The following is a 72,089-nucleotide window of genomic DNA, read 5'->3' as shown; positions in this document are numbered from 1 at the left end:
CCTTCTTACATCAGCTGACATCTCAAAGTGCTGTACAGAAACCCAGCCTAAAACCCCAAACAGCAAGCAATGCCGGTGTAGAAGCACAGTGGCTAGGAAAAACTCCCTAGAAAGGCCAAAACCTAGGAAGAAACCTAGAGAGGAACCAGGCTATGAGGGGTGGCCACCTGCAATGCAGGTGTAGAAGCACGTGTACAATGCAATGCAGGTGTACATCCATGTAAGCTCCATCAGTCCGCACCGTAGTTCCACCAATCTACTTTATGGCGTCTGCATACGATACATCATGACTGATTCTATATCTCTGAGTCTCTCTCTGTACCTGGCATCCATCAAATGCTGCACTGTGTTCTCCCCCACAACAACAGCACCTAACCATTGCTTCCACATTCACCGTAATCATGTGCTCCTCCACACTTGGCACATCTTTTCTTTCCTTTACACTGAGCAGCTACGTGTCCCATTCGTTGGCATTTAAAACACTGCAGTGCATACGGGACAAAATCTCCAACATTGAAACTAAGGAATCCTAGCTGTACTTTTCACAGCAAGACTTTCTCAAACCTCAGTGTCACTGATAAGCGTTCACTTCTTTCACCCTCTTTCTTACTGATCAATATTTTGGCTTCAAATTACTCTGCCTCCCTTCACATTTTCTTTAATATCATATGTCGGCATAGATATTGGGACCCCAGTGATGAATTTAATCTTCATGCCATTAAGTTTCTACATTTTCTAAATCTTTCCTTGCTGAGCCTGGCAAACACACAATATTAAAAATGTACCATTTCCAATGAACCATGCTAATTCCACTTCACCTGCCTCTTTCTCTATGGCATTAGTTAGTCGGAGAGGGTGTAAATGAGGCCCTGTGGTCTCATCAAACACTATCAGCACTTTCCACTCCAACACATCACCCTCTTGCTTCCTACCTTGGCACTCTTTATGTTTTCTTCCAATGTCTTTCCACTACCGACCATTCTGGCCCTTGACCCTCATCCGACCGCTCCATACTATCAAAACTGACACCCATATTGTTCTCACTCCAGCACAGACGTTGCTTCACCAACTTCTTCTCCATTTCATCCTCACTACTCGCCACCATTTCCCATTAACCTCTTACCACATTTCTACAACAGCAAAACAAGATTCAAAGATATCAAACAACTCTCACTTGCGGTCAAACAATCGGTCTCATTAGTTTCTAGTCAACTCGTTACACAGTTCAACCGAGAACGTGTCTCTCCTCCTCCAATCCACCATTTTCAAAATTCTAATAATTTGTTTGCAGTTTAGCAGGTCCATCCAGGTCCTTTCAAACAAACGGGTGTGTGCAAATAGCTTGAGTCCAGGATCCAGTAATGGCTGGTGCATGGTGAAATCAGGGAGGAAAGGCTCATAACGGCTGGAATTAAATCATCTAGTTTAGATGTTGTGTGCAGGGCCAGCGCCAGAATGAATCAGTTGGATGGGCATTTGATTTGGCATGTTTTTTTTCACGGGACCACCTATTTTTTTAAATGCCTAGACCATAGGTGGCTCGTGAGCTTCTAGTTTGGGGAAGCTAACAATTTATCCTACCATTTCTACCGAACTGTGTGCCAGTTGCGATTACTTTTATCTGCGCATTTGAACAATAACGTTTTTGTTTCTCAAAATCATCGTCACGTGGTTAATCATAATCTAAATTAAAATGATACAAATAAAATTCAACTAATGTGAGAGAACCAGCCTCTGCGATATGGACACATTGATACAGTGAACAATTGGCGGTTAAAGAAACAAGCGCCTATAGGCCAACCCAGCAGTAGGCCCATAACATCCATCCTCAACTAAATAGAACACATAGGCCTAAAGCCGACAAAATAAAAACAGTAGAAAATATCCTGAGGAAAATGCAGATTCTTTCAATCGCATTCATCTCTCTACCACTAGTGAGGTGCAACATTGTATCAAATCAGTCAACTGGGTCAGGCCTGAAGCTGTCGCTAGCGAACTTGCAACGACTAGCTTATTCAGGCCCTCACGCTTCGATCACACCGACAGCGTCGTTGCATTTTGGTACGCCAGAATTACATTCATTTCCAATGGAACGCTGCGTTTGGATTGCAGCATTGCGTTGCAGAGGCAGTTGCAGTGCGTTAGGTGTGGTGCATACCTTGTATTTGTTGAACGTATGCGTCAAACTGTATGCGTAGACGGCTTGACAGAAATGGTAGCAGAAGGTGAATGTTGAACTTTTGCTGCATACATACCCAGACTATTTGCGATTTGACGCTGTTGGTGTGTCAGAAGTGTCAGACTGTCCATCAGACTAGTGAGCTCGGGACAGACAATATTTTGGACGTTTCCACTGGATATATGGGATCATCAGGTCATGATATTTTGCTCTTTCACATCGAGGCTTGGTGATTAGCGAGGCCAGGAGAGTGTTGAAAATATTTTTCTAACACTGAGGAACTTTTAGCATTCACAACGTTGACTTACTGAGAGGCTCAGCTTATTAGTTGTGAGTTAAAATAATCAGAAATCAAATTCCCCAAACGGGCACATTACTTAATTTGCACACGGCAGGCCAGGTAGGCCTACTTCTATGCGAACTCAGGCAGACAGGAGCATTCTCGCTCCCTCAACGTTATCAGGAGAGAGAATCCAGACACATGCTCATTGCTTACAAAGAACACTCCAAAGACAATTAATACATTTGTAAATGCTGGTAATGAAATGAACCAAAATGTATTTCTCACAAGCGAAGCAGGTTGTGAACTTTGCAAACAATGTTTCCACTCCGAGACTGAAAATGGCAAATGAGTGTAGCCTAATTAATACATGCATTAACAGAATTTATGTAACAAAATGATGTAACATTTACTAGGCCTACTGGTGACATGTAATGGGGAATTTATACAAATAAACAATACAAAGGGCAAACAATTCACACAATGAAAGCCAAGAATTGGCCGGAGACAGCTGAGTGCATTCTGGAGAGCTGAGTGCTTGCATTCTGGAGAGCTGAGTGCTTGCATTCTGGAGAGCTGAGTGCATGCATTCTGGAGAGCTGAGTGCATGCATTCTGGAGAGCTGAGTGCATGCATTCTGGAGAGCTGAGTGCATGCATTCTGGAGAGCTGGGTGCTTGCATTCTGGAGAGCTGAGTGCTTGCATTCTGGAGAGCTGAGTGCTTGCATTCTGGAGAGCTGAGTGCATGCATTCTGGAGAGCTGAGTGCTTGCATTCTGGAGAGCTGAGTGCATGCATTCTGGAGAGCTGAGTGCATGCATTCTGGAGAGCTGAGTGCTTGCATTCTGGAGAGCTGAGTGCTTGCATTCTGGAGAGCTGAGTGCATGCATTCTGGAGAGCTGAGTGCATGCATTCTGGAGAGCTGAGTGCTTGCATTCTGGAGAGCTGAGTGCTTGCATTCTGGAGAGCTGAGTGCATGCATTCTGGAGAGCTGAGTGCATGCATTCTGGAGAGCTGAGTGCTTGCATTCTGGAGAGCTGAGGGCATGCATTCTGGAGAGCTGAGTGCATGCGTTCTGGAGAGCTGAGTGCACGTGTTCTGGAGAGCTGAGTGCACGCGTTCTGGAGAGCTGAGTGCACGCGTTCTGGAGTGCTGAGTGCACGCATTCTGGAGTGCTGAGTGCACGCATTTTGGAGTGCTGAGTGCACGCATTCTGGGGAGCTGAGTGCATGCATTCTGGGGAGCTGAGTGCATGCGTTCTGGAGAGCTGAGTGCACGTGTTCTGGAGAGCTGAGTGCATGCGTTCTGGAGAGCTGAGTGCATGCATTCTGGAGAGCTGAGTGCATTCTGGAGAGCTGAGTGCATGCATTCTGGAGAGCTGAGTGCATGCATTCTGGAGAGCTGAGTGCATGCATTCTGGAGAGCTGAGTGCATGCATTCTGGAGAGCTGAGTGCATTCGTTCTGGAGTGCTGAGTGCACGCATTCTGGGGAGCTGAGTGCATGCATTCTGGAGAGCTGAGTGCATTCTGGAGAGCTGAGTACACGCTTTCTGGAGAGCTGAGTGCACGCATTCTGGAGAGCTGAGTGCACGCATTCTGGAGAGCTGAGTGCACGCATTCTGGAGAGCTGAGTGCACGCATTCTGGAGAGCTGAGTGCACGCATTCTGGAGAGCTGAGTGCACGCATTCTGGAGAGCTGAGTGCACGCATTCTGGAGTGCTGAGTGCACGCATTCTGGAGTGCTGAGTGCACGCATTCTGGAGTGCTGAGTGCACGCATTCTGGAGTGCTGAGTGCACGCATTCTGGGGAGCTGAGTGCACGCATTCTGGAGAGCTGAGTGCATTCGTTCTGGAGAGCTGAGTGCACGCATTCTGGAGAGCTGAGTGCACGCATTCTGGAGAGCTGAGTGCATTCGTTCTGGAGTGCTGAGTGCACGTGTTCTGGAGAGCTGAGTGCACGTGTTCTGGAGAGCTGAGTGCACGCATTCTGGAGTGCTGAGTGCACGCGTTCTGGAGAGCTGAGTGCACGCGTTCTGGAGAGCTGAGTGCACGCATTCTGGAGAGCTGAGTGCACGCATTCTGGAGAGCTGAGTGCATTCGTTCTGGAGAGCTGAGTGCACGCATTCTGGAGAGCTGAGTGCACGCGTTCTGGAGTGCTGAGTGCACGCGTTCTGGAGAGCTGAGTGCACGCGTTCTGGAGAGCTGAGTGCACGCGTTCTGGAGTGCTGAGTGCACGCATTCTGGAGAGCTGAGTACATGTATTCTGGAGTGCTGAGTGCATGCATTCTGGAGAGCTGAGTGCGTTCTGGAGTGCTGAGTGCACGCGTTCTGGAGTGCTGAGTGCATGTATTCTGGGGAGCTGAGTGCACGTGTTCTGGAGTGCTGAGTGCATGCATTCTGGAGAGCTGAGTGCGTTCTGGAGTGCTGAGTGCACGCGTTCTGGAGTGCTGAGTGCATGTATTCTGGGGAGCTGAGTGCACGTGTTCTGGAGTGCTGAGTGCACGTGTTCTGGAGAGCTGAGTGCACGTGTTCTGGAGAGCTGAGTGCACGTGTTCTGGAGAGCTGAGTGCACGCGTTCTGGAGTGCACGCGTTCTGGAGTGCTGAGTGCACGCGTTCTGGAGTGCTGAGTGCATGTATTCTGGGGAGCTGAGTGCATGTATTCTGGGGAGCTGAGTGCATGCATTCTGGGGAGCTGAGTGCATTCTGGGGAGCTGAGTGCACGCGTTCTGGAGAGCTGAGTGCACGCGTTCTGGAGAGCTGAGTGCACGCGTTCTGGAGAGCTGAGTGCACGCATTCTGGGGAGCTGAGTGCATTCGTTCTGGAGAGCTGAGTGCACGCGTTCTGGAGTGCTGAGTGCACGCATTCTGGAGTGCTGAGTGCACGTATTCTGGAGTGCTGAGTGCATGCATTCTGGGGAGCTGAGTGCACGCATTTTGGAGAGCTGAGTGCACGCATTCTGGAGAGCTGAGTGCACGCGTTCTGGAGAGCTGAGTGCATGCATTCTGGAGAGCTGAGTGCATGCATTTTGGAGTGCTGAGTGCATGTATTCTGGAGAGCTGAGTGCACGCATTCTGGAGTGCTGAGTGCATTCATTTTGGAGTGCTGAGTGCATGTATTCTGGAGAGCTGAGTGCATGTATTCTGGAGAGCTGAGTGCACGCATTCTGGAGTGCTGAGTGCACGCATTTTGGAGTGCTGAGTGCATGTATTCTGGAGAGCTGAGTGCATGCATTCTGGAGAGCTGAGTGCATGTATTCTGGAGAGCTGAGTGCACGCATTCTGGAGTGCTGAGTGCACGCATTTTGGAGTGCTGAGTGCATGTATTCTGGAGAGCTGAGTGCATGCATTCTGGAGAGCTGAGTGCATGCATTTTGGAGTGCTGAGTGCATGTATTCTGGAGAGCTGAGTGCACGCGTTCTGGAGAGCTGAGTGCACGCATTTTGGAGTGCTGAGTGCATGCATTCTGGAGTGCTGAGTGCACGCATTTTGGAGTGCTGAGTGCACGCATTCTGGAGTGCTGAGTGCACGCATTCTGGAGAGCTGAGTGCATTCTGGAGAGCTGAGTACACGCTTTCTGGAGAGCTGAGTGCACGCATTCTGGAGAGCTGAGTGCACGCATTCTGGGGAGCTGAGTGCACGCATTCTGGGGAGCTGAGTGCACGCATTCTGGAGAGCTGAGTGCACGCATTCTGGAGAGCTGAGTGCACGCATTCTGGAGAGCTGAGTGCACGCATTCTGGAGAGCTGAGTGCACGCATTCTGGAGTGCTGAGTGCATTCTGGAGAGCTGAGTGCATTCTGGAGAGCTGAGTGCATTCTGGAGAGCTGAGTGCATTCTGGAGAGCTGAGTGCATTCTGGAGAGCTGAGTGCATGTATTCTGGAGTGCTGAGTGCATTCTGGAGAGCTGAGTGCATTCTGGAGAGCTGAGTGCATGTATTCTGGAGTGCTGAGTGCATGTATTCTGGAGTGCTGAGTGCATGTATTCTGGAGTGCTGAGTGCATGCATTCTGGAGAGCTGAGTGCATTCTGGAGAGCTGAGTGCATTCTGGAGAGCTGAGTGCATTCTGGAGAGCTGAGTGCATGTATTCTGGAGTGCTGAGTGCATGTATTCTGGAGAGCTGAGTGCATGTATTCTGGAGTGCTGAGTGCATGTATTCTGGAGTGCTGAGTGCATGTATTCTGGAGTGCTGAGTGCATGTATTCTGGAGTGCTGAGTGCATGCATTCTGGGGAGCTGAGTGCATGCATTCTGGAGAGCTGAGTGCATGCATTCTGGAGAGCTGAGTGCATGCATTCTGGAGAGCTGAGTGCACGCATTCTGGAGAGCTGAGTGCACGCATTCTGGAGAGCTGAGTGCATGCATTCTGGAGAGCTGAGTGCATGCATTCTGGAGAGCTGAGTGCATGCATTCTGGAGAGCTGAGTGCATGCATTCTGGAGAGCTGAGTGCATGCATTCTGGAGAGCTGAGTGCATGCATTCTGGAGAGCTGAGTGCATTCTGGAGAGTTGATGCAACATATCTTTGCCACACACCCCTCCCCTTCTTGTCTCAACATTTGTAAGTATTTTGAATTATTTTACTTAGACAGGAGTAATGATATAATTTTGGCAAAACGTACATTTACTTTAGGGGAAGGCAGCATGCGAACAGTGCACTGTGCACTTGACAACTTTCCTTTCCAAAGTGGCTGAAACCAGAGATCTGTTGCCCCCAACGACCACCTCCCCCAATTGTTTTATTTTAATTTTAAAAAAATATTATTTTCCCACAAGCACTGACTTTGCTGATACATCGTTTGTTGGGGGAAAATATACTTGATACAATTGTAATGTGTTGTCTCACCCAGCTATCTTAAGATGAATGCAATAATTGTAAGTCGCTATGGATAAGAGTATCTGCTAAGCGACTTAAATGTAATTACGAGATGCTCGTGTCTCTGCCCTAACAATGGGAGTCGTTGTCCTAAAGGCGGGAAGAAACATATTGGGTTTATTCTGGACAGATTTTGACAAGTGAGCACTCTGGCTTCCGCCTCCGCCTCTTCCTAAATGTATGTTTCGCCAAAATGATATCAAAAAATATCCCACTGGAAAAAACATCCGAGGACTAAAACAGACCAAAACAGAGCCCCTCTGGGTTACTACATGTAGGCCATGTATCCGATGCTGTCTGGACATAAATAGCATGACATACCATGCTATTTTTATCCATACAGCATCATATACATGGTCTGCACAGACTGAGACAAAGGGGCGCTGTTTCACTCGCTCAGATGCTTTATCAGATGGCTTATCTGAGCAAGACGCCTCTTTCTGTCAACGTGCCTCTCAGTCAAATAAATGATCGATATTTCAATATTTTTTTTATTTGGACAGGTAAGGAGGTACAGCAGGGCGGGCCAGGGCCCGTATAAAGCCGGCCCTGGGTGTAAGTGTGCATGCATGCAGAGAATGTACAATTTATTTCTTTAAAGTCGGCAATTTCAAAAGAGAAGAGAGAATACTTCAACAAAATAGGAACGGGTCAGTGAGGATGAAACATCGGCTTATTTTTGCCTCATCGCCTGTCACTCCGGCATAAAGTTCGGAAAAGTTTCTTATTCATCGCCTCCCACGCCACCTTCGCACAGCCCAAAGGTCCCCCGCCTTCTCTGCTGCCCTTCCATTGAAAATGAATGGGAAGCGATGTTTCCCCGCGCAGCACCATGTGCTCGTGAACATGGGGCATTACTCCTTTTGATCTCCGAGATCGAAGCTGTCGCTCGGAGGGTGACGGCCAGGACTCATGCGGCGAGTTCCTCTCGCCCGTCTCATTAGATATGCGCAGCGAGACAAAAGCTTGCCGTTGGCTGTGTGCTCACTTGGCAACAGTTAGTTGAAGGAGAATAACAGGTAGAAACGCCTGAGCCCCAAAACAAATAAGATTCAAATTCCACTGGTAGTATGGTAATTTCTCTAATGCAGATTAGAAAGTAATTGCTAACAATGTGTACACATAATAATAAATCTTGGCCACATATTCCAGAGATGTCCATCTGTAACGTTGTTCTTCATTTTCCAACGGCAGACTTCCATTTTCTAGTCTATATATGTAGACCTTGGCTTAAGTGGCCTAATCTTCAAGTCTTTCTATTCTGTATGTCTTTATTACCTATTGTGCCACTTCTTTCCAAGGTTAATATGCCTAAATGCGAGAGGAATGAATCTCGGGCTGAAAGTGGGATCGCTGGTTGATTCTATCTTCACTCAAATATACAGTGTCTTCAGAAAGTATTCATACTCTTTGACTTATTCCACATTTTGTTGTGTTGCAGTCTGAATTCAAAATGGATTAAACTGCATTTTTTCCCTAAGCCATCTACACACAATACCCCATAATAACATATAAAGTGAGAACATGTTTATACATTTTAGCACATTTCTTAAATTAAATACAGAAATATCAAATTTACATATTATATTAAGACTCTTTACTCAGTACACTGTGAAGCATCTTTGGCAGCGATTACAGCCTCGAGTCTTCTTGGGAATGACGCTACAAACTTGGCACACCTGTATTTGGAGAGTTTCTCCCATTCTTCTCTGACCAAGGCCCAGAGAAGAGCCGGAGGCCAGCTCTAGGAAGAGTCTTGGTGGTTCCAAACTTATTCCATTTAAGAATGATGGAAGCCCACTGTGTTCTTGGGGACCTTCAATGCTGCAGACATTGACACTTCCCCAGATCTGTGCCTTGACAGAATCCTGTCTCGGAGCTCTAGGACAATTCCTTCAACCTCACAGCTTGGTCTTTGCTCTGACATGCCCTGTCAACTGTGGAACCTTATATAGACAGGTTTGTGCCTTTACAAATCATGTCCTTTCAATAGAATTTTACACAGGTGACCTCCAATCAAGTTATAGAAACGTCTCAAGGATGATCAGTGGAAACAAGATACACCTGAGCTCAATTTCGAGTCTCATAGCAAAGGGTCTGAATACTTATGTAAATAATGTATATCTGTTTAAAAAGAAATGAAAATGTGAAAAAATATATATAAAAATCTGTTTTCGCTTTGTCATTATGGGGTATTGTGTGTAGATTGATGGGGAAAACATTTCATCCATTTTAGAATAAAGATGTAACATAACAAAATGTGGGAAAAGTGGAGGGGTCTTAATACCTTCCAAATGCACTATACTTCCATTATTCTTTTTAACCCGTTACTGGTTACCTTCAGATGAGTCCTGTGGCATTTGTAGAGCAACCAATCGTGTTCATGAGAATCTCCCCTTTTCACAATGGGGTCGCATTAGTTTGTAGCCCAAACGGTTCGGACACTACAATCAGATGTTGGCATATAGACAGTACCGGCTTTATACGAGTCCCCTGACACGTGGTGGTCGTAAAGCAAAACGGAGAACATCATCATGTTCGTGAGTCTCCCATTTCCACAGAGGGGAGACCGTTCTGCCACTACAGATGTTTTGTGAGAAGACCGATTTTCGGGATGTCTCATGGTCTGACAAACACCGTTTTAGCTTTGCCTTTTTTCACCGCAAATGCGGAAGTGCAACATCAGCCGATGCGGTGGATTAAGATGCATCCAATGCAAAAAATATCTCTAGTTTAAACTATATCTCTAGAGTAAATTGATGGATTTTGATGGGGATTTTTTTATTATGTTACCTAGATTGATAACTCTAGGGGGTTTTAAACACTTATTGCACACAGAGTGAATCCATTAAACGTATTATGTGACTTGTTAAGCACATCTTTACTCCTGAATTTATTTATGCTTCCCACAACAAAGTGGTTGAATAACTATTGACTCAAAACATTTGAGCTTTTCCTTTATAGTTAATTTGTAAAAAATAAAAATAAAAAATACATTATGTGGTAGTGTGTAGGCCAGCGACGCAAAATTTGGAATAGGTCAAGGGGTGTTGATACTTTCTGAAGGCCTCATCACAAATCTATTTAGGAGTTCTACGGACATTTCCTTGGACTTCATGGAATAGTGTCTGCTCTGACATGCAGTTCTTCGGTGAGGTTTAATGGTGGTTGGCATCCAATATGTTGCATTACCCCGCCCCCACCTGAACTATAGTATAGATCCATTACACTTTATGATACATAATGGGAAAGGGGAACCAGGGAAAAAATATATACTGTATATATAAACACACATCTATGCTTAATTACCCTACCAACTAACCCTATACTCATTCAAACCCATCACCTTACTCCACTACTTAACCCTATCTGTTCCTATCCCTGGCCAACGGCCTGATAGGACGGGACACTACCATTTAACACACGCTGTAACTCTGAAGTCAAATCTCGTACCCTCAAGTACTTCTCTGCAGCTGCCACCACAACATCTATTTTCTGTGACTTTTCGTTCCATCTCTGCGGTACAGTTGATAACCATTGCTATGAATGCTAAGAGGCCAACCTTACTAAAACGTGTATATATATATATATATATCACTCATTGACCTATCCCTCTGTTCTGGCACAGATCTGCTATTCACAGGGATCCTCTCAGAATCCTTCACCCTTGATCCACCCTCTACTTTCTTCAAAGCCTAAGGATACGAAACCTTCCTGACCTACTCTGACCCTGGCCACCTCAACATGCCTCTCTCGCACCGGACACGTCTGGTCCACAGCAACCCTACAGTTGACACAGCTTTTCCCACTGAAACAAACACATTCCTCTGTCCCATATTCTCCTGCACACTTCCCACATCTTGGAATCTCCCTCCTACACACTGCTGTGACATGCCCATGAAGGTGACACCTATAACACCGCAGTGGATTCAGCACAAAAGCTCTAACAGCATAACTCATATACCCTCACAACACCTTCTACCCCTTCCATTTCACCTCCAGAACTCGAACTGGTGTCCGGCTCACTCTGTTTGAACTTGACACCAATCTTCCTCGACATACCCTCTCCCTTGTTACGGCTAGCTTCAACGGATTCAAACCCATCCTCTGCCTCCCTCAGTCGTTTCAACCTCTCTTTCCCTCCAATCCTCCTCCCTTAACCAATTACCCGACTGCTTCTGAAAATATTCAACTTTTCCAAGCCAAAATCTCTTCCTAGCCTCCGAGAAAGACATGCTAAGCCCTGTACTACCTCCACTTCAAATTCGGTCAGCCAATCTACCTCGGTGCCCGGTCGAGACCAGTCTGAAATGCATTTAATGGCGGTTGGCATCCAATATGTTACATTATCGCCCCCAACTATAGTATAAATCCAATACACTTTGTATACAAAATGGGGAAAATAAATACAAATACATGTTTTATTACCCTACCAACTAACCCTACACATTAAAAACCCAATACACCATTTGTCCCTATCTGTTCCTGCACCATACAGTCGGCCTGGGAGGATGGGACACCACCACTCAACACACCCTGTAACTTTTCAAACCTCATATACCCAAAAAACTTCTCCCAAACTTACTGAAGCATATATCATTCGTTGGCCTATCCCTCTGTGCTGGCACAGATCTACCACTCACAGGTGTCCTCTCAGGATCCCTCACCCTTGACCCATCCTCCTCTACTTTCTTTACTGCCTCGGCATATGAAACCTGCACTACTCTGACTCTGGTCACTTCAACCTGTCTCTCTCACACCAGACACTTCCAATCCCCAGCAACATATGCACCCCTACAGTTGACAACTTTATCCACAGAAACTATACAATCCTCTATCCCATGTCCTCCTGCACACTTTCCACATCTTGGAATCTCTCTCCTACAATGCTGCGACATGACCATAAACGTTGCACATGAAACAGCACAGTGGATGTGGCACAAAAGCAGGATAACCGATATATCCTAACATGACTTGTCGGGTAAAGACTGACTCAAAAAAGGACTGGCAGTGACTGTTTCACCACCGGATCTGCGTCGCACCAAACGGCAAGCATCACAAACACCAGGAATCTTCAACTTCAATTGCTCCAGCTCCACACACAACGCTACCCCAGAAAACACACCTTTCAATGGTGCCCTCTTCCTAAGAGCAAAGCAAGAAACAGAGTACCCTGCTCCCTCTGGTCAGAAGAAACACAAACAAATATCACAAGTCCACTACAGGTTACCTTCACTGACTCAAGTGCACCCAACTCCTTTCTCACCCACCCTGAAACCATAAACGGATCTGCCAAAAAAGGTAAGGATCCACTTTCTCTCAAAGTATCACTCCTAAGGGACCAGATTCTTCTTTATCATGTCCATTGATGCCAAGCTCTGATTCCGAGCTCTTCACCACACCTTCCTCCTCACTTAACTCACACTCCTTCACTTCCATTTCACCTCCAGAACCTGGTCTGGCACACAGCTCACTCAGTTTGCACTCAACACCAATCTGCTTCAACACCCCAACTCCATCTTTCTCAAATTCAACCTCTGCTTTCCTCATTCTCTTCTCCCCCCATTCCTCCTCAGAAATCCACCCTTCTGTGACCCTGTCCCAATATTACTCTTCTCCGGACTTTACTCGCAGCCCGGTGGCATCACGATGTAACTCCATCTCATAATCATCCTGCCAACCTCCGAAACATGTATTCTCCAGGTGCGAGAGCATCTTCCCAAAATAGCTAGCTAATACCTCTTCATTAGCCTTCCTTCTCATGCAATGGGTTTGGGCTGAATTGGACACAGGTGGACGCCAATCAAGTTGTAGTGACATCTTAGGGATGATCAAAAGAAATTGGTCGCACCTGAGCTCAATTTGAAGTGTTATAGCAAAGGGGTGGGAATACTTATGTAAATGAGATATTTCTGCATTTAACTTCCAATAAATTTGCTAAAGTTTCTAAAAATGTGTTTTCACTCTGTCATTATGGGATATTGTATGCAGACGGGTAAAAATAAAATGATTTAATCTATTTTAAATTCAGGCTGTAACACAAATTGTCGAAAATAAGTCAAGGGGTATGAATACTTTCTGAAGGCACTATGCTCTCTACTAGCCTGGACAAGGTAAACAATGAATTCATTGAATGTAACCTACAAGTGGGCCAATTGACTGAGGCTGTGATGATCAAAATGTAATGCCTGATTCACACTATGCTACTATGGTGAATGCTTAACTAGGCCAGCTCAGTACCATACAACTGTTTGGTCCTATATTGTGAGTAAATGGTGACCGACTGTCTGATCTTCGAATAATAATTAGTAGTTATGATGCAAGGGGATTTGTAGGTCGGTTGTCACCTGCACTGTCGAACAAGCCAATAAACCCCTCCACTGATTAGTCTTTTAACCAATCATATCAGATCTTTTTTCAGAGATGATCTGATTAGTCAAAAGACCAGTTAGTGGGGGGGGGAAACATATCACATTTGGGCTGCTTTCGTTAACACAACCTTAGTATTAATCCCTTAAACCACAGCTTCAAGAGCAGTTATGAAAAGAAGTGTGAATTGAGAAGGAATTAGCATTTTCATCTGGTATACAGTTTCTACATTTGTCATTATGTAAATTAAGCAATGCAATTATACTGTAGGACCAAGAAAAGGCCTCCTACACACCTTCTCTTCCAATGAGGCAAAGAGAAAATGTGTGTGCGTGCAAATGCAAATCCCTTAATGGGTGACATGTTAGCTCGATTATAGCTAATTAAATCCCTGGATTGTATATCCTGCCTCCTAATTGGCCTCGCCAGGAAGTGACACTGCATGACGGGGGAGTGTGATTGGATGAATTTAGTTCAGTGGAGACCTTTTCAAATTGGAAAAGAAAAACACATCTTCCAAATAAAGTCTAGTATTACATACCATTTCCAAACAGATTGTTTTTCATGCTATTACACTGTAAAACTTAACAGAACCATACCTCATATGCACCCAATAATACCACCGTGTGATAACGCTTTCACACCGTCATGCCAACCTGTGTGTGCGTGCAAAAGAGAGCGAGACAAAAAGATAAAAATGAGCCCACAACCAACAGTGTTTGAGATATTTTCTTATTTCAGGTGTATAGCCAGTGAGAAAGACATTTTGATGGAATACTTGGTTACAGTAGGAGAGTGTGGTAGTAGAAAGACAACACAGGAACCAGATCACCTCGGTTACCTTGGCATCCCTCTAGTCAAACTAAACACATCAGAATCTACCATAACGGATGCCAATAACTGTCTTCTAAAAGACACTTTTACTTAAGTCCATAACAAGCATGGTATCACATATTTAAAAGACGCCATCAAGATATACTGATATATTTACTCTCGTGTAAAGGTATGAATTCATAGCTAAAATCAAAAACATCTTAACACTGCGTAGTGAGTGTGTGTATGGTAGTAGGGGCTTCAGTCAGGGAGATGGGGGGGGGGGGGGGGGGTGTTGCCTTTCCCCGTTTACAACATCTTCCTCTTCTCAAACTCCTGCGGAGAGGGGGACAGAACAAACAGGAGGGGGAAACAGGGGGAAGGTGAGGAAATAATTATTTATTCATGTGGATTCACAGTTTGTTTACATATGGAAGTTACAGGGGGATGGAGGGGTGCTAGTAGACCCTGACATGGGATGGAGGGGTGCTAGTAGACCCTGACAAGGCACTTTCTTCCTGGGGAGGTGGGTGTCTTCGTCCCAAATGGCACCCCCAATCCCTACACAGGACTCTGGTCAAAAGTTGTGCACTATGAGTCCCATTTGGGATGTAGACAATACATTTATCTAGTCAGGGATTCATGAAGGAGACACAGACGAATAACACTCAAAATCGTTATTTTGGATGCAAAGATAAATACCGTACAAACCGAATAAGGCTATGCAAGGTTCATGTTCAGTGTGGAATAGTCCAAACACAGAAAACATGTATTTTCACACCAAAGCATCAAAATCCAGTCATATTATACGACAGTGAAAATAATAAGATGTAAAAGCACGGAGAACATTACGGGTGGGATGTCGCCATTTACATACACCATTTATTAAATATCAGCAGAGGAAGGAGGATAAAACACTCTCCTTCCCTTCCTCCTACAATTACCCCATGCCACAGAGGAAAAAGCTTCCTTTATGCATATGTCATTTATCAGGTCTGCAACACAAATGCATGACGTTGCCCACTGGAAAATGCCTTACTTCCAAAATACCTGAATGTCTACTGCCACCAAGTGGTTGAAAATGTCTACTTCGGCTCAACGCCTCAACTTTGACAAAGTGCTAGACCAACCCGCCAGGGTGTGCTTGTGTTATCTAATGTAATACTCAGGAGTGTTACGTGAAGACACCCTTCAGTCTCAAGCGGGGTGGATTAAGTGTATCTGTACGCGCCGATCAAGACCGGGCCCTTGACTTTCTGAGAAAGGGAAAGATAGAGGAGAGGGAAGAGGGGGAAGGAGAAAGAGACCAGGGGATGAGCGGGGCTGTGCTAGGGCTTCTGACAGGAGTGCTGACATGGTGGCCACGAGGCTTCAGGCACTCTGATGGATGAAAGGAGGGAAAAGGGTGGAAGGTGGCACAAGGTCCACTCATAGTCCAGAGGGAGAATGATCGAGACTATTCTCTCTGCTACCGCACGGCAAGCGGTACCGATGCACCAGGTCTGGAACCAATAGGACCCTGACCAGCTTCTACCCCCAAGCCATAAGACTGCTAAATAGTTTACCAATAGCTACCCGGACTATCTGTATTGACCCTTTTTGCACTAAATGCTTTTGACTCATCACATACGCTGCTGTTGTTTATTACCTATCCTGTTGCCTAATCAATTAATCCGTACCTATATGTACATATCTACCTCAATTACCTCATTCCTCAACTCAGTATATAGCCAAGTTATCGTTACTCATTGTGTATTTATTCCTCGTGTTATTATTTTATTATATATATATATTTTAATGCATTGTTGGGAAGGATGTGTAAGTAAGTGTTTCAATGTTAGTCTAAACCGGTTGTTTACGAAGCATGTGACAATTTGATTTGAAGAGGGCAGAGGAAAGGCAGAGGAAACTACTTTAAAAAATTATTTTATATTGAACCTTTAACGAGGCAAGTCAGTTAAGAACAAATTCTTATTTACAATATGACGCTGGGCCAATTGTGCGCCGCCCTATGGGACTCCAAATCACAGCCGGTTGTGATACAGCCTGTAAATGAAAGGTGTTGTAGAGTAAGAGGAACAGGAGAGAGAGAAAGAGAGCGAGAGATGCGATCGTCCTTGTGTGTGACAAACAGCCAGGAGGGGAGTGTCAAAGGTGCTCAAGACCGAAAGAAGGGGAGAGGTGGAGCAAGATGAAGAGAGATGAGCTCAGGAGGATGGAGAGGAGAGAGGGAGGGATGAAGAGTGCTGGTGTGCGACAGGGACATTTTGTCAAGGGAGGCCATGAGAAAGAGTGAAAAACGGAGAGAGCAGCACACATAGGTGACTATAGAGGTTTATGTGTGCTTGACACAGTTTGCACTTTTGGGACTATTCTATCGGTGACATGCAAGTTTAATCTATCGCATTTACAGTATTTGAAAGAAAACAAATACTTGAATCTAGGTGTGGACACAAGGAGAGCTTCACTGACAGCACAAACAAGCTGAGCATGTTAAACCAAACCAAATTAACACCCCCGTCGGGCACTACTTTGCTTGTTTGCTCTGTTGTGTCGTGTGTATTATCACGCCGATTACAGCAGCCGCCAATGAGGTTAACAGAGACGTATGAACACAAAATGGCTGGGAAATTAACAGGCCGGGAAATAGTTCTTCATTACGCGCAATGATTATGAATTAAAGCAAAAACAGTGCCACCACCGCGCAAATCAATACCTGGGTGTTTGGGTTTGGCATCCTGCGCTCGCCCGTAATGAAAGAATAAGATGAATGGGTGTAATACACGCTTGAACTTTTTATACGTCTTGTTAAAACCGGCTTCCTCCGGTGATAAATTGGATTATAGGCAGCAGCAGCGTAGCAAAGTTGCCCGCCCCGGCATCAACAGCCATGGTTATTAATTTCCCCTCACTGTTGCCTTTTGTTTATTACCGATTAAAAAAGTGCAATCTCAAGTCCCACAACCTTACTTGTTAACGAACCCAAACACTGAAAACATCAACATACACTCAAGTAGAAAAAAGGTTTACTCTAAGTTCATAGTTTTTTTTTTTTTACTTTTGTATGTCGAGATTAGGGTTGCACATTTTGGGGAATATTCAGAGGAAACTTTGTAGGAATTAACATGGAATATATACAAATTAATATTAATACCATTTAAATGTAGATGTTTTTTTTGCATTTGATATATATATATATATATATATATATATATATATATATATATATATATATACACACACCATATCACATGGAGACAGAAACCTTTTACCTTATCATGAGTAGACATCATTGCAAATGATTAAATCCTTCCAATAGAAATAAAATAATTTAGTTATGAATTGAACTTTAATTAAATGAGTTCAGGAATCAACAAAAGAAAGGGAATATTGAATGATCCCCAATGATCCATCGCATCTCCCAAAAATGTTTTCAACATACATCTGTAAAATGATAGTCTAGAAACTAAAACTCTGGTTGTCTTCCTCTCAGGCTTCCATGTCTTCTCCCTGGACCTCCTCAATGTCCACCTCTTGAACATCAGACTCTGAGGCCTCATCTTCACTTTCACTTTCCAACCTTGTTGAGGATGGCTCGTTGTCAGGCTCAAAAAGCATAACATTTGCCCGGATGGCCACCAATTTTTCAACCATTGTATTGGTCAGCCTGTTGCGTGCTTTGGTGTGTGTGTTCCCAAACAAGGACCAGCTGCGCTCTGAGGTGGCTGATGTTGGTGGGATTTGGAGGAGGATGGAAGCAACAGGGGAAAGAGCCTCAGATCCACAAAGTCCCTTCCACCAGGTGGCTGATGAGATATGTTGGCACGACTACCATATTGCATCTCCATCCCAAAGCCCTTGCTTGGAAGTGTACTTCGCCAGACTGCCAAGAAACTTGCCCTCATCCAGGCCAAGGTGGCGAGACACGGTAGTGATGACACCATAGGCCTCGTTGATCTCTGCACCAGACAGGATGCTCTTGCCAGCATACTTGGGGTCCAATATGTACGCTGCGAAGTGTATGGGCTTCAGGCAGAAGTCTTCACGCTTTTTGATGTATTTTAGAACTGCAGTTTCCTCTGTTTGGAGCAACAGTGAAGTGGGCAGTATGGATTTCTTCTCTTCCATCTGCAAGCAGAGTCTGAACATCAGACAGGATGGCATTGTCTCCCTCAATCTGTGCAATGGCTACTGCAATAGGTTTCAGGAGTTTCAGGCTGCTTATCACTCTCTCCCAAAATACATCATCCAGATCCTCCATATTGGCAGACTGTGATATGGCCATTTCTTGGAGAGACTCCTTCCCCTCCAGGAGACTATCAAACATGATGACAACACCACCTCAACGGGTGTTGCTGGGCAGCTTCAATGTGGTGCTCTTATTCTTCTCACTTTGCTTGGTGAGGTAGATTGCTGCAATATACCTTCACATACCTAACCATTTCCTTGGCTCTCTTGTAGAGTGTATCCATTGTTTTCAGTGCCATGATGTCCTTGAGGAGCATATTCAAAGCATGAGCAGCACAGCCAATGTGTATGATGTGAGGGTAGGCCTCCTCCACTTTAGAACAAGCAGCCTTCATGTTCGCAGCATTGTCTGTCACCAGTGCAAATACCTTCTGTGGTCCAAGGTCATTGATGACTGCCTTCAGCTCATCTGCAATGTAGAGACCGTTGTCCCTCGTGTCTGTGCTCTTGTAGAATACTGGTTGAGGGGTGGAGATTATGTAGTTAATTATTCCATGCCCACGAACATTCGACCACCCATCAGAGATGATTGAAATACAGACTGCTTTCTCTATGACTTGCTTGACCTTCACTTGAACTCCAGCAAATTAGTAGATAAAGCATGTCTGGTTGGAGGGGTGTATGCTGGGCAAAGAACATTCAGAAATCTCTTCCAATACACATTGCCTGTGAGCATCAGAGGGGAACCAGCTGCATACACAGCTCGAGTAAGACATTCATAAGCATTTCTCTGACTATGTTCCTCCATTGAGTCAAATAAAAACTTCTGATTCCAGCAGGACCATGAGTTGTTGCTATTGATAAGGTGTCTGATTCATCATTTTCACCTCAAATAGAAGTAGAGGGACTTTTGTCAGAGGTTGCTTGTTGTGAACGCTGAGGGAACTTTATGCACTTGGCCTGATGATTCTGCATCTTTGTTGCATTCTTCACATCGGATTTGGTACAGTATTTGCAAATGTACACAGCTTTTCCTTCTACATTAGCTGCAGTGAAATGTCTCCACACATCAGATAGTGCCTGTGGCATTTTTCATTAAAGATTAGGAAAACATTTGTAAAAATGAAAACAAATACAATTTCATGTACAGATAAACGTTTTATCTAACTGTTTTATCTAACTGCTTAACTATTTATCTTACAAAGGAGTTGTTTAGAAATGAAACATGTATGGAAACAGGTGAATTAACACTCCTCAGTTAGCAGGCTCAAGCAAGCCAAAACCCACATGGTAGCAAAACCAAACTAGCAGAAATTGTTAACAAGTTAGAAATTATTTAAACACTTTGGTGTAGGCTACTATTTACTAGTTAACAACAACAAAAATGTCATATCAAATATATTCACCCCACGCAGTATTGTAATCAAAAGTTACCAGAAAGCATGTAGTCCTTGGCTCAGACAGTGTCGTAGTGTGGGCTCAATAGCATCTCAGTGTGCAAGATCAGATCAAGAATCAGCTGTGCATGTGATGGAAGAGTGCACTGTGCATGCAGAGGGTTGCAATTCCATTGAATTGGGGATAGTTTAACCAAAATATGCCACAAGACCTAGAATTGCCTTGTGTATCACACAATTAAAAAGGTTCACTGTTATAAGCTAACTTTTTTGATGAATTTAAGCAAAATCCCCCAAATTCCCAGGCTTAACTTCCCATGGAAAATGTCATGAAGAATTCCAGAAATTTACGGGAAGGTTTCCGACCCTTTGCAACCCTGGTCGAGATTGTTTTTGGTATATTTGAGGGAAGAAGCAAAGTTGGGATGTGGGACTAAAGCGACTAAAGTAACCCTTTCGCCATGGTATAGTCCGTCGCGCCACTGAATGACAGACAAATGTTCTATCGCTACGGGTCTGACCCATAGTTGGCTAGAGGGCTTGAGCCATGGTAAAGATAGTTTAGCTCTTTAATACATCTCTCTAGTCTCACCTTGAACATGGTGCTGCCCAGTTGGGCTGGGGACATGCTGACCACAACGCCCGCCTGCTGTAGGGCAGCAATCTTCTCTTTGGCTCCACCCTTGCCCCCTGCGATGATGGCACCGGCGTGACCCATCCTTCGGCCCGGCGGGGCAGTGAGCCCAGCGATGAAAGACACCACGGGCTTGGCATTCGCTCCCTGGGGGGGTGGATTGAGGGGGAAAGGATGGAGGGGGAGATTAAGGAGACAGCCTCAGTCATACTTGTATTCTCAGACAAATAACAGAACAGACGTTCCAAAACAAAGACAGCGTCTTCCTATTAACAGTCCCTCTTAAATAGGTATTCTTAGAACCATCTTATAAAAAAAATAAAGGATGGTAGTGTATAGTAAATGTTATATTCACATTCATGCCAATACTATATTACATGCTCTGTCCAGATGTGTGTGAAAGAGTCAATGAGACCATTTAATTGCATGGGCAGATACACACCCTCCACCACCCCTCCCCTCCCTGCCATTTCATATGATCTCATTCTCGCAGAAGCAGGTAATTAGTCACGCGGACACTGATTAGCTCTGGCCCTGTCCGCTCAGCTCGTCCTGATGGATGGCTAAATTCAACAGTTGAGATCGTCTTCCAACGCTGGCGGGAGGGGAGAGAGAGCTAATATTTCACACTCAGGAATAACATTGTATTGGAGATGAAAGATGGGCTTGTTCATTAGGGCATGCTTAGAAAAACTTTTTGAATTGGGTAGCGAAAATGTGTGTTTCTGTTAGGAATTTTATGAATAATAACTAAACAGTTTCTAGATTTAGATAAAACATATAACTAATTTAAACTTTGCCCTGTATTATTAGTATATCTGATTAATAATGTTAATTCATAAGGAAGGGATTATGAAGTATGTACAAGGAGAAATTAAAACAAAATAAACACCATTCAAACTTAGTCAGAGAGATTTGTGCTGTGGGTTAAAAAGTAAGCAAAAAGGGTCATTAAACTATGGTTGAACTGACCCAACTTAGCCCTGAGATGTTTAGATAAGGCAGTGAGTAACTTCTTAGGTCTTCCATTATCTTGAGTTGTCTGCTAAAGTGGTAATAAATTATAGTGAGCCTTCAGGAGAATAAATGATATTGTGTCATGTGTGTGCGCTGGGGAGTTGGAATGAACTTTTGAACCTGTTTTATATTGGTCAAGAGGAGGAGATTTATTCTGTAACCAATGATGTCATATCTTGTTCATAAACTGTTGTTTATGGTTAAATGGGAGCGTGCTCCGAAAATAAATACTATTATCTAATTTTAATAAGACTGTATCCTGTCTATTTTATGTTAATAAGTATCTTAAATTCTTATAAATAGACAGATTGATTTTAATTAGTGAGTACATAGAGGAATCATTTAATTCCCTTAACAGTTTCCTATTAGACCCAGGTACTGTAGTAGCTACCCACTTCAGTAATTTTTTGGCCAAATGAACAAAATCCAGGCCTCTCTTCAGACACTCCTTCTCAGGTACTTGCCTTGTGATAAAGCTCTCCCTCCATCTTTCTCTCCCTCATACCCTCTCCTTCAGTTGAGGGTTTACACGGCGTGTAGAACAAACTGGCCGACAAGCCAGGAAAGGTGGTCCTCCTGCTTAAGTCTTTACTTCCCTTCTACCATTTCAGCACATGCGTTCTAAATGGAACCCAACTGAAACTGGCAGGTATGTACAGCAAGACGACTGCCCGACGACCGCTATTAATTTCAACATGCTTGAAGACACTGGATAATTGTTTAAGCGGAGCAGCCAATCCGCTCGTCTCTCGGCCAAGAAAATGAATTAAATTTTTTTTTTTTTTTACCTGACTAACAATGTACAGTATTAACAAGAGATGGCTCTGAAACAAAAATGTTCACTAAACGGGGGAATATGACTGCAATCAAGGGAAAAAAAGGTACCGGGAGGATACTAATTAGTCGAGGTGAATGTTCTCTTGTAAGGTGGCCCAACATTTTTTCCTCTAAATGGGTCAGAACGAGGGTGGCCATGCCTTTTCCTAAAGACTGACCTTCCTGCAGGCTTTGGTTCCACACCCGATTCTACTACTTAGCTGCTTTTCAAGACCTTGACTAGCTGAAGTAAGGCTGGAGCAAAAGCCTGAACACCCAGTAGCTCTCCAGGAGGAGGGATGGCCACGTCTGTTTTAGAATCTCTATTCACAAAGCATCCCCTGTCCATACAATCTTATTCATTATGATCCACAAGGCAAAACTGATCCTGGATCAGCCCTCCTACTTACTCAGACACTTTATGAATGCAGGCCCAATGCCGTTCTTCTAGCTAGGCCCTAGACACTACAGTTCCGGCTCTCGCTTGTCCCGTCCTAATGAATTCACAGCTCTGACAAACGAACCACCCCCGTGGGAATCAACTCTTAAAATCTACCCAAACACGTCAGGCTGTAATTAGTCAAATATTCTTCATCTTCCTTCAGAAAGTTCCCACCGCCTTTGTCCTATATTGTTAACCGTAGAGATGTATTACTTTAATAATGGAACTAAAGAGAAGGAGAAGGTAGTTTCCATACTTCTTCTTCAGTTTGTTCCCCCACGGGAGGAGGGGTGAAGGAGGCAGGGGTTGTTTCGAAAGGGGGAAGCCTTGCTGTATGCTTGGGGGTAGAGCCTCAATCTTGTCAAATTAAGACGACAAACAGACAATTACAAATTAATGAGGCCCCCTATTCGCACACCAGATGTGAATGGAGTGCGCGACACACGCCCCACCGCTTTCTAAAATCACTCACCTGCCCTCCTAGACGGCAATTGGTGTGTGTTAGTGAATGCATTGTGCTTGGGCTTTGCATTGTGCGTAAAGCACCTAGGAGAGAGAGCGTGAGAGCAGTGGCTAAGAGTCGAGGATAACAGGAAAAAGGATACATTGTGTTCACGTGGGTTAGCTGCCAAATACTCTGTCTCGTTGGAAAGCATGGGCCCAAAGGTGTTACGTCTTAGGTAGCGATTTAGTTTTACAAATGCATGGAGAGGCTGAAGAATACTAGGTGGGATTTAGAAGTAGATGTCTCAAAAAGAAAAGAACTTAAGACCTTCTGAAAAGGTGACTAACACTGAACAAAAATATAAATGCAACAATTCCAAAAGATTTTACAGTTACAGTTCATATAAAGGAAATCAGTCAATTGAAATAAATTAGGCCATAATCTATGGATTTCACATGACTGGGAAAACAGATCTGCATTGGTTGGTCACAGATGCCTCATGCGGTGCGACACATTTCCTTTGCATAGAGTTGATCAGGCTGTTAATTGTGGCCTGTGGAATGTTGTCCCACTGCTCTTCAATGGCTGAGCGAAGTTGCTGGATGTTGGCGGGAACTGGAACACGCCGTCGTACATGTCGATCCAGAGCATCCCAAACATGCTCAATGGGTAACATGTCTAGTGAGTATGCAGGCCATTGAAGAAATGGGACATTTTTCAGCTTCCAGAAATTGTGTACAGATCTTTGCGACATGGGGCTGTGCATTATGCTGAAACATGAGGTGATGGCGGCAGATGAATGGCACAACAATGGGCCTCAGGATCTCATCACCGTATCTCTGTGCATTCAACTTACCATCAAAATGCAATTGTGTTCGTTACCTGTAGTTTATGCCCGCCCATACCATAACCCCACCATGGTGCACTCTGTTCACAACGTTGACATCAGTAAACCGCTTGCCCACACGACACCATTTTCCCAGTACAGTTGAAAACGGGATTCATCTGTGAAGAGCACACTTCTCCAGCAGTTTGTGCAGAAATTATTCGGTTGTTCAAACCCATCAAACTCAAAAGCTGTCCGGGTGGCTGGTCTCAGACGATCCTGCAGGTGAAGAAGCCGGATGTGGAGGTCTGGCATGGTTCCACGTGTTCTGCGGTTGTGTGGCCGGTTGGACGTACTGCCAAATTCTCTAAAACAACATTGGAGGCAGCTTATGGTAGAAAAATGTAGATTCAATTCTCTGGCAACAGCTCTGGTGGACATTCGTACAGTCAGCATGCCAACAGCACACTCCCTCAAAAACTGAGACATCTGCCTCCCGGGCTGTGTCGCAGCCGGCCGAGACCGGGAGACGGCGCACAATTGGCCCAGCGTCGTCCGGGTTAGGGGAGGGTTTGGACGGCAGGGATGCCCTTGTCCAATCGCGTGACTAGTGACTCCTGTGGCGGGCAGGGGGCAGTGCATGCTGACACGGTCGCCAGGTATACGTTATTTCCTCCGACACATTGGTGAGGCTGGCTTCCGTGTTTAGCGAGCAGTGTGTCAAGAAGCAGTGCGGCTTGGCAGGGTCATATTTTGGAGGACACATGGCTCTTGACCGTCGCCTCTCCCAAGTCCGTACGGGAGTTGCAGCGATGGAACAAGACTAACGACCAATTGGATATCACGAAATTGGAGAGAAAAAGGGGTAAAAAAACGTTTACAACATTGTGTTGTCACAACACCACACATTTTAGAGTGGCCTTTTATTGTCCCTAGCACAAGGTGCACCTGTGTAATGATCATGCTATTTAATCAGAGTCCTGATATGCCACCCCTGTCAGGTGGATGGATTATCCTGGAAAAGGATAAGCACTCACCAACAGGGATGTAAACAAATGTGTGCAAAAGAAAATTTCATTTTATTTCAGCTCATGAAACATAGGACCAAAACTTTACATGTTGACTTTATATTTTTGTTCAGTATACTAAAACAGACCAGGATGGCAAGCAGGCCACAGAGTTAGAGGAATAGTTTTACTATGTAGGCTATGCAATGACCTCTAAAGTGTGTACTAATTCTAGCCTGGCAAAATTAAAAACATCAGAGCAACTTTTTGGTGCAAAGATCTCCCTTTCAAGGCCCCTCTTTTGTAAATCAGTTTATTGTCTATTTTTATACATCCCTTTTTTGTTGGGCATATTTTATGTCAAGTGTAACACTTTTAATAAAGACCGATTTGACTCAAACTCGACAATTTGATCTTCATCCCCTAATCGTAAATCGTGTACAAGTGGTCACCAACCGGTCGATCGCAATCTTCAAGGTATTTCTAGTCGATCACCAAACATTTCTGTAGAAAGGCCAATGATAAAGGCTTGCTTTTATTTCTTGCGTTCATTCATTCAGAAGCCTTGTGCATCGGGTAGGCAAAGTGTTCCCATTTTTAACCATTTAACTTGTCTCAAATCATCATGCCTACAGCTTCCACAACCCAGGCCACAGCAAAGTTTGATTCTAGCCTACGTGAGATTTCATAACTTTTAAAACAATGACCAGAGGGAGACTGTCAAAGAATACAGCAAAGAGCTTGCTGTTATGAGTGAATGTTTGTTAAGTTATTCAGCACTGTCAACACACTATTCAATACCATTACAAAACATAAAACGCACATCTCCCTACTTCCACTCACGCTGCAATGAATGAGTAGCCAAGTCTATCAAAAACCCTACATTTTTATTAGCAGCTCATCTTGTCTGTTTTAATAGAGGAATATTTCACTTTCTCTGGTCATAGGAACAACATGAATTTGTGCATGAGGCAGATGCATTGCAACTTGAGTTTCACCATCGGGTGGAAGATGGTGTCCCCTCTCGGATTAGTCTCACAGGAGGAAAGGAAAGAGAGAGCAGGGACTGTGAGAGGAGGACCCTTTGCTGATTTCTCCCTCCCTTCAGCTGAGACTAATACCGTGTTCAAAACAACTGGGAACTTGGAAATCTCAGACTTCCGTGCTTTCAAAATTGGTTTGAACGGTCACCCAACCCAGAGCTCTAGAAAGATGCCCGAATTCTGACTTTCCGATCACGGACGTCATGATTTGACCGCCCCCCCCCAGTTGTCTTAAAAAGAACCATGACAGAGCAGTAAAATAAAAAAAGCTCATTATTTAAATGTATGCTCAGCTGTGCCTCACAAGTGCTACACCAACTGATCTATAAGTCTGTGGAGAGAGAGATCATTTTGAAATATCTAGCTATACTGGTAAGGGCATACCAATGTGATATTGTATTCTACTTTTCGGCAAGAGTCCCAAATGGCACCCTATTCCCTACAGTGTCATTGTACTATTCATGTACGATTCCCTTATGTGTCTGAAAATATGCCTAGCTGATCTTATGACGAATTAGTGTAAAATAAATGTATTTGTGTGCCTGTTGTAGATTCAGAAATTCAATACAGTTAGTATTTGTGTTAGGGTTGTGCGGTATCCAGATTTCCATACCGTCATACGGTATTACTGGAAGTACACACAGGGGGTGCCATTTCTAAATAAATAAATGTATGCATTTTTTTTAGGCAACATGGATCTTGATCCATAAGGGGATTGACTGTCTCTAACCAAGAATCGTCCTCTTGCCATCTAGCCACTTAGCTAGCAAACCAAATGCATAGATGTAGCCCTGAGCTAGAGATAATGTATTAGGCAAAAATAAAGTTAACTTATAGTTAGTTATAACATTATAGTTTTCTGAAAAACCTGTACATTTCGGGAAAGCTACTGACATTTTGCAACCCTAGAAAATAACATGTCTGAAGCATGGAATTATTCTGAGTCAAACTAAAGAGAGGAACATCATTTTGGGTCTGGCTTTGCATTCAGTGTTTCTGTTTCTCAACGTTGACAGAACAGCAGCTCAGATAAAACAATTTCAGGCTTTGGTTAAACTGCTGCCTCTGGTGTTCAATGCTCGACACACACACACTCGACTTTCAGAGAACTACCCGTCGCTTTCAAATTGGCTTTTCATGCATGTTGGTGTCACGAGCCATTGGTTTCTGGTTGTCGACACTTTGGATGATTGGTTGAGCCGGTTTGTACATGAGGAAGGGAGAGAGAGAGGGCCCAAAGGGCTCTGGTCAAAAGATGTACGCTATTAGGAAATATGGTGTCATTTTGGCCTCAGCCAAAGAGTTGTTCTCCCGAGACAGAAAGTGGTGAGAGAGATTTGCATGCATTAGGGCAGCTGAAAGCACATCAAATTAATTTTCAGCTGCTGAACACCAGGCAGAGAAACCTCTGTGTGTTTGTGTGTACACACACACCTCACAAAAATCAATTTTCTCAATCAAAATTCTGTGTCTTGACAAATCTAGAGGGCAAAACACACACTTGGCAATAACTGTTGCTGAAAGGCACTTAACCACTTTTCAAGCCTTGCATAATTCACCATCCATGCTCCAAAGATCAGTCTCTCCCACACCTGCCTGGAACGAGTGTGTCAATCATAGGTGTGTGCTGTATTCTGCACCATGAACCCTAACTGGAAGTACATGCACTCTAGCTCACACCCTCAGCCTGTCCAGAATCCCAAGATCCATTAGCAGGTGAGAACACACACAGTATGTCTTACTATACTTGAGGACTTTTGGGGACCAACAAATGACCCATTCAAAATCCTATTTTCCCTAACCCCCAACCCTAATTCTAATCTTGAAATTGCCTTTTTACAAGTAAAGGACCGGCAAAATGTCCTCACTTCTCTGTCTTTTAGTTAGTTTACCATTCTTGTGAGCACTTCTGGTACTCACAAGTATAGTGAAACGTGTCCACCCACCCACGCACACGTTTTGGACCTGGGGGCTCGGAGTGGGACTTCCCGGGGGGGTCGTCGGAATCAAAGAGATGAAAGGGAGTACCTGCCAGAACTACACTCATCTTTCAAAAAGGGTCTGGATGAGTCACAAAAGTACTGGTGGACCATTGACAAAGTGTTAACAGTCTGGTAGCATGTTAAACGTGTGTGTGTCTCCTCTTACAGAGTTGTGCTGTTTGAGGTAATCGGCAGCGTTCTCCTCGGCGTTGCCTCCGATCTCGCCGATCAAGATGATGCCCTCCGTCTTAGGGTCCTGTAGGAACACCTCCAGGCAGTCAATGAAGTCTGTCCCGTTGAAGGGGTCCCCGCCAATGCCTGAACAAAAACCATTAGAAAACACTGTTACGCTGCTTATATCCATAAGATGGATGTCAGATGTGACCGAAGGCATAGAGTACAATGTACTTATTTTTTAGGTTGAATTGGTTTTCTATATGTGACTAAGAAAGTGTTATGGTTGATGCTGTAATCGTTGCCAAAGGTTCTGTAACAATGTACTGAGTAAAGGGTCTGAATTCTTTGTAAATGTGTAATTATGGTGTATTGTGTGTAGATTGATAAAGGGGAAAAAAACTATTTAATCCATTTTAGAATTAGGCTGTAATGTAACAAAATGTGGAAAAAGTCAAGGGGTCTGAATTCTTTCCGAAGGCACTGTATTTTGTCTATACCAAGGATGGGCAACTGGCGGCCCTTTTTGTAGGCCCACAGAAAAATCTCTGCCCCATGGCAAAGTGTAGAATTGCATGAAATTACCCTAAAACTTCAGATTTTTCTCTCTGCCGTCAAGAGGGGAGAAAACCATTTCAGTTAGTGAAATTGTGTTTTTTGAAATTTTCCTTAGGGCTCTCAAAAAGGCTAGGGCTGGCTTTGACTGCATGGGTGGGTACACAAAGCCACTGAGGCCCCTCATAATCAGAGGCCTCTCATGATCAGTTCAGAGGTTTTAGTGGCCATCACCCCCCATCAAAGTTGCTCATCCCTGGTCTATACATTTGCAGTATGTGTATATCATAACGTTCATTCCCATGTACCGATGCAGAGAGACTGTCCCAGGCCAACTTGTGAAGTCTGGTGAACAGCTTCATATGTGAGAGTTCCCGACCTAGAGACAATGCCTGAAGGGAAAAAAAAGAAGAAAAAACGATATTTCACAACCTTAAGCAACACAGTTCCCTTTCCTGTCAGTAGATAAGGAGAGACTGAGGACAAGTACCAATTCTCTTAACATGCATCCTTCCTTCTTCTAGAGAGGTAAGAAGGAAGGATGCATTTTTAAGTATTGGAAAGGACCTGTATTTACACTGTATGGGTGCAGCCCAAATTGCACCATATTTCCTACTTTTGACTGGAGCCCCAGGGACTATAGTGAATAGGGTACCATTGGGGACGCATACACTGTATGCCTTCGCAATGAGAAGCAAGAGGTTTAGGATGTCTGTGCAGCGATGCAGCTCCCCAGCAGTCACTACACCAGTGGAGGTTGGTGGGAGGAGCTATAGGAGGACAGGCTCATTGTAATGACTGGAATGTTGACACCGTTCCATTTATTCCATTCCAGACAGACATTACAATGAGCCCGTCCTCCTATAGCTCCTCCCATCAGCCTCCAATGCACCTGGAGGAACATTTGCTATGGCCGTTTCTGCTGCCTACAGGGCTGTAGCACTGACATCTTATCAAATTGTCTGCTGCGAGACAGTGAAGAAAAGAAACTGCTTGGTCGCTCGCTGAGCGACTAGGGTTGATAGCCACATAGGCAGAGGTCCTTTCTCCCTCTCACGATTCAACTGCACGCACGTAATTTTGGAGACTGAAGCAAGTATTGTAGGATCTCTAACCTACTGTTAACTTTCCATCACACAGAACAAGATGTCGGTCTGTCAGCATTATGACACAGCTGCCAAGTAAAAGCAGATTTTATTCAATGATTCAAAAATATCTCACCAATCCTCCCTTTCTTGTGAATGTGGCCCGGCATGATCCCGATCTTGCATTCTCCCGGCTGCAAAATAGGAAAACACAGAGTTAGCACCAAGAGAGTGTGTGTGTGTGTGTTCTAGCCTCTTACGTTGACCACTCTAAAGCAGTTGCGGCCAATGAGGCAGGTAGCACCCTGGCGCAGCAGCTTGTGTGTGTACTGCATACCAGTGTGTATGTGTATTCTTACATTAATAACGCCGGGGCAGTTGGGGCCGATGAGGCGCGTGGTGCTCTGGCGCAACAGCTTGTGTTTGACCTTGACCATGTCCTGCTGGGGGATGCCCTCTGTGATGCACACCACCAGGGGCATGCCAGCGTCGATGGCCTCGATGATGGCGGCACCCGCGAACGGAGGGGGCACGTAGATCACTGTGGCCTCGGCCCCGGTGCCCTCTCTCGCCTGGAGGTGTGGGACATGGAGAATTTAGGGCTTGCTATTCATCAATGTATGTATTTAACCATTTCTTAACCAGTTCAGAACCAGTTCACATTTATGGCTGAATAAGGGCTGACCAGAGACACAAGAAATAGTGGAACACATTTAACCTCCTTGACAGAGTTGAAGACGGGCACGCCGAGGTGTGTCCTCCCCCCCTTGCCGGGGGACACGCCACCGACTAGCCGGGAGCCATAGTCGATTGCCTGCTGACTGTGAAACGTCCCCTAGAGGGGGAGAGAAGGAGGAAGAGTCAGAGAGAATCCGCTAGTCCCAATACCAATTCACCCAGTCGTTTCTCTTGACCTTAGCCCGCTTCAATGTTTGATTGCAGATCTGTAAGATGGAAGCAATATTGTGAAGTTCCTTCAGTTCAAAGGGTTAGGGCCAAGGGGAAAGGGGAAGGAGGGAGCAGCTGACAGTGTGTGATGGATGGAGAGGGGAATTGTCCCAGTCACTGGCGGCGCCAACTGCCAACATTGAGATATCATTAAAGCCAGGTAGTGTGGAATGAGGAGAACAGGCCTGCCATCCACCATTAATCAACTGGGCAGAATGGTGTCCGGTGTCCGCAGAGGGAGGGGGAATGGGAATCAAGCTGACATGGAAGGACACACAGACACCACCAACATATTTAGACTAGGTACATCAGCAGGTAAATCAATGACTATGTGAATGGGGGTCTCAGAGAGGAGATTTGGTATATGATATTCAGGTATTTTACGGTGTCTGTCACTTAGTTTCCCATTGACCTAAATGCATGACTAAGTGAAAATTCAACTTAAGTGAAAGGGGCTTAGGTTGGCATCACATTCAATCAGTATAAATCCAACCCAGGCACACTAAATGACCATAATCAAATGGCATCATGTCTCTATTTCTTAAGGTCGTCAATAAAAAAATAAAATCACTCACAGTCCCACCTTTACTTTTTCAAGGGGCATTGAGTCCAATAATGTGTTGTAATATTATGAATATTCAACCTGACAAGTTCCATCAGCCTTCTCAGTTAATAATTACAAAGGCTGTTAAGAAACGCTATAGATAAGTGGCTACGAGGGCCAACTACGACACGTCCAAATCAATGACCCTAATGTTAAAACTATAATTACCAGCAGTAAAGAGAAAGAAAAGACTGAGCCAGCTATTTTTTCCCCCACGCAACGCAGATATCTTTTCATTTCAATATTTCTTCCATTCACCAGACTCATCTTTTTCTTCCTCTGTTCATTTATAACGCAACATGCACTGTCTGCTCTTTCCCCCGGTGGTGGCAGTCCTAAGTATATGGCTTGATAAGCAAACCATAGAGGAAAGTCGGTGTGCAGCAGCAGCGACACTTGAGTCATTGCTCAGCCCTTTCGAATTAGCATGAGTGTTTCATTAGAAGAACTACATTTAATAACACTATATTAAGTCGAAGAGTTGTTGGAAAGGAGGGGGGACGGGTATTAACCTACAAGGTGAAAGAAGAGAGAGATGTTCGCTTGTTGGACAATGACGCCGATACTCTTCTTTCGACTTTGACAGACAATTACAGAGACCTTCCATCCTCATCCAAAGCAATATTGTGGATCAAGATTATGCGGTCATTTAATGACCACTCATTGTCTGTGGATAAGGTGCTCAGTTGCAGATAGCTAGCTACTGTTTGCTGCTTAATTTTATTTTACTTAAAAAATGTTTTAACTCAATGTAAACACATCGCAAATTAAAATCCTTAGCTAGTGGATACAGCTGGTTATTTTTAAATCTCTAGGCCTACAAGCTCCTCTGGCAACTGTCAATCCATGTTTTGGGAAGATTATTGAGCTGTTTTGACTCTGCACGGGCAGATCGTCAACAATGTCTGTTGACAGTGAAACAATAACCCAATCAGGGTTGTGTTCATTCGGCACCAAACGGATGAACGCGGACTGAGACAGGGAGGGACTACCTGGACTTGTCCAATAGGAAACACACATTTTCGATCATTTCAGTTGCAAAAGTTAAGATTTCCTTTGAGTGCCGTAATGAATACAACCCAGTTGAATGCAGAAAACAGCCAGTGTCGGCCGGGTGTTGTGTAGCATACACACCTGCTTCCCTGTGAAGCCTTGGCAAATGACCTTGGTGTCTTTGTCAATGTAGAGGTGCTTCCTTGAAGCAGTATAACAGTTCCTTACCCCATTTTGCTGCACTGCAAATGGAGGCAGAAGGAAAGTGAGACCACACACAGGTGACATTTCCAAAAAAACACTATTGTCAATGTCACATCATGATGGAAAGGATTGCCATCTAGGAGACATAGTCCAGCGTTGTTGCCTGAGCTGTTGTCACATGATGTTCCTCTAATTAGTTTAAATCCAATTAAAACGGACATGAAGGTAGGCCCAGAGGCTATGTTCCAAAACCTACAGCACACGGTAGAAACTGTCAGAAGTAAAACACACATACACTATGTAGACCACTACGCTTGGATAACGAGTTTTTGCTACCCATTGTGCCTATTCCCTCATGATTGAAATTGAAAGGAAGGGAAAGGGGGACACCTAGTCAGTAGTACAACAGAATGCATTCAGCTGAAACGTGTCCTCCGCATTTAACCCAACCCCTCAATCAGAGAGGTGCGGGGGACTGCCTTAATCGACATCCACGTCATCGGCGCCTGGGTTAACAGCCTTGCTCTGGGGCAGAAAGACAGATGTTTTTGATCTTGTCAGCTCTGGGACTCGATCCAGCAACCTTTCGGTTACTGGCCCAACGCTCCAAACCGCCAAGATAAGCCTATGAATGGCATTAGTATGTGCAGTTCTGTATGGCAGTCATGGTGAGATTATTATTTCACAAAAGGCCGGTTATAAATAAGGGGAAAGAAACAAATGACCATGAATGTGTAATCTACAGACATGTGAGATTCTGAAAAAAACTGGGGGAAAGAATCTAAATGGAAAAACTGCTATTTGGCCATGTAGGCTTGCTAGAACAGAGCGCAACAAAGTGTCAATACAGGATTAAGATTGAATCCTACTACACCGGCTCTGATGCTCATCGGATGTGGCAGGGCTTGAAAACTGTTACAGACTACAAAGGGAAACCCAGCTGCGAGTGGCCCAGTGAGTGGCCCCTCGCCTACCAGACGAGCTACATGCCTTTTATTCTTGCTTCGAGGCAAACAACACTGAAGCATGCATGAGAGCACCAGCTGTGATGGACGACTCTGTTGAAACACTCTCGGTAGCCGATGTGAGCAAGACCTTTAACAGGTCAACATTCACAAAGCCGCAGGGCCATACAGATTACCAGGACGTGTACTCAAAGCATGCATGGACCAACTATCAAGTGTCTTCACTGACATTTTCAACCTCTCCTTGACCCGAGTCTGTAATACCTACAAGTTTCAAGCAGACCACCATAGTCCCTGTGCCCAAGGAAGCAAAGGTAACCTGCCTAAATGATTACCGCCCTGTAACACTCACGTCTGTAGCCATGAAGTGCTTTGAAAGGCTGGTCATGGCTCACATCAACAGCATCCTCCCGGATACCCTAGACCCACTCCAAATTGCATACCGCCCCAACAGATCCACAGATGACGCAATCTCTAATGCACTCAACACTTCCCTTCCACACCTGGACAAAAGGAACACCTATGTGAGAATGCTATTCATTGACTACAGCTCAGCGTTCAACACCATAGTGCCCACGAAGCTCATCACTAAGCTAAGGACCCTGGGACTAAACACCTCGCTCTGCAACTGGATCCTGGGCTTCATGAAGGGCCGCCCCCAGGTGGTAAGGGTAGGCAACAACACCACAGCCAGGTCTCTGACCTCCTCCCTATAGGCTGTCTCATCATTGTCAGTGATCAAGGGTAGGCAACAACACATCTTCTACGCTGATCCTCAACACTGGCGCCACTCAGGGGTGTGTGCTTAATCCACTCCTGTACTCCCTGTTCACCCACGACTGCATGGCCAAACACGACTCCAACACCATCATTACGTTTGCTGACGACACAAGTGGTAGGCCTGATTTACATTTACATTTAAGTCATTTAGCAGACGCTCTTATCCAGAGCGACTTACAAATTGGTGCATTCACCTTATGATATCCAGTGGAACAACCACTTTACAATAGTGCATCTAACTCTTTTAAGGGGGGGGGGGGTTAGAAGGATTACTTTATCCTATCCTAGGTATTCCTTAAAGAGGTGGGGTTTCAGGTGTCTCCGGAAGGTGGTGATTGACTCCGCTGACCTGGCGTCGTGAGGGAGGCCTGATCACTGACAATGATGAGACAGCCTATGGGGAGGAGGTCAGAGACATGGCTGTGGTGCCAGATCAACAACCTCTCCCTCAATGTGAGCAAGACAAAGGAGCTGGGCGTGGACTACAGGAAAAGGCGGGCCAAACAGGCCCCCATTAACATCGCGGGGCTATAGTGGAGCAGGTTGAGAGCTTCAAGTTCCTTGGTGTCCACATCACCAACTAACTAACATGGTCCAAGCACACCAACACAGTCGTGAAGAGGGCATGACAAAACCTATTCCCACTCAGGAGACTGAACAGATTTGGCATGGGTCCTCAGATCCTCAACAGCTGCACCATTGAGAGCATCCTGACGGGTTGCATCACTGCCTGGTATGGCAAGTGCTCGGCCTCCGACCGCAAGACGGTACAGAGGGTAGTACCTACGGCCCAGTACATCACTGGGGCCAAGCTTCCTGCTGTCCAGGACCTCTATACCAAGTAACTTTAGTTAAGTGAACAATTTCTTAAATGAAGGTACACTAAAGCTATGCTTCTTTCAGTGAAGTAATTGGTAGCTTGGTTAACTCTTTTCAGAGTACTAACGTTAGTACTATAGTTTACCCAACACTGCAACCAACACCCTGTAGCTACTTCCATATAAAGAGATAACGTTATAAAATCACAAATTGAAAGCTTTACTAACGGTAGCTGTTTGCAACGTACAATACAATGGGGGAGTAACGTTAGGTAGCATTAGCTTACCAAGTGCCAGCTACATGACTGTTACGTTATAGTAAAGCTAACTACATGTCCTAATCTCATTTATAGAATTGACACGCTAAATATAAAGCTTAAAGGACAAGCACGGTCAAAGTTCAGTAGTTCGGACTGTGTGGCCTGGAAATTGATGCGCTATCTATCAACATGCTAAAACAGTTAGCCAGTAATAGAGGCCCTTGCGTTGCTTGCCATGGCTACCCTGTGAGCAAGAAACCCCAAATTCCGTGCAAAACGTGCTCCGTGAAGCACTTAATTTAGCAGAACCTAAACAGTTTAAAGAGTTTTGAGGAGAACACATGTGTTGTTATACTTACAGAGCAGCCGGGCAAACAACCTACAATTCGACATCTTCGGTCATTCACCAATGACACGGGAGGCTACGGACCTACACGTGAAAGGCAAAGGGCTGACTATAAATATGCCCAACTAATAAAACGTCCTCCAAACGTTTTTTAACTTGTTCAACCGAGATACTAATTCGATATATTGTTATTATACCTATTATTTAAGTCACTGACAAAAATAGTACAACCAGTGAGATGGAAATTTCTGGCAAAGATTCAAGGTTGGCTTTAAACAGCAAAGAATTCTGGAAAGTGTAGTTCACACTTTCCTCAACAACTCGGATGAGGCTTGCATGCCTCAAACACTAAAGTGCGTGTTATGCCCATCATAGAAAACCCGAAGGGTAAAACCTGCTATGGAAATGTGATTCTTACACTGAACAAAAATATTAAAGAAACATGAAACAATTTCTATATTTTTTACTGAGTTACAGTTCATATAAATCAATTGAAATGAATTCAGTAGGCCCTAATCTATGGATTTCACATAATATAAGCCATTTAGCAGACACTTTTATCCAATGCGACTTACAGTCATGCATGCATACATTTTAAGTATGGGTGGGAATCAAACCCACACTCCTGGCATAGCAAGCACCATGCTCTACCAACTGAGCTACAGAGGACAACATGACTGGAAATACAGAGAAGCATCTGTTGGTCACAGATATATTTTTTTAAAAGGTAGGGGCGTGGATCAGAAAACCAGTCAGTATCGGGTGTTACCACCATTTGCCTCATGCAGCGCAAAACATCTCCTTCGCATAAGAGTTGATCAGGCTGTTAATTGTGGTCTGTGGAATCGTGTCCCACTCCTCTTCAATGGCTGCACGAAGTCGCTGGAAATTGGCGGGAACTGGAACACCCTGTCGTACACGTTGATCCAGACTATCCCCAACATGCTCAATGGGTGACATGTCTGGTGAGTATACAGGACATGGAAGAAATATGATTTTTTTTCAGCTTCCAGTAACTGTGTACAGATCCTTGAGACATGGGGCTGTGCATTATCATGCTGAAACATGAGATGATGGCGGTGGATGAATGGCACAACAATGGGCCTTAGAATCTCGTCAAGGAATCTCCGTGCATTCAAATTACCATCAATAAAATGCAAATGTGTTCATTGTCTGTAGGTTAAGCCTGCCCATACCATAACCCCACTGCCACCATGGGGCACTCTGTTCACAAAGTTGACATCAGCAAACCGCTCGCCCACACGACGCCATACACGCTGTCTGCCATCTGCCCGGTGCAGTTGAAACTGTGTTAAGAGCACACTTCTCCAGCGTGCCAGTGGCCATCAAAGGTGAGCATTTGCCCACTGAAGTCGGTTACGACGCCAAACTGCAGTCAGATCACAACGCTGGTGAGGGCGACAAGCACGCAGATGAGCTTCCCTGAGACAGTTTCTGACTGTTTGTGCAGAAATTGTGGGTTGTGCAAACCCACAGTTTCATCAGCTGTCTGGGTGGTTGGTGGACATTCCTGCAGTCAACATGCCAATAGCACACTCCCTTAAAACTTGAGACATCTGTGACATTGTGTTGTGTGACAAAACTGCACATTTTAGAGTGGCCTTTTATTATCCCCAGCACAATGATCATGCTCTTTAATCAGCTTGGCAAAGGATAAATGCTCACTAACAGGGATGTAACATTTGGGAGAAATAAGCTTTTTGTAGTTTTGGAATATTTCTGAGATATTGGGACCAAGTCTTTACATGTTATGTTAATATTTTTGTTCACTATATTTGGATTCATAAGGAAGTAAATATAAACTGGAAATGGAAAGTACAACGTGATGCATGCTTTTCCTATGTGTATTTCAATAGTCCTTCCATTCATCAGGAGTGAGGTGAAATAATTTGACAGGGGTAAGCAAATCATCATCCACATTGACTTCACCTCTCCTTGTGTTTTCAGATCAGCTCAGACTGCAGAACAGAGGACACAAGGACAAGCCATTATGTACCATGGAGAGAGAAACAAATATTTTAACGTGAAATAGTTTCAGATTATGAACTATGTCTGAGACATAGATATATGATTTATGTAGCCCCTAAACTTTTCGGTGGATCCCATTTGTAGCCAACTACCCACATTGCACACACGCACACACACACACACACACACACACACACACACACACACACACACACACACACACACGATGACTATGCAAAAAGACACTGCATCTCAGTGCAAGAGGCGTCACTGCAGTACCTGGTTCGAATCCAGGCTGCATCACATCCGGCCGTGATTGGGAGTCCCATAGGGTGCCACACAATTGGCCCAGCGTCGTCCGGGTTTGGCCGGGGTAGACCGTCATTGAAAATAAGAATTTGTTCTTAACTGGCTTGCCTAGTTAAATAAAGGTAATATATATATATATATATATATATATACATCCCAGCCTATTTAATTTCCTCTTGAAGTTCTAATCAAACTTTAAAGTATTATTATATGGGTGAAATTATGAGTCAACAAACATTTACACGTTTGCTTAGGAAGGCTGAATGAATCAATGAATCAATGAATGATTGAAGCCAATGCACAAATAAATAACAAATATAATAGAATACAATAGCATACAATAGAATGGAATACAATGTAATTTTTCGCTGAAAACATCGGTAAGATACTTTGCCATACAAACATCACATCGGCCTATGTATCAAACAAAGTAAAGAAATTGGCTACTTTCTCTTTATCTGCGCCATTAGAAACTGTCCAATCAGATGACACCAACTCTACCAACGTTCATTGTTACATGTTTTAGCATCATCTTCCGCAAATGCTTCTATTCACCAACACATCTACGCGTCTTCTCTATTTATTTCTATTGCACGGACAATTTGTACGCAACAGTCAAGACTCGAGCTTCTAAAATAGCGTAATGACGCAAACGGACCTCAGGAAATATCCAGCTCAAACTAAAACCTGTCTATAGTTTCATTCAAGATGGTTTTAGAAACTATTTCAAAGATCATAAAAACCCAGCTTCCAGCCTACCTCAAGAAGTTCCCCCTTCCCGAGACGATCGGAGGATTTGCGAGGTTAACAGGTAAATGTTTGCGATGTTGAAAACAGGAAAGACAAAATATCTTGTCCCCATGCATGCATGCACGCCTACAAGATTAGCCACAATAGTTCGCCAGTTTTAGTGCGGTTTTTCAAAGTTTCTTATAGATTGTCAGGGGGTTCTGTGGGGCTGTAAAAGTGCTAATCCACTAAATATTGAATAAAGTTCCATACTTGGCTCAGGTCAAGTTGATTAAACATTGAAGGGTAACTTAACAATGCACTACTTTGAGATACATTTACTGTTACAATGTATCAGACTCAGAGTGGAAACGTATTAAGTGTACAGCCAAACAAGTGTTTCGTTTGTATGTAGCACATTTCCTCTCTTGGCTATGGAAGGGAACTAAACCATGTTATTCCAAGCATATGAAACATTAGGCTACAACAAAATAGATGTACAAATTACAATCCAAGTTGATGCTGCTTATACTTTGATATACAGGCTACAGTGATGCGTGTTTTACATACTCCTGTGTGTATGAACAACAATCTCCAAGCTTCAATTGATGGAGTTCATTACTTGACATGAACAAAGTATATGCTATTAGCAGTGATGATTCTTGCTCTCATGGCAGGCAGGCACATTGAGACCAATCAGTCAATGAAGCAAAAGTATGGAGCTTCTGAAATTCACCTAAAAACAGAGAACCAACTATTGGCCTATAATAACACTTTAAGCTGCTTCAAGTGAATTGTTACCAACCAGTCACATGTAGGCTAATAAGACTCACTGGACAGGACTTTCTAAAAGTTCCTTTTGAAACAGCTGCTGATATAAGTTGATGTCATTAAACATTGCATCTACAAACCTTTCCTTTGCCTTAGCTGCAAAACATGAAAAACACTCATAGTATTCCCATAGGGCAGTGTAAATCTAGGACGGTACACTTACTCAATGGAGAACAAATTCCTTACACCTGAACCAGGCTCACACACTAGCCTTTATGAGTAGTTGTGAGAGGGAAAAGGTCTGACGACAGTAACTGTCAGTGTACAACATTGGATAAGTTATGCCTTGAATTTAAGTACAATGACAATCCCACTGTAAATATTGGCTGTAAATGAGCTATGAGACCTCAGGCGACCACTTAGTTGTTTCAAGCTTTGACAACTTGAAGAAACGCTGAATGCACCCCTATGGAAAGTGTCAGATTTGGGACTTAAAAATAGCCCTAAACTAGTGGCTGGCAGATATCCTTGAGTGTGCAGATGACATGGGTAGGCCGTCATTGTAAATAAGAATTTGTTCTTAACTGACTTGCCTAGTTAAATAAAAGCGTGCTGTTTTTCTAAGGAAAGCAGCAGACATGGGTACTATTTCAAAATCTTTCAAATACTTTGAGTGTTTTCCCCTATTCTGTCTGAATTGCCAGATGGGAGGGGTTTGCAGTTTTGGGACTATTCTATTTGTCCATTAAGCCAGGCAAGCTCAATCAAGCACAGATAGAGTAAAATATTGTAAATTAATTCAAATAGGATTTGAATCCAGGTCTGGAAAGTAGTGGTGGTAAATTATGGTTTCTCCCATTGCCCTGAGATGCTCCATACTGAGGATCATTGACATTGTAAACATTGATTTAATAAGTCTTCAGTAGCAAATCTATAGGAGATGCATAAACATGAAACGACTGGAATTATTGACATGGCACTGGAAGCTCAATTGTTAATTTCATTGCCGTTCGGTGTAGTTTTGAAGTTATAAGCCTGCAGTCAGTAGCATAACTACTGAGGTTTTTCCACCCCTATATTACATTTGTCATGTTAATGTTTTCACTCTCAGGAAAAGATGGGAGTCAAGTAAAAAGTCCCTGCAGGAATCAAAAGATTGTGTTTAGTTAGTCAAAAGACCAATTAGTGGGAAAAAATACAAGGCTGTGTTTACACAGGCAGACCAATTCTGGTATTTGTTTCACTAATTGTTGAGCAATCAGATCAGCTCTGAAAAAAATCTGATGTTAAAAGGTTTGATGTGATTGGTCAAAATACCAATTAGTGGAAAAAAGATCAGAATTGGATGCCTGTGTAAACGATGCGTCCGCAGCCAAATTCAGTCTAGCAGCTTCAAGGATGAGCACCTCATTAAATTATTTTGTCCGGATTTGATGGTGTTTTTACATTTGCCTTTTTGAAGTCGAGAAATCTTATAATGAGATGAACATTCTCCCTTTAGGCACCCTTCTTTTTAATCAAAAGCCATTTAATTTAATTGCCATGAGATTTAAATACACAGCCCTCAAAGTTGTCATAGTCAATGGAATACTCCATGGGACATTATCCACTGTTATATTGGCCTCTTGAACTATCAATGGGTAGGCCAGCCTATCAGATACTAAGATGATCTGAGAGTATGAGAGCTGATATAGAATCAGTTTTGCCTTAAGATCTTAATGAATAAGATAATTGACAGGATGGACCTTATCCTCAATCAGCACTTTTTAATATGGGCCCTGATCATGGGTCATTGGGGTGCACAGTGATCCGCATTCCAGCCAGTTGTATTCTGCTAAATGGAGACAGCCTAAAGAGCCCCACAGTGGAGGTGTCTTAATACCCATAAAACCTAGCGGTCAAATAATTATTTAAAACACTTAAAATAAGTGCTGTGTTTTGTGTAGGCTTACCCTGGCGTGACGTTTTGATAACCATCTAAAAAAATAATTCGGACAAGGCGACTTTGATCAATATATTCGGCTGTATTTACTGATTTGAAAATGCTAATTAGCATCAAAGTAGACATCACGCAAGACTACAAATCCCTGCAAGCTCCTGCACATAATTTCAAGCCTACACCTTTGCTAACAGGTATTGTGTAAAATAATAAATTGCACAAGACAGTTGACAGAATTGAAAGAAATTTAGGCAATTTATTAATTACTCAATTTAGCTAACATTAGACAGTTAATCCAGAGATTTTTTTACCTTTGCCTGAATTCAGCAGTCTCGTCCAGATCATCATGGCAATTGTAGTTCTTTATGATAGCCACATTAGCGTTTCATTTTTGTGGGGTAAATACAGACAAAAATATTGATAAGTCACCTTGTCTAAGAGATTTACATGGTTACCAAAAACTTCATGCCATGGTCAGCCCTTATTTTAAAAATGAATGGTGTTAAAACGATTGTAACCATTTCCTTGTTTGACCGCTAGGTTTTATGATTCATACTGTGGTACTCTATACATGTTGTGTAATTGTATGACTCTGCTATAACCCCATGTTATGGGAACCGCAGGGGTGGAACAATTGAGGAGATCCAATATCACTCTGTGTTTTACCTGTGCCTGCCTGTGTGTGTGCCTGATTGTGTTTTCTTCCCAGTCCTTGATTGGCTCCGGTTGCTGCCTCTCCTGGGAATCTTGGCCCTGCTGGGCTACCTCACCATCCGGCCCTTCCTGCCCAAGAAGAAGAAGCAGAAGGACAGCCTGATCAACCTGAAGATCCAGAAGGAGAACCCCAAAGTGGTTAACGAGATAGATATTGAGGACTTGAAGAGCACAAATGTCTGCTACTGCCGCTGCTGGCGCTCCAAAACGGTAAATTAGACTAGAGGGAGAGTTGGATGGTTATTGCTAACACTATACCTTCTTAGTAATTTCAGGGCCCATATTCAAAGTCTCTCAGGAGTGCTGAGGATCAATACTGCCTGATAGATCATAATGAAGAAGATTATCTGGACAGGGGGAACCTAATCTTAGATCGCAGTACTACTCTGAGACGCTTTTTGAATAAAGGCCCTGATCAGCCTTCATGCGTCCGTGCCAAGGGAATGGGGGGGTAGTTGGCTTGAGATTGGTTTTAGATGCAAAGACTTATAGCAATAGCTAGTGGTCTTCTAACCGTAGCAATTTATGCAGATATCAACAGTTTCTTTTTCCATTCTCACTGTCTTGAGGCCAAAGGGAAGCATATGACTGTTAATAAATGGTCAACTATGGGGGGGGGGGGGGGGGCTCAAGTTAGCCTATCTATAAGCAATGCCTCATACTGTACGTATCATCTAATATTAAGTTGTTTCCTGTTGCAGTTTCCTGTTTGTGACAAATCACACATAAAGCACAATGAGTTGACTGGAGACAACGTGGGGCCTCTCATACTCAAGAAGAAGATATTATAATCCATCTTTAACACTGAGGGAGCCGCCATCTTCACTCCCTCCTGTCTTTAGTTCTTTAAAGAAAATGTATTTTAGGGCATGGCCTTTTGCACTCTCCCAAATTGTCTTTTGTTTTGGTAAAAAAAAGATGGCGCATACTTTGCTTTTGGCAGTGATATGCTGTAGAAATGTTGGTGGCACGTTAACTCAAAGATTTTACCATCAACACTTTTGTAAATCTTATTTATTTCAACTTGCCAATAATGGGCATTAGAGGTTATACCACAGAGTAGCATAAAACCTTTCAAACTATCACCACTCCCTCTTATTGTCTCTTTCTGAGAACCTTTTGTACAGTGGCCATTTTCCAGTCTGGCTAGTAGCTCTTGTTAGAAACAGTTAACCTTGGTCTCCTTGGTAGCACCGCTCGGTTTCAAACTATTGGGATCACATTGAGGGTAATTTGAACTTAAGTCATAATTGCAATCAGGGTAGCAACTTGCTATTTAGGGTAGTAGTATATTTTGTTCAGTTGAAAAAATATATATACTTAGCCTTTTCAGTCTCCGAACTACTGTAAGCTTGAAGTCGTTCACTTGCATACAAACAAACGTATTTGTTTTCTCTTTGTTCATAGCCTTAATTCTGTGTTCATACTGTTGTGTATTCAATCTGACGATCTTAAGACATCTCAATTTCACAAAACTCCTCCACTCAACAATGAACCCTTGTTTTTCTACAAATATTTAAGCAATTCTATTCTTTTGCCTTTACAGTATCAAACATGTCCGTTGTCTGTCTGACTTTGCATTAAAACTGAATGTATTGCAAATATTTCTTAATTCATTCATCAACATGAGATTTGAAGGTATCTGATCCTTATGTTAAATACCAATCCAGTTTTCCTGGGATTTAGGCAAACTGTGCCCGCCTGTGGACTTTTGTAAAAAATAAAAGTTGACCTGAGTTACTTTGTTTTTGTCAAATGGCAAGAAAGAAAGAAACAGGCCTTGAAGTTTTGGGAACTGATTTACAATCATTTGACACACATTTTCCATGAGTTTGTTTGCACAAAAATGTTGCCAACTATTGGGTGGTGTTCATATTCCAACATAACCTAAGGACACCAGCAGGACCAGTTACTGTTTGCTTTCCATTCCAAAACCTTGACGCTAGGACCCGACCTGTGCTTTTTGATGGTGATCGAAACATCTGACCCATTATAATATCACCACGTTAAAGATAAGAACTTTGCTCACCTCTTAACACAAAACAAAAACATCATTACAATACAAGTAGCATCTACGCTGAGTGTTAAACATTAAGGACACCTGCCCCTTCCATAAGACTGACCAGGTGAAAGCTATGATCCCTTATTGACATCACTTGTTAAATCCACTTCAATTAGTGTACTGTAGATAAAGGGAAGACAAGTTAAATGATTTTTAAGCCTTGACATGGATTGTGTATACAGTGCATTCAGAAGGTATTCAGATCCTGTAACATTTTGTTACGTTACAGCCTTAAATTTATACAATTGTTCACCCCCCCTCAATCTACACACAATACCCCACAGTGACAAAGCAAAAACAGATTTTTAGATTCTCACATTTACATAAGTATTCAGATCCTTTACTCAGTACTTTGTTGAAGCACCTTTGGCAGTGATTACATCCTCAAGTCTTCTTGGGTATGATGCTACAAGCTTGGCACACCTGTATTTGGGGAGTTTCTCCCATGCTTCTTTGCAGATCCTCTCAAGTCTTGTCAGGTTGGATGGGGAGCGTCCCTTCACAGCTATTTTCAGGTCTCTCCAGAGATGTTCGATCGGGTTCAAGTCACAGCTCTGGCTGGGCCACTCAAGAACATTCAGAGACTTGTCCTGAAGCCACTCCTGCGTTGTCTTGGCAGTGTGCTTGGGGTCATTGTCCTGTTGGAAGGTGAACCGTCGCCCCAGAATGTGGTCCTGAGCGCTCTTGGAGCAGGTTTTCATCAAGGATCTCTGTACTTTGCTCTGTTCATTTTTCCCTCGATTCTGACTAGTCTCCCAGTCCCTGCCGCTGAAAAACATACCCACAACATGCTGCCACCACCATGCTTCACCGTAAGGATGGTGCCGGGCTCCCTCCAGATGTGACGCTTGTTATTCAGGCCAAATAGTAAAAGGTTGGTTTCATCAGACCAGACAATCTTGTTTCTCATGGTTTGAGAGTTCTTTAGGTGTCTTTTGGCAAACTCCAAGCGGGCTGTCATGTGCCTTTTACTGAGGTGTGGCTTCCATCTGGCCACTCCACCATAAAGGCCTGATTGGTGGAGTGCTGCAGAGATGGTTGTCCTTCTGGAAGGTTCTCCCATCTCCACAGAGCTCTGTCAGAGTCACCATCAGGTTCTTGGTCGCTTCCCTGACCAAGGCCCTTCTCCCCCGACTGCTCAGTTTGGCCAGGCGGCTAGCTTTAGGAAGTCTTGGTGGATCCAAACTTCTTCCATTTAAAAATGATGGAGGCCACTTGGGGACCCTCAATGCTGCAGACATTTTTTGGTACCGTTCCCCAGATCTGTGCCTCGACACAATCCTGTTTTGGCGCTTCAACCTCATGGCTTGGTTTTTGCTCTGACATGCACTGTCAACTGTGGGACCTTATATAGACAAGTGAGTGCCTTTACAAATCATGTAAAATCAATTGTATTTACCACAGGTGGACTCCAATCTTGTTGTAGAACACCTCAAGGATGATCAATGGAAACAGGATGCACCTTAGCTCAATTTCAAGCCTCATAGCAATGGGTCTGAATACTTTGCAAAAACACTGTATGTGCCCTTCAGAGGGTGAATGGGCAAGGCAAAATATTTAATTGCCTTTGAAAATTGTATGGCACCGGTTTGTGTCAAGAACTGCAACACTGTTGGGTTTTTCATGCTGAAGAGTTTCTCCGTGTGTATCAAGAATGGTCCACCACCCAAAGGACATCGAGCCAACTTGACAACTGTAGGAAGTATTGGAGTCAACATGGGCCAGCATCCCTGTAGAACACTTTGACACCCTGTAGAGTCCATGCCCAGACAAATTGCGGCTGTTCCGAGGGCAAAAGGGCTGCAACTCAATATTAGGAAGGTGTCCTTAATGTTTTCTTAGTGTCAAAATACTACAACTTTTGTTAAAGGGCCAGTGCTGACGTTTCTATCAATATCAAATCATTTCTGGGTATAATATTCCAGTTGAGCTAGACCTCCAGTATATACGCAATCTGGAGCAAATTATAATGGAATTAGTTTAACAGAAAATGTGCATTGATCTCAGAAAATACATTTTTTACAATTTAACAGTTCAAGTTTCAAAAGTTAAAACAGGACTCTTAAATGGTATGATAAATTACTACTGAAAAACCTAAAGGGATCCGTTCAAGAGTCCATACAAACGTAACAAAAGTATCTCTAAATCAACTGCACAATTAACTCTTTATGGAATCAAAATCATAAATACTGAATAAGAATAATAAAAAAACACCATAAAATGAATAGAACAAAAAAACAGACTGTTTGGCAGTCTTTTCTTATAAACAGATTTTACAGTGTGATGCTATTATCTGAGCCAGACTGATTTTGCATGAAAGACCCCTGTCATAAATATATCTTAGCTAGGGGCCCATATTGCTCATGTTCTTTGACATCATTCGGTCACATTTAGTGCACAACATGATTTGAATATTGCTCAAATGGAAACGTACAATAAATAAAATTGTCTTGCCTTCGCCCTGAGTCTAGCTAGCAACAACCATCCACCGCTAATAATACATTACATTCACACAGAATACAACATCAGCAGCTGGTAAATAATTGATGCGTAAGGCCTAAGGACAAAAAATAAATGCTGTGAAGGCGTACATACAGTGTATGACTGTATGATAATGAACACACAATATGCCATGTCAAAAACATTTACTTCTAGTGGCTCAGCTCATCGAACCACTTTTAATGATAGGGTATCATTTTAGTAGTAGCATTACTGAATTTTCAGTATAGCGAAATTAACGTTACAGTATAGTGCATAATGCTTGGATATAGTGGCTTGTTGGTTGAGTGGCAGCTGTAGTTCGAGGCCTGGAAACTACCCTCGGGGGGGGGAGATATAAATAAACACTGCAGGATGTCAAACACACCAAGGACAGATACACAGATGAGAGACCCCACTGTCCGAAAGGCAATATCCTGGGTGTCACCAGTCTGAAATAGGAACCATATTCTCTAAACAGTACTTTAAAGAGAATAGGGTGCCATTTTTGATGCACGCTTGAAGTGCCCCCATTTCCCTACGATCCATCCATGTCATATCCTCCTTGGTGAAGTGTACTTCCTGGTTCCCGCCATCAGAGGGTACTCTCGTAGGTGATTGGGGTCTCGATTATAGTTCCGCTTTGCTCCCGCTCTGCATATCCAAGGAAAAAGGGTAGAAAATAATGATTTTTTTAAAAATCGCCTTTGCAGTGTGTGTGCGAGAGAAACTGAAGTGCCTCCATGTGAGTATAAACTAAATAAGACGATTGGCCAAATGGTCAATAAGGAAAATGTCTCAGCGAGTGTACATTCTGAGACACAGTGATGGGCAGGTAACACGTTGTACCAGGACACACAGTGTAGTCAAAGACAAAGATCTCCCTCCAAACCTGAAGAGCAACCACCATTGTGCGGTGACAGGGCTGAGACGAAACACGAGGCAGGAAACAAAGACTACCTGAAGCCACGATGCAAATCATTCTCCAATCCACAGCTTCTCTTTATTAGCCTGAGATCCTGACTGACACGCTCTGTTTCGCCACTGTCAACAATGTTAAAACAAAGCATATCAGTTTGGATTCCAGGCTTTTTTGAATAAAGATCATCTCAGTCATAAAGGGACACTGCTTTTCATGAACACGCTTCCTTCCCTATGCTGTGTGGACAAAGCTATGACAAGCTGGTTTTAAAAAAGCACAATTGAGTATAATAGGAGTGGAGGTTAAAACCATAATGGGGTGTATAAGGTCACCGTTTACAGTGCCTTGCAAAAGTATTCACACCCCCCTTCGCGTTTTTCCTATTTTGTTGCATTACAACCTGTAATTTAAATAGATTTTTATTTGGACGTCATATAATGGACATACACAAAATAGTCCAAATTGGTGAAGTGAAATTAAGAAAAAAAAAATATCTAAAAGTTCAACTAAAAAAATGTATGGAAAAATGCCACGTGGATATGTATTCACCCCTTTGCTATGAGGCTCCTAAATAAGATCTGGTGCAACCAATTACCTTCAGATGTCACATAATTAGTTAAATAAAGTCCATGTGTGCGATCTAAGTATCATATATATATATATATATACATACATATACACACACACACACCTGTTCTGAAAAGCCCCAGAGTCTGCAATACCACTAAGCAAGCAGCACCATGAAGACCAAGGAGCTCTCCAAACAGGTCAGGGACAAAGTTGTGGAAAAGTACAGATCAGTGTTGGGTTATAAAAAAATATCAGAAACTTTGAACATCCCACGAAGCACCATTAAATCCATTATTTAAAAAAATTGAAAGAATATGGCACCACAACAAACCTGCCAAGAGAGGGCCGCTCACCAAAACTCACGGACCAGGCAAGGAGGGCATTCACCAGAGAGGTAACAAAGAGACCAAAGATAACCCTGAAGGAGCTGCAAAGCTCCACAGCAGAGATTGGAGTATCTGTCCATAGGACCACTTTAAGCAATACACTCCACAGAGCTGGGCTTTACGGAAGAGTGTCCAAGCAAACATGTTTGGTGCTCACCAAAAGGCATGTGGGAGACTCCCCAAACATATGGAAGAAGGTACTCTAGTCAGACGAGACTAAAATTGAGCTTTTTGGCCATCATGGAAAACGCTATGTCTAGCGCAAACCCAAAACCTCTCATCACCCTGAGAACACCATCCCCACAGTGAAGCATGGTGGTGGCGGCAGCATCATGCTATGGGGATGTTTTTCATTGGCAGGGACTGGGAAACTGGTCAGAATTGAAGGAATGATGGATGGCGCTAAATACAGGGAAATTCTTGAGGGAAACCTGTTTCAGTCTTCCAGAGATTTGAGACTGGGACAGAGGTTCACCTTCCAGCAGGACAATGACCCTAAGCATACTGCTAAAGTGGTTTAGGGGAAACAATTAAATGTCTTGAAATGGCCTAGGTCAAAGCTCAGACCTCAATCCAATTGAGAATCTGTGGTATGACTTAAAGATTGCTGTACATCAGCAGAACCCATCCAACTTGAAGGAGCTGGATCAGTTTTGCCTTGAAGAATGGGCAAAAATCCCAGTAGCTAGATGTGCCAAGCTTATAGAGACGTACCCCCAAGAGACTTGCAGCTGTAATTGCTGCAAAAGGTGGCTCTATAAAGTATTGACTTTGGGGGGGTGAATAGTTATGCACACTCAAGTTCTGTTTTTTTGTCTTATTTCTTGTTTGTTTCACAATAAAAAATATTTAGCAAATTCAAAGTGGTAGGCATGTCGTGTAAATCAAATGATACAAACCCCCTAAAAATCTATTTTAATTCCAGGTTGTAAGGCAACAAAATAGGAAAAATGCCAAGTGGGGTGAATACTTTCGCAAGCCACTGTACATCATGTGGGGATAACAGCTGTCACTCAAGCTAGGTTAGTAGTAGGTGTGTTTTTTTTTGGGTGTTTCTATTTCAAAAGCGATGGAGAGGCAGTCCTTCCTGTTGCTGTGTGCTTCTGTCTGTGCATTTATGCAGACAGTGTGTTTGCACATTCTGTGTGTGCGTCCTCACCCCAGGCAGCGTTCTTTGGTTTCTGCAGCAGGCGAGGTCCTGTGAGTCCTATGACCAGGGCCCCTACGGGGGCGGTGAGCAGGATGGAGAGCACAGCCACTGTCAGCACGTCCATGCCGTACTTCTCCAGCTCCTTATCCTCCTTGGTGCGGGCCATGTCCAGCGCTGTGGAGCCGATGGCCGCCTGGGGAGAGAAGAGGTGGGGAGGAGATCGACACATTGGCCACGTCACCCTCAACATTGTGAGAGCTGGAACTCTGTCATAAAGTTAAAATAACGCAGACATAGGTAATAATACGTGTTGCATGTCACGCAATCACTAGTTAGAATATTCAAATGTTATGATTATTTTGCTTGTTAAGCCTTTTTTTGTGTGAAGCAAATTTCACCCCTTGGATCCTGTTTTGTATGCTTATTGGATACGGCAAAATGGAGAGGAGAGAGAATGTTGAAAGAGCAGTAAGCTGGCAGAGGTACATGTGCTCCAGAGGCAGGGGTTTAGACCACTCCAGGCCACCTTAGTTTCTATTTAACATTAAGTACCTGTACAGTGGCTTTGGGTAGCCAGGCCAGAGCGATGAAGAGCTTCTCTTTGAAGTTGAAGCCGGCACACAGCACACAAACGAAGGTGAAGAGAATACGCACCAGCAGACCAATGGCCAGAGAGCCTATGCCCAGGCCTGGTGGGACAGAGAAGGGGGTTGAATGATAAACACTTTATTCAAGTTAAAGTAGGAAAACATATGGAAAAACGACCCTAATAGATTATCTCCAAAGAGCGGGGTATAAATGTATATGTAGTGTGTGTTCTTACTGACTGTGTGTTTGTGTGTGTGTTTGTGTTCTCACCGACAGTGTTTTTGTCCAGCTCTGAAATTCGGATCTCGGCCCCGATCAAGCCGAAGAGCAGTGGCTGGAACACCTCCCAGGCAATATCCACTATGTCCTCCACAGGGACCTGCACACACACCGAGACAGACACACACACACACACACACACACACACACACACACACACGTTACGGTTTCTCAAATTACTGACGCTTTCAAATACAATTTGTGAAAGTAGAGCAAATGGAGGGGTTTGAGCGGCGCCATCAAGACAAGCGATAGAAACATTAAAAACCACCTACGACACAAAGCAGACGACAGAGAAGAGTTCAGCAAACACCAAGACTTCACAACTCTGTTACTCTACTGGAGAATCTGCCTCCCATAGAGACAATACGAGATGTGACTCTGTGACTGTACATTTGGGATTGGGCCTCTATCCTGACTGGAAAAGTCCTAATGTGTGTTAAGACAGCAGTTTGTGCTGCACTGGAACGTTAAAGTTGTCCAGCTGCTATCCAATGTTTTAGTTTAGCCCAGTGTGTTGGAGGTAAAGGCTCGGGGGGCATTTGGGTGAGAGAGTAAGTGCCTAGCTAGAAGATGCACGATACGGCGGGGTTGAGTGAGTGGTCGGCACGGGATGGGGTCGTTGTGTGTGTGTGTGTGTGTGTGGTTGACTGACCTTTGACCTTCTCCAGCCCAGGCTGGCCAGGAAGGCGAGGACCAGGGTGCAGAGGCCCCCCGAGCCGGGGAATCCGGCAACGTTGCTGCCGAACACGGCAAACACCGACATGCCCAGCAGCAGGAATGAGCGCTTCATCACTACGTTGTCCTACAGGAGAAATAGTGAGAGAGAGAAGGAAGGAAGTATTACGAAACGTTTTCCAAACAATAACTATGTCCCTGGAGTAACATTACTGAGAAAGGGAAACGCTACTGAGAAAACTGAGCTCCGTTATAGGTCAACTCCACAGGCCAGTTTCCTAGACCTGGACTACGCCTACTCCTAGACTAAAAGCTCTCTATTGCCCTTCCACACCTGGACAAAAGGAACAGCTATGTGAGAATGCTATTCATTGACTACAGCTCAGCGTTCAACACCATAGTGCACTCAAAGCTCATCAGTAAGCTAAGGACCCTGGGACTAAACATCTCCCCCTGCAACTGGATCCTGGACTTCCTGACGGGCCACCCCCAGGTGGTAAGGGTAGGGAACAACACATCCTCCACGCTGATCCTCAACACGGGTGCCCCTCAGGGGTGCGTGCTCAGTCCCCTCCTGTACTCCCTTGTTCACTCATGACTGCACGGCCAAGCAACACCATCATTATTTGCTGATGACACAACAGTGGTAGGCCTGATCACCGACAACGACGAGACAGCCTATAGGGAGGTCAGAGACCTGGCCATGTGGTGCCAGGACAACAACCTCTCCCTCAACGTGATCAAGACAAAGGAGATGATTGTGGACTACAGGAAAAGGAGGACCGAGCACGCCCCCATTCTCATCGGCGGGACTGAAGTGGAGCAGGTTGATAGTTTCAAGTTCCTTGGTGTCCACATCACCAACAAACTAACATGGTCCAAGCACACCAACACAGTCATGAAGAGGGCATGACAAAGCCTATTCCCCCTCAGGAGACTGAAAAGACTTGGCATGGGTCCTCAGATCTTCAAAAGGTTATTCAGCTGCACCATCGAGCGCATCCTGACGTGTTGCATCACTGCCTGGTATGGCAACTGCTCGGCCTCCGAACGCAAGGCACTACAGAGGGTAGTGCGTACGGCCCAGTACATCACTGGGTCCAAGCTTCCTGCCATCCAGAACCTCTATACCATGCGGTGTCACCCTAGTCATAGACTGTTCTCTCTGCTACCACGTGGCAAGCGGTACCGGAGCGCCATGTCTAGGTCAAAGAGGCTTCTAAACAGCTTCTACCCCCAAACCATAAGACTCCTGAACATATAGTCAAATAGGCTACCCAGACTATTTGCATTGCCCCTCCCCCCCCTTTACACTGCTGCTACTCTCTTATTATCTATGCATAGTCACTTTAATGACTCTACCTACATATTACCCCCGCACATTGAATCTGTACCGGTACCCCCTGTATATAGCCTTGCTATTGTTATTTTACTGCTGCTCTTTAATTATTTGTTACATTTATTTTATTTTGGAGGGTATTTTCTTAAAACTGCATTGTTGGTTAAAGGCTTATAAGTAAGCATTTCACTGTAAGGTCTACTACACCTGTTGTATTTGGCACATGTGACTAATAACATTTGAACATTTGAAAGCTAAGTCCTTTCAATGGTGATTCGTACCTGGTCTTTGCTGGGAAAGTAGCTCAACAGAAGTCCCAGCAGTACCCCAGCTACCATTCCCCCTCCCACCTCCAGTATACCTCTCAGCAGGTTGTACCACATGGAGCCTGCAGAGGGAGACACAGCACAACATATGAAATTAATATCAAAACAGACTGGATCGTCCCAAATCGCACCCTGTTACTTTTGACCAGAGTCCTATGTGGTTCCTGGTCAAAAGTAGTTCACTATATAGGGAATGAGATACCATTTAGGACACAGAAGCAAGCAGGAGGTCAATAATAAAAAGCATGCAATACAAAGGGAGACACAGGAACAGCAGGACACATGCAGTTTGCTCATACTAATGGTCCTGTGGCTCAGTTGGTAGAGCATGGCGCTTGTAAACAACAGGGGTCGTAGGTTCGATTCCCGAAGTGTGAGGGTGTCATCTATTGGATCCAGGACAGATTGCACGAAGATTTCTATTAATGCTGCAACAAAAACAGATACGTTCTATTCTTTTTTTCTAGTGGTCTCCTCTCATCATTCGCTCAGAGCAGAGGCACAGATCAACAACCTCTCTCCTGATTGGCTTAAAGCAGAAGAACAGAAGAACAGATCAACATGCTCCCGACTGATTGGATTCCTACCGGTGGCGAAGGCCATGCCCATGCAGGTGGTGAAGCCGGTGATGGCCAGGATGTCGTCGAAGCTGCCGGCAGCCATGAGGAGGGTAGGGATGCCCTGCTCCAAGCCGTAGCCATCCTTCTGCAGCAGCAGCATGGAGGGAACCACCACGGCCGGGGACACGGCTCCCAGCACAAATCTACAAGAGACGGGAGAGCCAAAGTGAGGGTTAATCATCATAATATCATATTCATCAGGTTTGGGTTGCCCGGCTGAAGAGCGACCCCCGAAAGAAACAACCTGCAATAATAATACTGATAATAATATTGTCATATGACCATTTAGCAGATAGCCAGTACAAACCTATAGGAGAGGAGACACACGATGAGAGTTCATCATATAATATGTCCCTGTAGAAGATGCTTTCAAAGGCCTATAAAAGCACTTTGTGAGCAACTGCTGATGTTAAATAAAAATAGTGCATTTGATTGATTAATTTGAAGACATCGCAAACCATGAAGAGACAGGGGAGGGGTTATGGGGGATAATACAATTAGTATAGACAAAGTGTTTAATGATGCAGCTTTACTAATAGGAATCTGTTTGAGATATACACTATACATACAAAAGTATGTTGACATCCCTTCAAATTAGTGGATTTGTCTACTTCAGCCACAATCAATGCTGTATAAAAGTGAACAGAGCCATGCAATCCCCATAGAGATAACATTGGCAGCAAGATGGCCTTACTGAAGAGCTCAGTGAACCTTTCAAAGTGGCAGTTCGTCAAATTTCTGCACTGCTAGAGCTGCCCCGGGTAACTGTAAGTGCTGTTATTGTGAAGTGGAAATGTCTAGGAGCAACAACGGCTCAGCCGTGAAGTGGTAGACCACACAAGCTCACAGAACAGGACCGCTGAAGCGCTTAGTGCGGAAAAATCATCTGTCCTCGGTTGCAACCCTCACTACCGAGTTCCAAACTGCCTCTGGAAGCAACATCAGCACAAGAACTGTTCGTCGGCAGCTTCATGAAAAGGGTTTCCATGGCCGAGCAGCTGCACACAAGCCTAAGATTACCTTAAAGCAATACCAAGCGTCGGCTGGAGTGGTGTAAAGCTCGCCGCCATTGGACTCTGTAGCAGTGGAAACTCGTTCTCTGGAGCGATGAATAACACTTCACCATCTGGCAGTCCAAAGGACAAATCTGGGTTTGGCGGAAGCCAGGAGAATGCTACCTGCCCCAATGAATAGTGCCAACTGTAAAGTTTGGTGGAGGAGGAATAATGTCTGGGGTTGTTTTTCATGGTTCGGGCTAGGCCCCTTAGTTTCAGTAGGGAAATCTTAACACTATAGCATACAATGATATTCTAGATGATTCTGTGCTTCCCTGTTTCAGCATGACAATGCCCCGTGCACAAAGCGATGTCCATACAGAAATGGTTTGTCGAGATCGGTGTGGAAGAACTTGACTGACCTGCAGAGCCCTGACCTCAACACATTCAAACACCTTTGGTACGTATTGGAACACTGACTGCGAGCCAGGCCTAATCGCCCAACATCAGTGCCCAACCTCACTAATGCTCGTGCCTGAATGGAAGCATGTCCCGGCAGCAATGTTCCAATATCTAGTTGAAAGCCTCCCCAGAAGAGTGGAGGCTGTTATAGCAGCAAAGGGGGGACAAACTCCATATTGATGCCCATGATTTTGGAATGAGATGTTCCAAAATTACTTTTGGTAATGTAGGAGGGTAGGGTAGTGTATTTAGAGGGATGGATGAATAGAACAATGGATAGATCAGAGTGAGAGACAGTAAGAGTGGAGAGGACAAGAGAGAGAGCAAGAGGAGAGAGGATGATAGAAATAGAGAAGACAAGAGATGGAAAGCAAAAGAGGGAGAGAGCGAGAAAGAGAGAGCAAGGGGCTAAGAATCAGAGGATGAAATGAAAATGTATAAAGGCTGGGTATCCAATCCTACTCCTGGAGAGCTACCCTCCTGGAGGTTTTCGCTCCAACCCCAGTTGGAACTAACCTGGTTCACCTTATCAACCAGCTCATTATTAGAATCAGGTGCGCTAGATTAAGGTTGGAGTGAAAACCTACAGGACAGTAGCTCTCCAGGAACAGGGTTGGAGAGCCCTGGTATAAAGTATACTTCAAGTGTTCATGGTGAGTTACAGTAGCTGCCAAATATTCTACACCGGTCTAAATTGAATGCAAGTGGTGTTAGGTAGACCTTTAGTTTTACAAATGCGTCGGGAGGCTGCAGAATAATAAGTGGAATTTAGACGACCGACCGACAGACAGAGTTTACCCTAGGATGAATCCCCAGATCCAGGGCAGGCCCATGAGGAAGTGGGAGACGATGGCGATGGTGCAGGCCTCGATGATGCAGGGTCCCATTCCCACGCGTATACACACCATACTCAGCTTCTTCAGAGCCTGGGAACACACACATGTATACAAACACATTCATGGAAAAATCTCAATTTCATTTGTCCACTGTTGATACAATCCCAAGTTAAAAAGGAACAATCCACATTTCATTAGCCCTAAATATTTTGCAGGTCAGCAGTAAAGTTGACATAATGTGGCAAGTGACACTTTGCTTCTTGAAGGTCCTGAAAGGTTGACTGCTGAAATGCAAAACATTTTGGGACTGTATCAACAGTGGACCAATGAAAAGAACATACATTGTTTTTGAGTGGATTTTTCCTTTAACACAGGTTATTACGGGAACATTAATAAGAAAGGAAGTACTAAACACTAAAAGCATTGGCCTATGGAGAGTGCGATAGAAAAATTACATATTTACCTGGTTTGTTTGATATTAACAGTTAGCAATTAATACTTTACAAATAGGAAGACATTTCTGTTCTGTTCAATTCTGTGTTTCTGTAACGAGATGGTTTCCACTCTAGCTTCCTGCAGTTAGTCTGGGCGTAAGGTCAAGCATTCTATAGACAAAATGTGGTGTGTGTGACCCAAGATAGAGATGAGCTTCGAACAATGCCTCATGGTTCTCATCTTCCTGGCATCTGGGAAACTAAGCTGGGTTGGGGGCAAAACACCATCCTATGTAGATAACCAAGGTGGCTTTTGGGAGTTGGAACCAGTCTGACTAAGCATTTAAGTTCTATATAAGGTCTCCGTTTTATCATTATCAGTTAGGATCTTGGCCCAACAGTCGACGGTTTCATTATTGCAATAATTAATCGATATTGAATAAAGACGATTGTTTGAAGAAATGACAAAGTCTCTCTCACTTTGAATAGAATATTCCACCAAAAGAGTGTTTTATTGACATACCGAGCCATCCAATCCCAGGCCTGCTCGGGCCAGGATGACAGCAAGGGCAATGTTCCTCAGGGAGGCGGACCATCGGTTGTCGATGTACACGGCGTCCGTTACCACGGGGATATTACGCAGCAGGAAGCCCGACAATAGCATACCTGTAGAGAATGGCAGAGAACAATGGTACTTTATCATACTATTATATTATGAAAGTTAATACTTTTATAAACAACCATGGCGTTATTCTTTGGACTTTCTCTCACAGCAAGAGGGACAACAAATGATGTCTTGGTGTGTTGTTCTGAAGAAAAACGTGTTTTTATTTTTTTATTAAAAAAGAGCTAAACAGAGGCTAAGATATTATTCCCATTGGTTCAAATGCCAAGAAATACATATTTCACGACATTCTTTGTTCTGATAGTCTGGGAACTGCATATTAAAAGGTTGAAGATCAATTGGTTTAAGATATCAAAAGGCTTCTAGGCATAGGAGTAAAGGGAAAACCTTTCCAAGTAGGAATAGCGCAAACTGAAGAAAGACATGCATACAGTGGAGTCATTCATTTACTGTATGAAATTGAATTGCCTTTGAAGGTCAGAAAGATCAATATGGTCCTGTGTGGTTCAGTTGGTAAAGAGAGTGGGCATTAGCCAACGTCAAGGTTGTGGATTTGATTCCCATTGGTGGCATACAAAACCGTATGCACTCACATCACAGTGCTGTAAACCGCACTTAAAACTGCTTAATAGCATATTATCTATAAAGTACACAACAATTCCATCCCATTTGGGACACAAGCAATGACTACTGTCTGAGCAGGGAGGAACCAGTTGACAGGCATAAGAATGTGGGACCGACAGTCGGTTAGCCTAAGTAAAAAAAGAAATAGGCTGTAACAAAGCTTGAACGAAACGGAATTCCTGCTTTGTTCCATTTTAATGCTGCATCCCCAGGCAACACAGGCCCCCCCAAAAAAGTATGTTCAGTTCGAGACAATAAAACGGGGACTTTGAACTGGGGACGCAGCATCTCTGGGTTTACAAAAAGAAAAACGGGTTGGAGAGACATTACATATCAAAGATCTATATGCAACAAACAGGACTTAACTTCTGGACTATGGGAGCGGGCTGTCGGATAGACACTACGCTAACGATCAACGTTTAGAAATTAAAGACCCACCGCAAACACTTCATTATTATCTACAATCTCCTTTCTGGACTGTTGAAAGTGAGGAGTAGGCTGTGAACCCGAACGTCTGACTTCTACCTTCTTGCGGGCTGAATGAGTGGCCACTGTCTTATTATAGGGGTCTGTGCAAACTACAGGACTTTTCATGTGGTTACCAGCATCAAGAGAGACTTTGGTCAAAGCTCAACCAAGTCTCTATTGTTTGTTGAGAAATGAAAATACATTTTCCATTCACTTCTTATCAGTCTAAGTCAACAAGGGTGTTCATTTGGTTAGAAATGGGATAAGGTGTGATATGAACTCACTTCACTGTCTAGGTATGTAGTAACACATGTATGATGTACTACACATGAAGTAGCAGTGTTGACAAAGCCAGACAGAATAATAAGGGGACTGTTTGACCATCTGTGAATAGTAAAGAGTAGTAGTGAAGGGACAAGCAAGTGCATGCAGGCTAAATATAGTGGGTGTGTTTAATCTGAATGTGTGCTTATTATAGTAAGTAGGTGTATTCTATCTACTATATCAGCAGATGTATATTACCAGCAGCCAGGCCGATGGCATCTCTGACTGTTACTAAGGAGCATGTAGGGCACTCAACACCGTGAAGACGACATTTTTTCTCATTCTCAACAAGTCAAGGTTACAGAAAATAACTTGTTGTATGCTGCACATACACAGACAAGACAGACCCCATCACCTACAACACACACACACGCAAACACATGCACACAAACACTCACTCTCTACATTTGCATTACCTACCCAGGAGCGGGGGAAAGGGAGGCAGTTTGGGAAGCCGTATGAGGCCCACCAGTTTGCCCCCGGTGACGGAGCAGATGAAGAGCACGGTGATGCCGAACAGGTTCCCCCCCGGCAGACACTCCTTCTCTGTGATGGACCACACCACGCCAAACAGCACTAATGCAATGAGGACTGGGAGGGAGGAGAGGTCAGAAGTCAGTATGTAGCCAGTTGTTTTTGCCTTTTACCTGCCAAATAAAATAACAACAGATTGCATGTGCTGTACTTGATTTGGTTTGCAAGGTACAATGGTCTCAAAAGTCTACTACTAAGCCTAAATGTTAACTTGTAAATGTCAGTATATCAGGGACAGTGGGTAGTGCTTTAGTCTATCTGTAAACCTACTCCATTTGTGCTATATAAATGCCTCTGGGTACTGTTGCACTGTTCAACAGCGTGCGCTGGATAAAGAGAGAGACACACACTGGTTCTACAAACCCCCCCCCCATTTTCCACTCGCCCAAGCACAGAATGCTACAAGATGCCAACCCCTGATCCCATAGCAATGTCACCATGGTAACATCTCTACGGTAGCATTAGCCCCCCTGGTGCCCAGAAGTAAATAAAACAGAGCACAATGGCATTATCAGCACATTGAAGCGCTATGAAGTTTCATGACATTAGGCCACTCTAGTGTTAGGCCTATATTGTATCTCTATTCCGGTGTCCATAGCCCACTCTAGACAATACTAGAGTGGCCTATATCTATGTTGGTGCCCACCCTTGGTGATGAGGGAGGCCAGGAGGCCTCGGGGCGGGCAGGGGCATGCCCGGCGGAGCCTGCCACAGCAGATGACCGGGGGGTCGGTGTTGGTGCCCGCATCCACCACCGGATTACGGGGGATAAAGTAGGTCTCCTCCGTGACCTGGGGGGTTGGGCTCCGGCTCACCACCACCTGAATCTGGTTCACACCCAGGAACTACCGGGGGGGGGGGAGACGTAGAGGAAAGGGGTCTTAGTTCAATATGAAAATGTGTCAGTAGCCATACTTTTTAAATGAAACTTTCTTACTACAAAAATGCAATTTCAATACAAGCTTCTGAAAAAGTAACACTACTGGATATTTTCATATTATTTCAAAAAGATTCCTATCGTACTCTAACTATAGTTAAAAGGTGCAATATGCAGAAATTGCGCCGCCATTTTCTGGTTGCTAAAATTCGAATAGTTCGCTTAATTTAAGTTTATGTAACAAAACAAGCAATGTATAATGCAGAGAATCAATGTACCATTCAAAACCACTGTTAAATATATTTTCAATAACCAAAAATATTTTATTTTCAGCTGGTGTACAAAACCAAAAGATGCAAAAACTAAACTTAACAGAAGCATAGAAATAGTGCACAGAGAACAGACCTTGCGTTCAATGAGAATAACTGATCTATGATTCACATTTCTATGTGAATTTGGACAGGTCGCCCAAAAAGCTGCATATTGTGGCTTTAACTTCTTGAGTTGAAATCATTGCAATCTTTCAAGAGAGAATGATTGTGGTCAGGAAGTTGTTTTGGGTAGCCTAGCCTAACTCTTGAAAGGTGATAAGAATGGTACTGGAGCCAATGCCACTGGCTTTTTTCCCTCCATTTCTTTGTCACACCTACAGTATGTTAAGTGGTTCTCATTGTTGACAGAGAGGTTAGTCACACTAACGAGAAACGACTGTGTTCCCAGTGTTAGGTTCTAAATAAACGGAGTAAAAACTCACGGACGACTAGTAAAGCTCAAACCAAGCTTATTCACCCACTGCGTTACACAGCAACGTAAGACAAAAACACATTTACTGGTATTTAAACCTTCCTCCTATGCCGGAGTCTCCTCCGTACACATCTGGACAGCCAATGCATCTCTGTTGCTAGGCAGGAAGTTAAGTGATATGGGAAATAAACTGTTCCTTCTCCCTTAATGTGACCTGGCCTCGGCCCCCATTCCTCACTAATCCACAACTATCCATCCTTATCAGTGACCACGACCATGCGATCGCCATTCTCTTACTTAGTAACATCCCAAGTCCCTGGGTCATATCCAACCTTAATTGACCCCACCATATACATTCCTCCTACAGATAACCATTCACTTCTGGTGTAGCAAGTATTTCAAATTAAAACCAGACTGTGGCCCTTCTCCTTTCCATAGGATACCTGATGTCTAACAATAACACGCTCTGCACTCCCCTCTCTCCCGCAGTACCATGAACAAAGACAGTTCATATTTCAAGTTTAGAAGTCAGAACCCATCCCCAGTAAACAATAGTTATCATGCTTATCATAAAGAGTAGATACCGAGGAGTGTGCCGCAATGTGAACAGTCAGTGTCATGAACAAGGCTTTTGATCCAACTTACAGAAATATCACACTCGGTGGAAAAAGAGGCTGGCCAAAATCATGAGCAAATCTGCTGGTAGGGTGTTTCTCAAGGTGTTTCAAATGACCTAACAAAAAGTCAGCAATGATGATTTTACTTCTGTTTTCAAGTAAATATTTGACCCCATAAATACATAGTGCCAAATAAGAGTGCACAGTACACTGCCAATAACACATTTAAACTAATGCCTTCAAAACTGATTCTAGATCAATACGTGTGGAATTGTCTACTATTGAGCCAAAGCTTTCGGTCAACCATTTCTCATAGCCTCAGCGACTCAGTATCATTAAATTATGTAAAAGGCTATCTATTAGCATTTTGGCTAAAGCACTAGATATACTATACCTCTGCATGGTTCGTTACTGACGAGGCTCCGGGACTGTGTTCTAGGTCCAGCAAGGGAGAAGGTGTAGGCGGCTTCGACTTGGGCTGGTCGTCCTCCATCATGGCATCTAGTACAGTTCACTTTCTCCTCCTCACTTCTTCTCGAACGTCACAGCAAACCTGCTGAGGGGTTGGGTGGGCCATCGGTGCACTGCTGCTCTGCTCTTCACCTGTTGTATGCTAAGGTCAGACTCTGTCCAGCACTAGCTCCCATTCAGTGAGTCGTCACCTGTTCACCAGTCAAAGGCAGTGACCGTGAGTGTTTGCTTGGTGGAACTGGCCAGAGGCATTTGAGGCAAACATGGCTGTAGAGATATGAGGTGGAAACCAACCAAGTGCAGGAGCAATCAAAGGTGACGGTAAACAGTACTGTAAAACAGTTTTCAATGTTAAGCATTCTGCTACCAGAATGGAATGAGACTGGGAGTAAGGGCATCAATGCATGAATGCAGAATTTCCTCTTTAACTTCATATAGAAATTATACTACATTTGATAATAGCGACATTGCCACCACTCTCTTTCGATAAAGGCATGGAAAATAATGGCATTTCACTTACAGCAGTGTCCATTTTATCTGAGACAAGCTCAAGTTGGATTGCTTTATTTAAACACGTTCCAGCCACAGTTATGCGAGTAAAGTCCTACTGTATAAAAATGTATTGTGACAGCTGTGATGGTAACAGTCAGTTTCGGTACAATTTTAAAATGCCAACAGATCATTTGTTAGTTCAACATGGTGGGATCTTTTTGTGACTGTAAAATGTATTATGCGCGAAATGGCAGTGGTTACACCTTTATGCACAAATATTGGTACAGTATAATAACCATCATATCGGAGTTAGCTTGGGAGTGGTGATGATATGGTGTGTGGTCCTCCCACTACAACTTGGGAAACCATTGTGTTTATTAGGCTACAGATTAAATACATGATGGTGAACTTCACAGGGTGGTGACAGTGCACCGTGATGAGCTCGATACCGCTTTCCAATAAATAGGGGATTATTTTGGTGACATGATGATCGGTGCTTGACTGCCGTTTGACAAATAAAAATATTCCTCGCTCTTCCATAATAATCTCATGTAGAACAGCGTACCCGCACGCAAAATTTCCTTTCATAGGATAACCAGAGCCAAAGTCATTATCCATCGGGTGATTGGTTGAGCCTTATTTGAAGGCGTGACATCACTTTGAGCCTTTACCAAAATAATGGCGGGCAATCTCTCTCCCCTCGGATCTAAAACTTGGTAACAAGTGACAACCCTAAAACCAGTAGTAACGACTAACTTCAAGGACAGTTCTTACAATTAAAAAGATATATCTAATATTCCCGCAACCCAATAACATTGTCGCCGATAAGGACTTGTTAGCTACCTAAAGGGTGAGAGTCACCGCAGACGTTTTATTATAAAACAGCTCAACTAGCAACGCTAGCTAGACTCAGGAGCTCATGGGCACATACTAGACATGTCACATAGGCTTCAGGAGCCAGCTGGTTAGATATGATTCCACCATGGGCAACTGGCTACTAGTTCGTTTTCAACAAAATATGTTCAACTCATAGCTACTTAGTTCATCCAGTGACGACCGCATTTAGAAGGATAGCTACTGACTCTGGCCAGGCAGAAGCCATCTTGCTAGTTAACAGTTAGGTAATCGTGGACGCCAAACGAAGACGCTAGCTAGACTCGGAAACTCACAGCCTACTATAGCCAACTGGTTAGACATAACCATGGGCAACAATAACTGCCGACTAGTTTGTTTTCAGACAAATATGTTAAACTCATAGATAGTTTAGCCACTGACCACTGCATTTAGGAGTGTAACTAAATTCGCTCGCTCACTCACTGGCCAGGAAGTAGCCACTACTAGCCAACTAATCGTGGATTTCCTATAGATGGGTTAAGCCGGGTGGACACTACACGACTTTCAAAATCCTAACATCGCAGAGCCTTTCACATTAAACTACCACCTTTCCCGTAGTTCATTTTATTTTTGTGTTGCAAACGTAGTGGTGAGCACACTGAACGATGTGCCACAGATGGTGGTCACAGACTTCAAGATTCTTCACTTGGTCGCGAGGATTCTCGATACCACGCGGTCTCGTGAAAACAATGTGATTAGATTTAACGTAGATACGAGCTGAGGCTCAAAGCAGCATCATAAACATTCAGTCAGACACTCACACTTGCCATACAGAGTTGAACTATCTAGCCAACATTTTGAATTGAATAACATTGCTTGTGAACTTCAGAGCTGTAGCAATTTGACAAAGGCGAGTACAAATGCATAATAGTAGTTATCACTCCTGTACGAGATGAGTCATCTTCTCACTGGCTTTTTCTCTGGCGAGCTCTCATTGGCCATTGCTGATCACCTTTCTCAACTTGTTGTTGCACATCTCACACTACAAGAGCATTGCAGATTGTGTGGATAAAAAGCAAACACGTTTAAAAATATCAGGACGTCTGGACTACTCAAAGACCAGATCGGTAGTCCTCAGCTTGCGTCTCTGACCCGCTCACATTAAAACGAGCGTCGGTGGCGGCCGTGCGCCCCGAGTGGGCAACGACATGGGGATTTTGTCTCCGATCTCAAAAACTTGTCTGGGACAGCTAAATCGTGTGGTGTACACCCGGCGTTAGCAGACAACGTCAGCTGCCATGGGGCAGAGGTCAACCTGTTGTTGTGATTCTGGATGGCCAGATTGCTAGCAAGAATTACCAGAACCTGCCATGTGGGGAATCGTAAGTGGCTCGTTTCATCTCGTTATTGATACCATGTCTTGTTTTTAGGTGTTTTGACCGATTTCATTTTGCTACCCGCACTGTATCTGCGAACTGTTGTGTAGAACGCACGTGTCATGACCAGAGTGGGCATATTTGCTATTTAATGCAACAGTTTGTGACAAAATTATTGGTAGAGTTTAAAATGTGATGGAAGCACATTGAACTTAAGATTTTGAATTGGTACATGAAAACCTAAGTGAAAAAGTATACCGAACAAAAAAATAAAATGCAACATACAACTATTTCAATGATTTTACTGAGTTATAGTTCATATTGGTGAAAACGGCATTTTTCGGCAGGACAGAGCAGCTACGTCTGGTAAGATGAGGGGCGGGGGTGTGTGTCTATTTGTCAATAACTGCTGGTGCGCGATGTCTAATATTAAAGAAGTCTCAAGGTATTGGTCGCCTGAGGTAGAATACCTCATGATAAGCTGTAGACCACACTATCTACCAAGAGAGTTCTCATCTATATTAGTCGTAGCTGTCCATTTAACACCACAAACCAATGCTTGCACTAAGACCGCACTCAACCAGCTGTATAAGGCCATAAGCAAACAGGAAAATGCTCATCCAGAAGTGGCTCTCCTAGTGGCTGGGAACTTTAATGCTGGCAATCTTAAATCCATTTTACCTCATTTCTACCAGCATGTGTCACATGTGCAACCAGAGGGAAAAAAACTCTAGACCACCTTTACTCCACACACAGAGACGCATACAAAGCTCTCCCTCGCCCTCCATTTGGCAAATCTGACCATAATTCTATCCTCCTGATTCCGGCTTACAAGCAAAAACTAAAGCAGGAAGTACCAGTGACTCGCTCAAAACAGAAGTGGTTAGATGAAGCCGTTTTGCTAGCACAGACTGGAATATGTTCCGGGATTCATCCAACGGCATTGAGGAGTATACCACATCAGTCACCAGCGTCATCAATAAGTGCATTGACGATGTCGTCCCCACAGTGATCGTACGTACATACCCCAACCAGAAGTCATGGATTACAAGCAACAACCGCACCGAGCTAAAGGCTAGAGCTTCCGCTTTCAACGAGCGGGACACTAATCCGGACGCTTATAAGAAATCCTGCTATGCCCACAGACAAACCATCAAACAGGCAAAGTGTCAATATAGGACTAAGATTGAATCCTACTACACTGGCTCTGACGCTTGTCGGATGTGGCAGGGCTTAAACTATTACGGACAACAAAAGGGAAACCCAGCCATGAGCAGCCCAGTGACGCGAGCCTACCAGACGAGCTAAATGCCTTTTATGCTCTCTTTTAGACAAGAAACACAAAGCATGCATGAGAGCACCAGCTGTTCCGGACGACTGTATGATCACGCTCTCCATAGCCGATGTGAGAAAGAAATAAACAGGTCAACATTCAAAAATGCGTGGGGCCAGACGAATTACCAGGACGTGTACTCAAAGCAAGCGCGGACCAACTGGCAAGTGCTTTCACTGACATTGTCAACCTCTCCCTGTCAGTCTGTAATACCAACATGTTTCAAACAGACCACCATAGTCCCTGTGCCCAAGATAGCGAAGGTAACCTGCCTAAATGATTACCGCCCTGTAGCACTCACGTCTGTAGCCATGCAGTGCTTTGAAAGGCTGGTCATGGCTCACATCAACACCATCAAGCCAGAAACCCTAGACCCACTCCAATTCGCATACTGCCCCAACAGATCCACAGACTACGCAATCTCAATCACACTCCACACTGCCCTCTCTCACCTGGACAAAAGGAACACCTATGTAAGAATACTGTTCATTGAACACTGAGCTGTAGTCAACACCATAGTGCCCACAAAGCTCATCACTAAGCTAAGGACCATGGGACTAAACACCTCCCTCTGCAACTGGATCTTAAACTTCCTGACGGCAAGCCCCAGGTGGTAAGGGTAGGCAACAACACATTCGCCACACTGATCCTCAACACTGGGGCCATGCTTAGTCCCCTCCTGTACTTCCTGTTCACTTACGACTGCGTGGCAAAGCACGAATCCAACAACATCATTAAGTTTGCTGACAACAACAGTGGTAGGCCTGATCACCGACAATGACTAGACAACCTATAGGGAGGAGGTCAGACAATATCCTCTCCCTCAATGTGAGAAAGACAATGGAGATGATTGTGGACTATAGGAAAAGGAGGGCCGAACAGGCCCCAAATTAACATTGACTGAAGTGGAGCAGTGTCGAGAGTTTCAAGTTCCTTGGAGTCCACATCACCAACAAACTAACATGGTCCAAACACACCAAGACAGTTGTGAAGAGAGCACAACAACACCTTTTCCCCCTCAGGAGACTGAAAAGATTTGGCATGGATCCCCAAATATTCAAAAAGTTCTACAGCTGCACCATCGAGAGCATCCTGACCAGTTGCATTACCACCTGGTATGGCAACTGCTCAGCATCTGACTGGAAGGCACTACAGAGGGTAGTCTGAACACTTTCCGAATGTACTGTAGGCTTTGTGCGCATGGAACATTTCTGGGATCTTTTATTTCAGTTCATGAAACGTGTTGCATTTATATTTTTGTTCAGTGTAAATTGTGTGCACTATGGTCATCATGCACTGTTGTTTTATCTGCAACAAGTCAGTTTGGTGGAAACACACCACTGGTGGGGAAATTTGCATATTTTGTTTATGCATATTTTAGAATTTTTGCATGAAAATCTGTTGCTAATTGGATGGAAACTTATCACACATGTATTATTACCGACAAGTAAACCTAATAACGTAGACTAATCCACAACCTAGCTGCATAGGGGCACTTAACAAGTCACATGCTAATGGACTGTTCCAAAATGCTCACACTCATTTGCCAGGTACAGCTGTATTTCAAATATGAAGAGCTGGGTAGCTCTTTTGCTAGCTGTCCTGATGTATATGAATACATGGCAGGAGTTACGATATGAATATGTATAGCTAGCTCCCACAGCCATTCCAAGCTAGCTTGCTATATTGAACTAAAATATAAAACATGCAACAATTTCAAAGATGTGACTGAGTTACAGTTCATTGATTTAAATTGACTAATTTCATTCTAAGCCCTAATATCTATGGATTTCACATGACTGGGCATGTGCGCAGCCATGGGTGGGACTGGGAGGGCATAGGCCCACCCACAGGGGAGACAGGCCCAGCAAATACAAATGAGTTTTTCCCCACAAAAGGGCTTAATTACAGACAGAAATAATCCTCAGCACCCGCAGGCGAAGAAGCCGGATGTGAAGTTCCTGGGCTGGCGTGGTTACACGTGGTTTGCGGTTGTGAGGCTGGTTGGACGTACTGCCAAATTATCTAAAGCGACATTGGAGGCAGCTTATGGTAGAGAAATTAATATTACATTATCTGGCAACAGTTCTGGTGGACATTCCTGCAGTCAGCATGCCAAATGCACACTCCCTCAAAACTTGAGACATCTGTGGCATTGTGTTGTGACAAAACTGCAAATTTTAGAGTGGCCTTTTATTGTTTCCAGCACAAGGTGCACCTGCGTAATGATGAATGTTTAATCAGCTTCTTGATATGCCACAAATTTGTACACACCATTTTTGAGAAATAAGCTGTGTGTGTATGGGAAATTTCTGGGATCTTTTATTTCAGCTCATGAAACACGGGACCAAAACTTTACAAGTTGTGTTTATATTTTTGTTCGGTATAAGCTTCAATAAATGTTTCACTAGTCACTTTAAACAATGCTATGTTTACATATTACATTACTCATATCACATGTATATACTGTATTTTATACCATCTACTGCACTTTGCCTATGCCGCTCAGCCATTGCTCATCCATATACTTACATGTACATATTCTCATTCACCCCTTTAGATGTGTGTATTAGGTAGTTATTGGGGAATTGTTAGATTACTTGTTAGATATTACTGCACTGTTGGAACTAGAAGCACAAGCATTTCGCTACACTCGCATTAACATCTGCTAACCATGTGTATGTGACCAATACAATTTGATTCTATAACGTTAGCTTATACGAGTTACCTTGTCTGACATCATTGAGTACGGTTACATTTACACAATAATACAATTATTGTAGATTGTCAGGTTAATATAATAGTATGTTTACATGCTTTTCAAAAAGAATGACTTCCCTAATAATCCTGTTTACATGGACACATTTTAAATCATGTACCTGATGGGACTTAAATAAATGCAGAAAATCGGCAAACAAAATAAAAGTCCTACCAAAGCGACCATGTTATTTTTGCATAGCCTATTTGATTCGGAGTTCGGACATATAAAAAGTTTGTTACGTGACAAATATTTTATAAATGCATACTTTCTGTTTTTTTGCGCTCGTACATGTAATGTTATATTAACACTAATAATTCGATATTCAACAGATTATGGCATTAGTCATGTAAACACCTTACTTTGCTCATCTTAAAATCGGCGTAACGTCCATCGAAGTAAGCATACACCGATTAAAACACTGTGTTTTCTGAGCAAACTTTGGAATTAGTAGGACATAACTCTTATTTCGGACGGTAGGTAGCCTAGTGGTTCGAGCGTTGGACTAGTAACCTTAAGGTTGATAGATCGAATCCCTGAGCTGACAATTTACAAATATTTCGTTCTGCCCCTGAACAAGGTAGTAAACCTACTGTTCCTAGGCCGTCATTGTAAATAAGAATTTGTTCTTAACAAAAAAAAAATCGGCGTTCCAGCACTGCATTTGACCTGCGCATGTACCAGCACCGGTAGCCCGAGCAAACTGAAAGCATGCATATTAGAAATTGTTTTCACATAAACTGTATATGTCCGAGTACAATTTGAAATAGATAAATGGGGCATTGTATCAGTAAAACAGAAATGGAAAGGGATTTACCCTTCATTGTAAACGTTTATAGAACCAATTGAAATGTAGGCTAAGCCTTTGTACATATTTGATATACACTGAGGTTTATTCAGAGTTCACTTTGGTATATGTATATGTATGTATTTATAGAATTATTTGTATTGTTTTTTGGAGATTGTTAGAGGCATGTTAAACTTGAATGTAATAATACTGGTCAGGTTCTGCAGAACAGCACTTTTTTGAGGAGTTTTGCTATTGTTATATTGTTACACTACTTTTTGATAGTGTTTTTATGAATACATGTTATGTACAACGTGATGCACTGATTTTGTAATTGTATTTGAACTAACTGTAACTGAGCTAAACGACTACCGCCCCGTAGCACTCACTTCCGTCATCATGAAGTGCTTTGAGAGACTAGTCAAGGACCATATCACCTCCACCCTACCGGACACCCTAGACCCACTCCAATTTGCTTACCGACCCAATAGGTCCACAGACGACGCAATCGCAACCACACTGCACACTGCCCTAACCCATCTGGACAAGAGGAATACCCATGTGAGAATGCTGTTCATCGATTACAGCTCAGCATTTAACACCATAGTACCCTCCAAACTCGTCATCAAGCTCGAGACCCTGGGCCTCGACCCCGCCCTGTGCAACTGGGTCCTGGACTTCCTGACGGGCCGCCCCCAGGTGGTGAGGGTAGGTAACAACATCTCCACCCCGCTGATCCTCAACACTGGGGCCCCACAAGGGTGCGTTCTGAGCCCTCTCCTGTACTCCCTGTTCACCCACGACTGCGTGGCCATGCACGCCTCCAACTCAATCATCAAGTTTGCGGACGACACTACAGTGGTAGGCTTGATTACCAACAACGACGAGACGGCCTACAGGGAGGAGGTGAGGGCCCTCGGAGTGTGGTGTCAGGAAAATAACCTCACACTCAACAAAACAAAGGAGATGATTGTGGACTTCAGGAAACAGCAGAGGGAGCTCCCACCTATCCACATCGACGGGTCAGTAGTGGAGAAGGTGGAAAGTTTTAAGTTCCTCGGTGTACACATCACGGACAAACTGAATTGGTCCACCCACACAGACAGCGTTGTGAAGAAGGCGCAGCAGCGCCTCTTCAACCTCAGGAGGCTGAAGAAATTCGGCTTGTCACCAAAAGCACTCACAAACTTCTACAGATGCACAATCGAGAGCATCCTGTCGGGCTGTATCACCGCCTGGTACGGCAACTGCTCCGCACACAACCGTAAGGCTCTCCAGAGGGTAGTGAGGTCGGCAGAACGCATCACCCGGGGCAAACTACCTGCCCTCCAGGACACCTACACCACCCGATGTCACAGGAAGGCCATAAAGATCATCAAGGACAACAACCACCCAAGCCACTACCTGTTCACCCCGCTATCATCCAGAAGGCGAGGTCAGTACAGGTGCATCCAAGCAGGGACCGAGAGACTGAAAAACAGCTTCTATCTCAAGGCCATCAGACTGTTAAACAGCCACCACTAACATTTAGCGGCCGCTGCCAACAAACTGACTCAGCTCCAGCCACCTTAAAAATGGGAATTGATGGAAATTATGTAAAAATGTACCACCAGCCACTTTAAACAATGCCACCTAATATAATGTTTACATACCCTACATTACACATCTCTTATGTATATGTATATACTGTACTCTATATCATCTACTGCATCTTGCCATCTTATGTAATACATGGACCACTAGCCACTTTAAACTATGCCACTTTATGTTTACATACCCTACAGTACTCATCTCATAGGTATATACCGTACTCTATACCATCTACTGCACCTTGCCTATGCCGTCTGTACCATCACTCATTCATATATCTTTATGTACATATTCTTTATCCCTTTACACTTGTGTGTATAAGGTAGTAGTTGCGGAATTGTTAGGTTAGATTACTTGTTGTTATTACTGCATTGTCGGAACTAGAAGCACAAGCATTTCGCTACACTCGCATTAACATCTGCTAACCATGTGTATGTGACTAATAAATTTGATTTGATTTGAATGTGAAATGAAAATAAAAAAATTAAAAAAAATAAAATAAAATAAAAAATAAAAAGTCCGAACTCAGAATCAAAAAGGTTTCGCAAAACTAACATGGTCACTGTGATAAGCGATTTTCTACATGTATTTCTCCCGAGTGGCGCAGCGGTCTAAGGCACTGCATCTCAGTGCTAGAGGCGTCACTACATACCCTGGTTCGACTGCAGGCTGTATGACAACCGGCCGTGTTTGGGAGTCCCATAGGGCGGCGCACAATTGACCCAGCGTCGTCCGGGTTTGGCCGGGGTAGATCGCTGCGCCACTCGGGAGCCCCTAAACTGTTCTTGAAACAGACTTGCCTAGTTAAATGAATAAAAAGTCCCCAGTGATTTCACGTGTCGATGTAAACTGGATAATAAGGGAAGCCATTCTTGCAAAAGCATGTCAACGTTTTAAAATAACTATTATTATCTGTCTATCCACAATAATCGTATTGTTGTGTGCATGTAACCGACTCAAGTCTCGCACGTCAAAGCTGCAAAGTTACTTTTAAAAAACACATTATTACTAACCAGACA

At 43.8% G+C, this 72,089-nt stretch overlaps 3 protein-coding genes across 4 annotated transcripts; 1 reads left to right on the top strand and 2 right to left on the bottom strand.

Annotated features, from left to right (window-relative positions):
• Positions 1-14,763: 14,763 nt before the first annotated feature.
• On the bottom strand, positions 14,764-36,284 carry LOC129841619 (succinate--CoA ligase [ADP/GDP-forming] subunit alpha, mitochondrial). The gene is made up of 9 exons (XM_055910003.1): positions 36,054-36,284; positions 32,809-32,909; positions 30,841-30,957; positions 30,482-30,694; positions 30,259-30,316; positions 29,346-29,429; positions 28,475-28,626; positions 20,689-20,877; positions 14,764-14,847 (listed from the first exon to the last, which is right to left on the bottom strand). Exons 1-9 carry the CDS (start codon positions 36,085-36,087, stop codon positions 14,821-14,823), a joined length of 975 nt encoding a protein of 324 aa, XP_055765978.1. The 5' UTR covers positions 36,088-36,284; the 3' UTR covers positions 14,764-14,820.
• A 2,642-nt stretch (positions 36,285-38,926) lies between these two features.
• On the top strand, positions 38,927-43,870 carry LOC129841620 (CDGSH iron-sulfur domain-containing protein 2B). The gene is made up of 3 exons (XM_055910004.1): positions 38,927-39,149; positions 42,487-42,701; positions 43,193-43,870. Exons 1-3 carry the CDS (start codon positions 39,047-39,049, stop codon positions 43,280-43,282), a joined length of 408 nt encoding a protein of 135 aa, XP_055765979.1. The 5' UTR covers positions 38,927-39,046; the 3' UTR covers positions 43,283-43,870.
• A 3,658-nt stretch (positions 43,871-47,528) lies between these two features.
• On the bottom strand, positions 47,529-62,044 carry LOC129841618 (sodium/hydrogen exchanger 9B2-like). Of its 2 annotated transcripts, XM_055910001.1 has the most exons (13): positions 61,824-62,044; positions 59,838-60,036; positions 59,078-59,203; positions 57,140-57,282; positions 56,145-56,272; positions 53,857-54,032; positions 53,569-53,697; positions 53,225-53,331; positions 51,582-51,731; positions 50,918-51,026; positions 50,612-50,748; positions 50,069-50,252; positions 47,529-47,685 (listed from the first exon to the last, which is right to left on the bottom strand). In XM_055910001.1, exons 1-13 carry the CDS (start codon positions 61,923-61,925, stop codon positions 47,627-47,629), a joined length of 1,749 nt encoding a protein of 582 aa, XP_055765976.1. In that variant the 5' UTR covers positions 61,926-62,044; the 3' UTR covers positions 47,529-47,626. The 2 variants fall into 2 exon arrangements, with proteins under 2 accessions (XP_055765976.1, XP_055765977.1); XM_055910002.1 differs by lacking the exon at positions 53,569-53,697.
• Between the last annotated feature and the right edge of the window lie 10,045 nt (positions 62,045-72,089).

Source organism: Salvelinus fontinalis, chromosome 42 (assembly GCF_029448725.1).
Source record: "Salvelinus fontinalis isolate EN_2023a chromosome 42, ASM2944872v1, whole genome shotgun sequence".
NCBI classification, from domain to species: domain Eukaryota; kingdom Metazoa; phylum Chordata; class Actinopteri; order Salmoniformes; family Salmonidae; genus Salvelinus; species Salvelinus fontinalis.
Note: the sequence above shows the minus strand (reverse complement) of the source record. Positions and strands in the feature narration are given on the sequence as shown.

Excerpts from the sequence above, each read along its gene's own strand:
- LOC129841620 (XM_055910004.1), top strand. The coding sequence starts at position 39,047 with ATGGTTTTAGAAACTATTTCAAAGATCATAAAAACCCAGCTTCCAGCC. Across the intron at positions 39,150-42,486 it reads AGGATTTGCGAGGTTAACAG|TCCTTGATTGGCTCCGGTTG; the intron begins GTAAATGTTTGC and ends TTTTCTTCCCAG. Across the intron at positions 42,702-43,192 it reads GCTGCTGGCGCTCCAAAACG|TTTCCTGTTTGTGACAAATC; the intron begins GTAAATTAGACT and ends TTCCTGTTGCAG.
- LOC129841618 (XM_055910001.1), bottom strand. The coding sequence starts at position 61,925 with ATGATGGAGGACGACCAGCCCAAGTCGAAGCCGCCTACACCTTCTCCC. Across the intron at positions 57,283-59,077 it reads TCCCTTTCCCCCGCTCCTGG|GTATGCTATTGTCGGGCTTC; the intron begins GTAGGTAATGCA and ends CATTCTCTACAG. Across the intron at positions 47,686-50,068 it reads ACCAAAGAACGCTGCCTGGG|AGCGGGAGCAAAGCGGAACT; the intron begins GTGAGGACGCAC and ends TTGGATATGCAG.
- LOC129841619 (XM_055910003.1), bottom strand. The coding sequence starts at position 36,087 with ATGTCGAATTGTAGGTTGTTTGCCCGGCTGCTCT. Across the intron at positions 30,317-30,481 it reads ACTGCCCCGGCGTTATTAAT|CCGGGAGAATGCAAGATCGG; the intron begins GTAAGAATACAC and ends CCTATTTTGCAG. Across the intron at positions 14,848-20,688 it reads TGGGCAGCACCATGTTCAAG|GAGTTTGAGAAGAGGAAGAT; the intron begins GTGAGACTAGAG and ends CCCTCTCCGCAG.